Source organism: Macadamia integrifolia, unplaced genomic scaffold (genome assembly GCF_013358625.1).
Source record: "Macadamia integrifolia cultivar HAES 741 unplaced genomic scaffold, SCU_Mint_v3 scaffold449, whole genome shotgun sequence".
In the NCBI taxonomy this organism is placed as follows: domain Eukaryota; kingdom Viridiplantae; phylum Streptophyta; class Magnoliopsida; order Proteales; family Proteaceae; genus Macadamia; species Macadamia integrifolia.
Genome location: NW_024870452.1, coordinates 214,989 through 287,077, shown reverse-complemented (window position 1 = coordinate 287,077; position 72,089 = coordinate 214,989). Strand labels below are relative to the sequence as shown.

The window sequence follows — 72,089 nt, the reverse complement described above, 5'->3', positions numbered from 1 at the left end:
AATGCATTCGTTTCGAAGCCAACTATGGCATCTAGTCTAGCAATGCATTATATTCAATAATTTAAAGTCATTCATCTCATAACTCAAAGCAAGACAATTAAAGATATCAGCATATCAAATCATAAATGAATTTCATAATGCACACGTCAATGCATGTAATGGCATTCATGAATGACCAGTCTACACACAGTAATGAAATGATGACATGGCTAGTCTACAACAAAAATGGAATGATATAAAATGTGATACCCTACTTTTTAAACCCGGTCTGATTACACGGTTGACCTGGTTTAACCATGTAGGACCCGAATCGGAGAGGGTTAAGGCGGGTTCCTTATGGACCATGATGGCAAGGGTGACTTTGAACATTGGTTGGCCAGACAAGTCCAAGTCAGTGCCAAAGGAGACGGGTGTACCCCAGCCATGTACATGCACATATCATAAGGTCATGTATAGATAAAGCTGGTTTGTAACCGTATCCTAAAGCGCATACGTATAATATACCTTGTGCCGAGAGTGAGATTCATACCGAGAGTCGAATTCCACCAAAATCCCACTTGTTGACCAATTTTTGGCCCTCAGGTGGGCGGTCACAGATGGGCACATCCGCCCACCTGAGTGACCCACCCATATGTTACTAATGGTTTTCAGGAAGTATAAATAGCTATTATTATGTTTTTCATATCTCATTTATTACACTGAATAGTTGGTGAGAAAAGTTAAGAGGAGAGAGAAAAGAAGGGAGAAAAGAGAACGAAGAAGAAGAAAGGGGAAGGAAGAGGAAGAAGAAATGGATTTAAGCGGCACCAAGGTTTGATCTTCCCATTCCGACATCGGAAGAGTGATCTCCAACACGAGATCTACGTTTAGAGGTGAGCAAAGGCTATGTTCTTAAACTTTCACCAAGCCCAAATAAAACCCTTGATTTGGGTAGAGTTTCTTGAGGTCTTGTAGATTCCCCTTGAGATGATGAATCTAAGGTTTAATAGATGTATGTGTTGATTTTGAAGGATTTGAAGAAGTATTTCCACGGTTGGAGGAGCATTGGTGATTTGAAGTAATTTTGGGATTTTTGAAAGAGTTCTTGAGCAAAGAAGGTAAGATGGCTTCCATTCCTTAAATCTAACGTAGATCTAGGTTAGAACCATCTTATGAGACCTTGAATGTGTGGAGAATGGATTTGAAAAAGCCCCACTTGATTCCCCAAAGGTTGGGGAAGGTTTCAGGGAAAATGATATTTTCCCGCCAAGACCGATGGGCCAAGACCGGTGGGCCAAATGGCCCGCCTGAGGGCACCCACCTGAGAGGACAGGGCCAACCGGCAGGCCAACCTGCCCACTGATCCTAGCAGGCCCTCGGCCTCCACCAACAGGCCCCTACCGATGGGCGGACCTGCCCGCTAGTCATGACCGGTGGGTTAAGACAGGTGGGCTGTCTGACCCACCCGACAGGCTCCCAATGTGATTTGTACGTTCGAATGGACCCAAAACGAACGTGCAACCTTCTTTTAGGATTCTAAACATGATTTTGTCATCAAGTCTTGTTAGTTTAACCCCAAAGTGGTGAAATGCTAACCCCATTCACTTATGATAGGTTCACCAAAACTTACGCTTCTCGCACCGGATCTCACCCGTACAGGGCGTGAGTCTTTGTACACTACAGGTAAGTGGGGAGAGGACATTTGGCCTTATTTTAAGGCTTGTTTGGCATTCATTAAATTGTATCTAGACTAGCCATGTCATCATGCAAATTATATGTAGCTTAGCCATCCTCATATTTTTATGCCATACGTGTTGTGTTTATTTTCTCAGTGTCAAATGGTGATGTGCTTATGTGATGAATGTTAACATCATTGTGCATAATGCATTAATAGACTAGATGCCATAGTCGACTTGAAAATGAGTGCATTGGTGGCCCGTGGAATGGGACGTGGAGGCACTATGCAATCGTACTATATCATATAGGAGCATGCGGTGTAGAATTATCATCTTCCCGTGCTACGACCCTTCCCAAAAGGGGTTGAGGTGTTGGGTTACCATTTGGGTGGAAGCAGTGGTCACGGTTTTTGGGTCACTGTGGCGGTTAGACATACGCCCACCTGGTCATTAGGACAGTCGGCAACCCCGGTGGTATATTCAAGAGGGCCAATTGTACTGCTTTTAAATTGCTGGAGTCAGCACCTTTATTTTCTATCATTAAATTGCTGGAGTCAGCACCTTTATTTTCTATCATTTACTTTTATGTTGAGAGCCGATAGTCGGCATGCTTTACTTTTTCGAGTACTCACGGTGGGCCTTCTCCGACAGCCCTATGGCTGTATCGCGGGATAGAGTTCGTGGCTCATACCCGGAGTATACGCGCACTGTGGTTGTAGTAGCACTAAACCCAAGATTTAGTAATGTTGTTTAGGTGGATGTGATTAAAAAATGAATTGCATAGCATATAATGCATATGGTTGTGATTGTTGTGTGGACTATTGTGTGATCCTCCTTTTCACTTACTGAGCTAGTGAGCTCATCTCATGTGTACAACTCTTTTAGACGATTTTACAGGTCACCAGCCTGGGGATCAAGGGTCGGGCTTCACAGTGGAATTCCTCGAGGAGGATTGGTGGGTCCCCGAAGACTATGAGCACGTCACGGATTGCACGTGTGAGAGTTGTGCTGTAGGACCACAGCAGTGACTCCATACAGGGTTACTTTTTTATTCTTTTGATGATCCCTTTTGTGTACTTGATATGTAAATTGTATTCTTTTTATGTAAATATCATGCCTGCGGGCCCACATGTACTTAACTATGTACTACAATTTAGGTATCAAGTATAATGGGGATATTTATAGGTAATTTAAGTCTTCCGCTGAACTGTTGAACATTTTCTTAGTTGTGTATATACTGTGGTTGGATACTGTATCAGATGATCCTGGCAGGTTTGGGTTAACCGGAGTTAACCTTGTCATCGGTCCGGTTTTGTGTGAACGGGGTGTGACAACGGTGATATCAGAGGGGCAATGCTCTATTCACTCACAGCATACCATTTAGACCCCATAGAATCCATAATAGGAAATGGGATTGGGTAAATGAAAAAGCTTTAAAGAGTCAAAAGCCAAAAGAAAGAAAATGGTTGTAGTTAGTTATTGCATTCCTGGCATGCATGAGAGAAAATTTCTTAGAACCAATAGAAGATTATTTAATTGATGTCATAACCCATCGAGTAAGAATTTAACGAAATTTCGGCAGCATAACAGTGCAAAACAAGATTTTCAAAAAAATTTCACACAAACACCTGATAAACAACATAGATATATATATCAATGATCATAATTAACAAATGACGCCACAAGCCACCAACAAAACATAGCACCCCACAAGTAAGTCCAATGACAGATAAAGTACAAAGAATGAGAAAAGAAAGAAAAATATAATAAGATCAACAACATGGAAATAAATGAGAAGCTGGTGTGGACGGACGAGCTAAGTCCTCAAAGATCATCGTCATCATCCAATACTATTACTCCATTCCTCCGAGGTCTCGAGTTAACGTTGAGTCGACGGTTATAGTAGTCAAACCTTAAGTTCACCAGCTGTACATCTCTCTGAAGTCGGGAAAAATCTACGAAAATGGCATTGGCCGTTGTATCCAAGTCCTGGCCCAATCTGAGGAAGGAACTCTCTAAGGTAGCCTGCCTCTCTAGGATGTTTTCCTCCCTAGAAGCACTCTCATCCAGTCTTCTTAGCAGCTGATCTTGCCCGTCTTTTAAGGCCCTCATAGAAAACATCATGCCCTCAAAATCATAGGCACCACTCTCAGGAGGTGGGGCTCTATGTTGTGGGCCTGCAGCTCTCGTGAAGCCCAGATCAGCACCTCTCGAGTCAAGAGGCTCCTCCTCAAGGATATCCTCGTCCATAAAATCCTCCTCCTCACACTGAGAAATATAGTCCTCATCCTCCTCACTAGACTCCTCCTCCATGGGAACATCCTCCCTATGGGCAGTCCTCCTATCCCTGCCTCTCTGAGCCCCTGCTCTCTGAGGTACATCCATGAGTGTGTGGAGACCCATCCTCAATAGATTTCCCCTTTCAAACTTATCCGTTGGAGTCTTCCCCTCCTCACCACTCAGATCCACCCCAAAAAACTCAAAGATCCTAGTGAGGATCCTACCATATGGAAACCCTCCGTCCTCGGGGTGTGAGGTATGGTGCTCCATCGTCTTGAGGATGACGTAAGGCAAGCATAAGTGCTCTGCACCTCCCTCTAAGGCCGTATAAATGCAGAAGGCTAAGAAGGCTGCCATGAAGCCCACCTGGTTCCGGTGACCTCCTCTGGGGAGCAAGTTGAACTGTACCAAACGGGCAAACACACAAACCTCTAGGTAAAATGACGTCTCGGAATCCAGACGCTCCCTGCTGCCAGAGATGGTCTCATAGATGTGGTCCTGCGTCTCCAAACTCAAGAATGGGCCCATGGGCTTACTCCTTGGAGGACTGTAGAAATGCTGCCCAACTGAGGAGATGTCTAAGATGCTAGCCAGGGTATCCACAATCAACTGAACGTCCACCCCCTTCACCATGCTGGTTATCGCATACTCTCCATACTGGTAAGAGACCTCCAAGTTGCAGTAGAATCTACGAACTAGTTGCTCATAGCACGGACGGTCTATGTGGAGGATAGACTGCCAACCCAGAGTGGTGAACCTCTCCTGAAGCTGAACCTTGTGGAAGTCACCAACTACCACAGTCTTCTCCATCATAACAGATCTCTTCAGGAAGGCCTGCCAGTTGGTTGTTGCCTCTGAACAGTGGAAGAGTTCCTCATCGTAGTTGGAAGGATCAATAGGGGCAGGTCTGGGTTGCCTTGTGTGAGGGGCTGGGGAACTAGTCCCAGCACTTTTCCGTTTGGAAGCGGTGGTCTTACGCCAAGCGGAAGAGGATGTGGGTTCCTTGCCTTTGCGAGAAGACATCCTAGCAAGAAAAGAGGAGAAAGAATGGTGCGTAAGGAAGAGGAATAACAAAGGGAATAAATAGAATGGGTGAGCAATAAGAGGAAGCCCCAAAACCCAAGTCTTGCAAATCAAAAATGTGACAAGCAAGGAATGATAGAAAGTCTATGGATGAATGCATGATAAGTGACAAAACAGAAAGCATGGAAAAATAGAAATGTGACAAGTGAGGAATGATAGAAAGTCTATGGATGAAATGCATGGCCATTGACAAGATAAAAATTATGGCAAAACAGAAATGTGACAAAGGCATATAAAGCATGGCAAGTAAGGAATGATAGAAAAAAAAAAAAAAAAAAAAAAACCCAATTCTCAATGTGCAAGGTCAATCTAAGAAAAATAAAAAGTCTCACAATAGAGTAAAGCTTGAAGCTTACATGTTCATGGATGAAATGCCATCATTCTACAATCTAGAAGATGCAAAAACATCTACTATTATGATATTGAGGTGAAAGGAATCCACAAGTATGAAGGGATGGAAAGAGAATCAAAGAAACCCAACACAAAGAGATGGATTTTTATGGGAAGAGATGGGATTTCAAGCATACATGACTTTCCATGATCTCTACAACATTTCAAGTACAAATCAAACATAAGGAATTGCATTTGAATCATTAGTTGGGGAGAAAAGGGTGGAGAAAGAAGAAAGCCCCAAATGAGAGACAATTTAGGGCACGGTTGGGTTTTCTTTCATAAATGGAGAAGTAAAGCCTAAAACTAGAAATAAATCACGAAGAAAACACCACATTCACATGAAATCGCTATTCTATGGAAAGAAACAAGGAAAAGAATCAAGATTGAGGATTACACATGGATTCTACCTCCAAAGCACACGTTCTAAGAAGAAAAAATGGGGAAGAGACTTACTTGAGAGTAGAGGAGTTGAATCTTCCCAAAACCGCCGGATCATTGAGTGAGATCGAGAGTGGAAGCATCAAGGAGCTCTCAAAAATTGCCTGAGAGAGAGAGGGAGGAAGAAATGGGAGAAACATATGAAACAGGGCTTAAAAGCCATATTCACGTTTCCACCTCAGGTCAGACCGGCGGGCCGACCGACAGGCCAACCTGCCCACCGGTTGGAAAAAAAAAAAAGTGGGAGGTACACCTCCAATTCCGCCATTCACTGTTCCTCCGTACGTGGTGCCCCCTCCATACCTTACTATCCAGCATATGCTCCCAATTACCCGTCGACGAATAATATGTCAAAGGTAGTGGAGTCATTCAAGAGAAACTTACCACATGTATTCTCTAAGGGAAGTGACCCACTAGAGCCGGACCAGTGGATCCAAGAGCTGGAGAAGATATTTGAGGTGATTGAGTGCACTGAGGCACAGAAACTTATTTGTGCGGGGTTGCAACTCAAGAGGGAGGCTAACTCTTGGTGGCAAGCCTCTAAGCCCATATTGTTGGCCGCACATCCGGAACCCACCTGGGAACAGTTCAAGGAGTTGTTCTTGGCAAATCATTACCCACATAGTTTCAAATATCATAAGGAGATGGAATTTATGGCCTTAACTCAAGGGAGTAAGACTATCCTTGAGTATCAACAGCAGTTTGAGAGCTTGTTCCATTTTGCCCCTAGGCATATGAGATTAGCTGAAGAAAAGGCTGCAAGATTTCTGAAGGGGTTAAAGGCATCCATTGGGTCAGTACTTGACATCTTAGATTTGACAGACGATGGCCAGATTGTGTAGAAGGCTAAGACTATGGAAGATAAGCAGAAAGGGAGAACAATCCCTCACACCTGGATTGTGGAAGAGGTCAAATCCATTTCCGGACATGGGAAACTCCTCCAAGGCATACCGTGGGTTGTATAGTTCTGGGCCTACATATAAACAGCCCTATAGGCCATCTGGCTACCCTCCTTGACCAGCTAGTGGTTAGGGCTCTACATCTTTTCGCCCGAACACTAGTACGGTGCCTACAGGCCCAAGGCCGCCCCGACCTCTATCTACAGCAGGTCAAGTGCAGAGGGGCCCTGCCCCAGTTTCGACGTCACAGATCCATTGCTTTAACTGTCATTCCTATGGGCACTATGCTAAAGACTGTCGGGTCAGACCAGCCTTACCCTCTAGTCATCTCTCTGCATAGCGACCTCCCTTAACTCGGGGGAATCAACCATAGGGAAGGATGTATGCCCTATCAGCTGAGGAAGCTGAGTCCAGCACGGAAGTGGTAGTAGGTACATTTTAAATTTAAGAATTTCCTTATGTTATCTATTGATGACCTGCTGTACTTATATGCATTGTTACACTAGGTGTCCTATCTATATCGGGCATACTAGCCTATGTCTTATTCGATTCAGGAGCTACACATTCATTCGTATCTAAGAGATTTGCTAAGAAACTTGGTATGTCACCCAGGACCCTAGATCATGGGATGATTGTTAGTATGCCTACTGGTAAAGTTACACAGTTGAAGGAGGTGTATGGGTCATGCCCAGTGGAAAATAGTGGGAAGAAATTAGATACACAACTCATTAAATTCAACAAGAAGAATTTTGACGTTATACTGGGCATGGATTGGTTGTCGGCCCATCGAGCTAATGTGATGTGTGCTAAAAAGCTAATAGGGGTGACAGATGATGAAGGAAGAGAATTGGTATACCGAGTAGATAAAATGAAAAGGGCTAGAAAGGTCCTCGTCTCCGCTCTTCAAGCGGTAAAGTTGTTGGAAAGTAGATGTCAGGGTTACTTAGCATCTGTACTTGATGTGGATATAAAGGTTGCACCCCTAGAAGAGGTAAAGGTGGTTAAAGAATTTCCTGACGTCTTTCCAGATTATCTGATGCATTTACCACCTGATAGAGAGTTGGAGTTTGCCATAGACTTGATTCCTGGAGCAGCTCCAGTGTCTAAAGCTCCATACAGGATGGCACCAGCCGAATTGAAGGAGTCGCAGATGCAGTTGCAAGAATTGTTGGAGAAGGGGTTTATTCGCCCAAGTGTTTCACCTTGGGGTGCCCCAGTATTGTTTGTCAAAAAGAAGGATGGCAGCTTGCGTATGTGCATCGATTACCAGGAATTGAATAAGCTAACCATTAAGAACCAATATCCATTGCCACGCATTGATGATCTGTTTGACCAATTACAAGGTGCAAGGGTATTTTCAAAGATAGACCTTAGATCGGGCTATTATCAGCTCAAGATAAAGAGTGGCGATATACCAAAGACAGCATTCAGGACTCGGTATGGGCACCATGAGTTCCTAGTGTTATCTTTTAGGTTAACCAATGCACCGGCAGCATTCATGGATTTAATGAATCGAGTATTTCACGATGTCCTCGATAAATGGGTAATTATTTTTATTGATGACATCTTAATCTACTCTAAGACAAAAGAGGAGCACACTCAACACTTGAGGATGGTATTACAGAGGCTGCGAGAACAACAATTGTTTGCCAAATATAGTAAATGTGAGTTTTGGCTTGAGCAAGTTGGATTCCTGGGACACGTAGTGTCTAAGGCCAGAATCAAGGTGGATCCTGATAAGGTGAAAGCAGTAGTAGAATGGGAAAGCCCTAAGAATGTCACTAAAATTAGAAGCTTCTTGGGTTTGGCTGGGTACTACCGACGCTTCATTGAGAATTTTGCTCGAATCTTAGCACCAATGACTAAATTAACCAAAAATGGTGTGAAATTCGACTGGGTAAAGGAATGTGAGAAGAGTTTCCAGGAATTGAAGAAAAGGTTGGTGTCGTCCCCTGTGTTGACCATTCCTTAAGGCACAAGTGGAATGACAGTCTACACTGACGCATCCAAAGTTGGGTTGGGTTGTGTTCTCATGCAACGCGGTAAGGTGATAGCGTATACATCCCGACAATTAAAGGTATATGAGAAGAACTACCCCACTCATGATTTGTAACTAGCCGCAGTCATTTTTGCCCTTAAGATTTGGCGACATTATCTGTATGGGGAGAAGTGTGAAATATACAGTGACCACAAGAGCTTTAAGTACTTTTTCACCCAAAGAGATTTGAACATGAGGTAGAGGAGATGGCTCGAACTCATGAAGGATTATGACTGTGACATTCAGTATCATCCTGGCAAGGCTAATGTTGTGGCAGATGCGTTGACTCAGAAAGAACAGACTGTGTCACTCTCATGCATAGCAGTCAGCCCACTACTCATACAAGAGGCGACGCTAATGGATGAAGCCCTCTTATATGAAGGAGCAACCTTAGAGCTTGAACTTCAACTAGAAAACCTTAAATGGTTGACTGTAACCTTGGCGGCACTGCAGGTGCATCTGACTATTAGGCAAGAAGTGATAATGAAACAACCTTTGGATCCTGAGTTGCAGCGGATCAGAGTTAAGGTTCAAGATCAAACAATGAACGACCCTGATTTTGTTTGAGCCAGTGATGGGGCATTGATGTTTCGAGGCAGATTGTGTGTACCCGATGATTTGGATATACAAGACAAGATAGTGCGAGAAGCACACAGCTCCTAATACTCACTCCACCCAGGAAGTACAAAGATGTATAAAGACCTCAAACAAAATTACTGGTGGCCAAGCATGAAAATCACAATAGCCCTATATGTGGCGACTTGTCTTACATGCCAAAAAGTAAAAGCTGAGAGGCATCGACCTTATGGTACTCTTCAACCACTCCCAGTACCAGACTGGAAATGGGATAGGATTACAATGGACTTTGTCACCGGACTACCATGCATACCTAAGGGGATTGATGCGATATGGGTGATAGTTGACCGGCTTACTAAGACTGCTCACTTCATTCCCATCAAGACCAAGTTCTCTATTGCTAAGTTAGCACAACTCTATATGGATAACATAGTGCGTTTGCATGGAGTGCCAGTGAGCATTGTGTCAGATAGGGACCCAAGGTTCACTTTCAGGTTTTGGAAAAGCTTCCAGCATGCCTTGGGATCACAATTGAATTTGAGTACTGCTTTCCACCCACAGACTGATGGTCAGTCGGAACGAACCATACAGATATTGAAAGACATGCTCAGGGCATGTGCAATGGAAATGTGTGGTAGTTGGGAAGAATATATACCCCTTATGCGGTTTGCCTATAACAACAGTTACCAAGATACAATTGGGATGGCTCCGTATGAGGCATTATATGGTAGAAAGTGCAAGACTCCTCTGTATTGGAATGAGGTAGGCGAACGCCGAATGTTAGGACCTGAAATGATACAGATGACTTGTGACAAGGTCGATGTTATTCGAGAACGGATTAAAGCAACTCAGTCTCGTCAAAAGAGCTATGCAGACAACCGCAGGAAAGACATTGAATTTCAGTCAGGAGAAAAGGTGTTTCTCAAGATCTCTCCTACTAAAGGGTTGCAAAGATTCCATAGAAAGGGTAAGTTGAACCCGAGATACATTGGCCCATTTGAGATCTTAGCTCGGGTCGGCTCGGTAGCCTATATGCTTGCTCTGCCACCTTCACTCAGGAATGTTCATAACGTATTTCATGTATCCATGCTGAAGCGATACGTTTATGATCCATCTCATATATTACCCGTGGAACCAGAATATTTGGAAGCTGATATGACCTATGCAGAGCAGCCAGCTGAAATCTTGGACCGAAAGGTGAAAACCCTTCGCAACCGTTCCATTTCCTTCGTAAAGGTGCGATGGGATAATCATTCACTTGAAGAAGCATCTTGGGAGAAAGAAGATGAAATCCAAGCCAAGTACCCTCATCTTTTCGAACAACCAGGTATGCCAATTTCGAGGACGAAATTTTCAGAAAGGGGGGGTAAATGTGATACCCTACTTTTTAAACCCAGTCTAATTACACGGTTGACCCGATTTAACCATGCAGGACCCGAACCGGAGAGGGTTAAGGTAGGTTCCTTATGGACCATGATGGCAAGGGTGACTTTGAACACCGGTTGGCCAGACAAGTCCGAGTCAATGCCAGAGGAGACGGGTGTACCCAAGCCGTGTACATGCACATATCATAAGGCCATATACGGATAAAGCTGGTATGTAGCCGTATCCTAAAGCACATACGTATAATATACCTTGTGCCGAGAGTGAGATTCATGCCGAGAGTCGAATTCCACCAAAATCTCACTTGTTGGCCAATTTTTCGGGCCCTCAGGTGCGCGGTCACAGGTGGGCGCATCCACCCACCTGAGTGACTGACCCATGTGTTACTAATGGTTTTCAGGAAGTATAAATAGCTATTATTATGTTTTTCATATCTCATTTATTACACTAAATAGTTGGTGAGAAAAGTTAAGAGGAGAGAGAAAAGAAGGGAGAAAAGAGAACGAAGAAGAAGAAAGGGGAAGGAAGAGGAAAAAGAAATGGATTTAAGCGGCGCCAAGGTTTGATCTTCCCATTCCGACGCCGGAAGAGTGATCTCCAACACGAAATCTACGTTTAGAGGTGAGCTAAGGCTATGTTCTTAAACTTTCACCAAACCCAAATAAAACCCTTGATTTGGGTAGAGTTTATTGAGGTCTTGTAGATTCCCCTTGAAATGATGAATCTAAGGTTTAATAGATGGTTTATGTGTTGATTTTGAAGGATTTGAAGAAGTGTTTTCACGGTTGGAGGAGCATTGGTGATTTGAAGTGATTTTGAGATTTTTTAAAGAATTCTTGAGCAAAGAAGGTAAGATGGCTTCCATTCCTTAAATCTAACCTAGATCTAGGTTAGAACCATCTTATGAGACCTTGAATATGTGGAGAATGGGTTTGAAAAATCCCCATTTGATTCCCCAAAGGTTGGGGAAGGTTTCGGGGAAAATGGCATTTTCCCGCCAAGACCGGTGGGCCAAATGGCCCGCCTGAGGGCACCCACCTGAGAGGACAGGGCCTCGGGGCCAACCGGCGGGCCCTACCAGTGGGCCAACCTGCCCATCGATCCTAATAGGCCCTCGGCATCCACCGGCGGGCCCCTACCGAGTGGCCAACCTGCCCGCCAGTCATGACCGGTGGGTCAAGACAGGTGGGTTGTCTAACCCACCCGAGAGGCTCCCAACGTGATTTGTACGTCCGAATGGACCCAAAACGGATGTGTGACCTTCTTTTAGGATTCTAAACATGATTTTTTCATCAAGTCTTGTTATTTTGACCCCAAAGTGGTGAAATGCTAACCCCATTCACTTATGATAGGTTCACCAAAACTTACGCTTCTCGCACCAGATCTCACCCATACCGGGCGTGAGTCTTTGTACACTACAGGTAAGTGGGGAGAGGACGTTTGGCCTTATTTTGAGGCTTGTTTGGCATTCATTAAATTGTATCTAGACTAACCATGTCATCATGCAAATTATATGTAACTTAGCCATCCTCATATTTTTATGCCATGCGTGTTGTGTTTATTTTCTCAATGTCAAATGGTGATGTGCTTATGTGATGAATGTTGACATCATTGTGTATAATACATTACTAGACTAGATGTCGTAGTCGGCTTGGAAACGAGTGCATTGGTGGCCCTTGGAATGGGATGCGGAGGTACTATGCAATCGTACTATGTCATATAGGAGCATGCGGTATAGGATTATCATCTTCCCGTGCTACGACCCTTCCCAACAGGGGTTGAGGTGTTGGGTTACCATTTACGGGGAAGCAGTGGTCGCGGTTGTCGGGTCACTATGGCGGTTAGACATATGCCCGGCTGGTCATTAGGACAGTTGGTAACCCCGGTGGTATATTCAAGAGGGCCAATCGTACTGCTTTTAAATTACTGGAGTCAGCACCTTTATTTTCTATCATTTACTTTTATGTTGAGAGCCGGTAGTCGGCATGCTTTACTTTTCTGAGTACTCACTGTGGGCCTTCTCCGACAACCCTATCGGCGTATCGCGGGATGGAGTTCGTGGCTTGTACCCGGAGTATACGCGCACTGTGGTTGTAGTAGCACTAAACCCAAGACTTAGTAATGTTGTTTAGGTGGATATGATTAAAAACTGAATTGCATAGCATATAGTGCATATGGTTGTGATTGTTGTGTGGACTGTTGTGTGGTTCTCCTTTTCACTTACTGAGCTAGTGAGCTCATCCCACGTGTGCACCTCTTTTAGACGATTTTGCAGGTCACCAGCCTAAGGATCAAGGGTCGGGCCCCATAGTGGAATTCCCCGAGGAGGATTGGTGGGTCCCCGAGGACTATGAGCACGGTATGGATTGCACGTGTGAGGGTTGTGCTGTGGGACCACAACAGTGACTCCGTACAGGGTTACTTTTTTATTCTTTTGATGATCCCTTTTGTGTACTTGATATATAAATTGTATTTTTTTTGTATAAATATCATGCCTGCGAGCCCACATGTACTTAACTATGTACTACAATTTGGGTATCAATTATAATGGAGATATTTATAGGTAATTTAAGTCTTTCGCTGAACCGTTGAACATTTTCTTAGTTGTGTGTATGCTGTGGTTGGATATTGTATCAGATGATCCTGGCAGGTTTGGGTTAACCAAAGTTAACCCTGTCACCAGTCCGGTTTTGTGTGAACGGGGTGTGACATAAAAACACTCCAAAAATAAAATTCAATATCCTCTTCCCACTTACCTAACTGTGTACAATGATCACCCTTGGTACGAGGAAGATCCGACGTGCGATAACGTGAGTTTCTAGTGCAACCTATTATAAAAGAGGTTGAGTTTAGTATGACTCCATTTTAGGTTCACGATCAACGGAGTACGATGATCCCAACATGTTTAGAATCACCATAAAAGGTTGCTCGATAAATTTGGACCCATTCGAAACTTGAAAAGTCTAATTGGTAGGTCAATCGAAGGGCGAGGTACCCACCGCTCGACTCAGGGGTCCTGTAAGGATTGATGGGCCAGGATTTGTGGGCCAGGTGCCCACCGGTCTTTGCTCGCTACCTTGACCCAAGGGCACTGCATAGACCGACGGGCCAGGAGAGACGGGCCAGGTGCCCATCGATTTTGCTCGTCGATCAAGCCAACAGCCCATCTAGGATAAGCGGGCTTCGATCTGACCATTTCTAGGTGTTTGAGATTTTAAATGTAACCGCAAGCATACGGATCAATGTAGCTACGGGTTGAACACAGGGAGAGCAACCACTTTATTTTTTTATTTCTTTTAATAATGCGAAAGTGAACCGATTAATGGTTGTGATCTAATTCTAATTACCGTCCTAAACATATGTATCTAAAATAACGTCCTAACCATTCGTCATCTAAGAATTTAAAGACGCAAGCCACGCAATTAAAATTAAATAAATAAATAACTAAAAATAAACAACCCACGTAATTAAAAAAAAAATAATAAAGGGAAAAAATGCTGAAATAAAAATAAAGTAAAAGAAAGGGGATAAAGCTAGAGAGAGACTCACAAGTAGGTTTCTCTATTTAGCCCGATGGATGCATCATAATATGAGCTTCCCTACTTGACCAGAGAGTCACTCTTACAAGGGTTACTCTACTTGGCTTTAGGGAAAGGGAGACAATTAAAATAAAAGCAATAAATTGATGGTTCTATGGCTAGGAGGGGCAAAGCCAACACATACACTAGTTATGAACCTTGGGGGAAAGGAATAGCAATAATGTAACGACTGAAAATAAAAATCCTAAATTAAGAAAGAAAGAAGAAGCCTAACTCAGTTTCATAGGAATCACGGTTGCACTTAGCATATGCAACAAGCCTTTAAACCCCTAAGTTACCCTAGTGGACGAGTTGTGTCTCGTAGGTGTTTGCAGTGAATATACACCCAAAATTCAGAATAAATAAATCCCAACGCTGGCTAAAGGTAAGGCTCATACCGATCCAGAGCAAAGATAATTTTTCTTACAAGCGACCGCCACACTTGAACTTTTATTACCCTTGATCAATTCCAGGCACTAGCATATTTCTTAATTTGGAACTCACCTCGTCTCTTCCAAAACATCCTTATCTTAAGGTAAAACCACTTGTGAAGAAATAGGGAACCAATGACTAAGGCGTTGGAGTGTTTTTGACTAAAACATATTTCCAAACATTAATGACATGCATATTTTTTTCTTCTTTTTTTTTTTCGCTTAATAAACTCTATTCTACTCCACTACTTTTGGCCTGAATGACACGGTGGAGCAAACACCAAACACCCAAGTTACTATGTAGCTTCACTTTTTGCATATGCCCACAAAGACAGTGATGCTAGAGTTCCTTCAGAAGTTTCCTCCCAAGTAATTTCGATCAAAACACCACGCTTCCTGAGGTGCAATGCCCTGTCTAGTTCCAAGGGAATCAACTCTTATTTTTCTTTATACCACATTTCACATTTCATTTAAAATTGTGCATTTGTCAACACATGCCAAATTAAAAAGATGGTCTCAACTCCAAATCAAAAGTACAAGGAATCCACAGACTTACATATAGTTCAACACCATTAAACAGGGGTCTCTTATTTTTCAAAAGAAAGTCCCATCTCAAGACACAGGCTTGTTTCTTTCTTCTCAACAGGGTTTTCATACGTTCCAAATGGGTACCTTAGTCAAAACTTTTATTTTCATACATCAAGCAACCGAATGGTATGATCATTAGCCAAAAGCCATAGTAGGATTTCATCCTTTAGTAAGCTCAAAAAAAACAAAAAGAAAAACAAATAAAACAAAGTGAAAAAAGCAGAAACTGGTTTTCCTCCCCCACACTTAAGTCATGCAATGTTCTCAATATATGAAAATAATTAAAAATGAAGACAATGCAAGGGGGTCATACCTGATTAAAAGTTAGTCATCAGTGTAAAGAGGTTCATGGATATCCATGACCTCTTCACTACCAGTATTAGGAAACTTGAGGAATAGCTTCAAACGCTGACCATTAACCTTCGAAATTACCCCTGTTCCTGGATTCAAAATCTCCACAGCCCCATGGGGATATACATTATAGACAATAAATGGGTCATCCCATCTGGATCTAAGCTTACCAGGAAAAAGATGCAATCGAGAGTTATACAATAAGACCTTATCACCAATTGTAAAAGATTTATGCAGAATGTGTTTATCATGGAAAGCTTTAGTCTTTTCCTTGTAAATCCTAGAAATTTCATAGGCTTCATTCCTAAGTTCCTCCAACTCAGATAGTTGGAACCTACAATGAATTCCCGCATCAGACAAATCAAAGTTGAGCTTCTTGATGGCCCAAAAAGCCTTATGCTCCAACTCAACTGGTAAGTGACAAGCTTTTCCATACACCAAACAGTAGGGAGACTGACCAAGATCGGTCTTGAATGCAGTCCGATGGGCCCACAAGGCATCAATGAGTCGAAAGGACCAATCCTTACGGTTGGGATTAACAATTTTCTCCAAGATTTGTTTGATCTGCCTATTAGACACCACTTGGTCACTAGTTTGGGGGTGATAAGGGGTAGATAACTTATGGGTGATCCCATACTTTTTCATTAGGGCCTTAAAAGGCCGATTACAAAAATGAGTACCCCTATCACTAATTATTGCACGTGATGCACCAAAGCGGAAAAAAAATGTTCTCTTTGAGAAACTGGACCACCTACATTTGACCTAGGAAAAGTATTTTGGGAAAAAGATTGTTGTGTAAAGGGAGGCCTTTGGAGTCCAGGTTGACTTTGATTATGGAAATTGGAAGGCCCTGCTTGGTTGCCCTGATTCCAAGAGAAATTTGGGTGATTTTTCCATCCTGGATTGTAGGTATTACTATATGGATTATTCTGGTATAAGGTATTAATACTATCATTAGAAGTGCCCCCAGAGGTGTTGGGGCATTCTTTTAGGAGATGTCCAGGGGACTGGCACCAAGCACAAATCTTAACCAAATTGACTGATGATGGCTCTCTAGGAACAATAGCCTCAATTCTCTTGATTAAGCTATCCAAATGGGCTTCCTTGGCTACTATCCCATCCACAAAATATTCTTTTCCTCCTATGGTTCTTTCGCTCTCTTGGGTTGATTCTCACTCACGAGTTTTGTTAGCTAAGTCAAGTAAGAATTCTCATGCCTTTCCTTCACCTGTAAAGGATGTGAATCCCTCAGGGCACATAGACTCTATTATTTGTTTAGTTGGGTAATCAATACCCTCATAAATTATTTGACATAAATGCCATAGGTCTAGGCCATGGTGAAGGTATTCTTGGAGTAGATCCTTGAATCTCTCCATAAGTTTGGAAAATGACTCACTAGGCTTTTGCCTAAACTGAAGGATATCACTTCTAAGCTTATTGGTCTTGTGAGTTGGGAAAAACTTCTTAAGGAAGACAACTATGAATTGTTCCCATGAGGTTATGGAATTTATGGGTAACCCATACAACCACTTCTTAGCTTGGTCTTTCAATACAAAAGTGATAAACCTAAGCTTAACAGCATCTTAATTAGAATACATACCTCTTCAAATTCCCTTAGAAATAGGTATGCATCCTCAGAGGTTAACCCATAGAAGTGGGGCAACATAGTGATGTATTGAGATTTGAGTTCAAAATTATTGCCCTGTGCTTGTGGTAGAACTATGCAGGAAGGTTGGGCTGTTCTAGCAGGGTAGAACCTATCTTTCAAAGATTTAGGTGAAGGATTTTGCTGTTGGTCTCCCATATTGAAGGGTTTTAAAGAAAGCAAACGTATAGGATCACTACTTGTTGGATCTCTTCTTTCTAAACGTACCCACCTAACACTCATGCAACAGAAAACTACCCACAACTAGAGCAAGACAAGCACAAAAGAATGGATAGCAAAACTTTTTTTATGATTTTTTTTTTTTTGGCTTTGTGGGAGCTTACCAGCAGGAATTCGGGGTTGCCCAAGTCAATTCCTGAGGTACTACTACAGGGCGAAACCTGTCTTTATCATACTGTGAGGCATGGCGACCTCCATCGATACAACTATTATTGCAAGTTGTTCTTCTTAGGAATTCAATAAAATAAAAGGAAAAACAAAACAAAACACTCCGATTTACCAAAAGAAAGCGAAAAATAATATGGAACTGTCCCCCCGGCAACGGCGCCAAAAACTTCTTTGAGATTTTAAATGTAATCGCAAGCGTACGGATCAGTGTAGCTACGGGTCGAACACAGGGAGAGCAACCACTTTATTTTTTTATTTCTTTTAATAATGTGAAAGTGAACCGATTAATGGTTGTGATCTAATTCTAATTACCGTCCTAAACATATGTATCTAAAATAACGTCCTAACCATTCGTCATCTAAGAATTTAAAGACGCAAGCCACGCAATTAAAATTAAATAAATAAATAACTAAAAATAAATAACCCATGTAATTTAAAAATAAATAAATAAATAAATAAAGGAAAAAAATATTGAAATAAAATTAAAGTAAAAAAAAGGGGAGAAAGCTCGAGAGAGACTCACAAGTAGGTTTCTCTACTTAGCCCAAGGGTTGCATCAGAATATGAGCTTCCCTACTTGACCAGAGAGTCACTCTTACAAGGGTTACCCTACTTGATTTTAGGGAAAAAGAGACAATTAAAATAAAAGCAATAAATTGATGGTTCTATGGCTAGGAGGGGCAAAGCCAACACATACACTAGCCATGAACCTTAGGGGAAAGGCATAGCAATAATGTAACGACTGAAATTAAAATCCTAAATTAAGAAAGAAAGGGTAGTTAGAAGAGGGAATGAGAGGGGGGAGAGAAGACTATTGAAGGAGCCTAATTACTTGAACTTCAACCCTTGAACTTGAAAGCTTGGGTGATTTGAGATACTACCAGTACTAAAAACAAGATCTGGAGTAAACCAAATCTGAAATTTTTAGTACTAGAGAAAACAAATCTTGAAACAAAAAAAAACTGAACTTGAAAAAAAAGATGTTCCACGGCTCGTGATCTTGTCACCTAGATCTAAGCCTAGAACTATAACTTTAAAAATTACAACTCAATTGCATAGATCATAAACATAAAAGGCTGAATAAGAATAAAGAGTGGTTGCATTAATTGACATAAAAAACTATTACAAAAGTGATTAAAGCAAAAATAAAGAAGAACTAAAACTAAAGAGAGTGAGAGAGGGAGAGAAAGAAGAAAACTAAGCATAAACTAGAAAGTAAACTATGGAGAATAATAAAATAGGAGGGGGGAGGAAAGGGCTTTTATAGGGTTTTTTCTTGTCTCCTTCCTTCTACAAGTCTTCTTTAAGAAAAGAAAGAAAATTAAATTAAATTAAATCTTGGTAAAAATCCTCATTCTCTGAGATATTGTGTGAGGAAATAGAGAATCCGTTTCCAAAATTAACAAATTATATTCCTTCCTTGCAATATTAACCAATATCTTGCAATCTTGATTAAATCAGAAAGGAATCTCTGCATAGCATCTTCAAGATCTTGTGAGGTGGCAAGGAGAGAGAATAATCTTCAAGATTTTATAGGAGAGAGGATGTGATACTAATGAGTGGGTCCCACCTTTGGACTGGTTCTTGACTCACTTTAAGCACTTTCTCTTGTAAACTTAGAAACTGAAAATAAATAAATAAATAAAAGTAGTATTATCCAAAGTGGGGCAAAATGTACACTTATATCCCTAAGATTTCACACATTATTGTGCTCATCACTAGGCACCCACTACTCAGAATCAGGATTTTACTGTTTATTTTCATTCTCCATCCCACCTTGGAGAAATCACCACAGGTCAATTCACTGTATTTTCCATAAATCTAAGGTCTCATATCGTGATTCTGACATAGATCTAGGACTGATTCAAAGTTTCAAGTTGGATTTTACCTATTTGCTCAAGAACAACCTCAAATCTCCTCTCTAGCTCAAGAGATCAACAAATGCTTCTCAAATCTTACAATTTCTTCTTCTAAAACCTTCATAAATAACATGTAGGTCCTTCATTAAACCTTACATTCAAATTCTCAAGAGGGATTAACAAGATCTAAAGGATTCCTACTCAAATCGAAGGATTTCACTTAGGGTTTCTTGGGGGTTAAAAAATATAGACTTTACTCACCTCAAATCATAGATCTCGAGATGAAGATCACTAATCCGGTGTCGAAATCGAAAGATTCAACCTCGGCATATCACAATGAGCATCTTCTTCCCTTTTTCTTCCTCCTTCTTCCCTTTTCTTCCTTTCTTTTCTCTCTCTTCTTTAATTTCTCACCCACCATGTAAAACAATAAATGAGGGGAAAGAAAAGTAATAAATATTATTTAAACCTGGGTCAAAATATGACCAGAGTGGTAGGTCACATTGGTGAGTCCGACCCACCTATGACCACCCACCAATCAGCTAAAACTTAGCCGAATCATTGGGATTTTGATGGAGCTCGACCCCGACACATATTTCACTCTCAGTAATTTATTAACACGCATACTTGTCATAATATACAACTACGTAGGTTTATTGTGCATACATGGCCTGATGATACGTGCAAGTGCACGGCTTGGGCACTTGGATTTCACTAGGCACTGAATCCAACTCGTCCGGTTAACCCGAGTTCAGAGTCACCATTGCCATCATGTTTCATAGCGTGCCCAACTCGGCTTGCTCAGATTCAGGTCCTGCAAGATCAAACCATACCAACCGAGTAATTAGACTGGGTTTAGAAATTAGGGTATCACACTTACTCTATGCTTGAACTGATCAAAGGGTGAGGTGAAGACAATCAAGGATATTTTATGTTGTGGGAAACTGGGTTTAGTTATCGAGAATCCCAGATATTCTCCCCCTCTGAAAGTGCACTGGTGCAAGCCCCCGCCAAATTAGATTAAAATCAACGTGGACGGCAGATCCTTGGGAAATCTAGGAAGAGTAGGCACCGGGGTTATTGTTCGCGACAGGGAAGGTATGGTGTGCAACTCTTTCAGTACTTTCTTGGGTAACCGAAAAATCTATGAAGCCGAGTTTAAGGCGGTTATGGAAGGGATTAAGATGGCCAAGAATTATGGGGCAAGGAGAATGTTGATTGAATCTGACTCTGCAGTAGTGGTGTCTACAGTGTAGAAGAACCAGATCTCATGGTTTGTGCTTCAGAGAAGGGTGTTTGCTCCTCCCTTTCTAAATTCTATCCCTTGGAAGATCACTCACTACTACCACAAAGCTAATCTGGTGGCGCACTATCTTACGAAGAAGGCCTCTAAGTCAGGGATCTCAGATACCTCAGTGTCCCTCCCGAGGCATATCTTGATGGATTTGGAGAATGATACGATAGACAGGCATAGATTCAGATTCTACTAGGGTGGGGCTTGCTCTCTCTACTGATAGCCATGCCGAAGGTGAAGTTTGCAAGCTGCTCTAGTGGTTTTGGCCGTGTTCATGTTTTTCTTTTGATGTATTCCTCTTCTTCCTTCTAATAAAATTTATTTTTTAGCACAAAAAAATAAAAAAGATGTGTATGTATGATCAAATATAGTCGGCTCATTAATAATGTGTGTTTACTTAGGGTTGAAGTCTTATTTCTAATAGGTGGATCGAGTTGTCTAACTCTTTCCTCAGACTACAACCTAACACGAACCCTAACTCATGATTAACCATTTCAAATGGTGTCATTTCCTTTTTTTTTTAACTATAGTTTCAAAACCCAAATCTAGGTGGCAAATCCCAATCTATCAGTAGATACCACGGTCTTTTCATAAAGAAGAGGTCCATGAAACCCCACTAATCCCCATAATATTTTCAAGCATAAAGAATTTACATGGAAGGTAAGCTCAAGCAAGTGGATGTTATTGACAAGCACGCCTCACATACTGGAAGATCAAATTCAAGCTTAAACAATATTGTCGTTAGTGCATCAAGTGCATACACTTCAAGAAGGCGTTCTCATGAGTTGGGAAATAATTTAATCTTGTAATTTTTTATTCCTAAGTTATAAAGTGATTCCCACAGTCCTTAGACCCATAGGACTTAGCTCACTAGTTCCCAACAATGACTTAATGGTATAACCTTGTTTCCTTTAAAGGAATATTTTAAACTTATATTATTGAATATGATGCATTGCCATCTGAGTTCTATCTGTCATACAACTTTAAGAGAAATTTACATGATCGTGCAGTTAGAATTTGACTTTCCCCAAAACATGAAAATTGGAGCTATCTGAATTTATAGTTTCATATGAAAAATTATCAAGTCAATCCGCTCTCTAGAAAGTGAGTAGTGTCCATTTTACTAAGTGGTGATTGGAAGAGACTATACATGGCCATGGCCTATCGACAGTCGATGTTCTGGTCGACCAGTTTGTTAGGGCTTAATGATAGGAATAAAATGGGTATTTATCATTCGTAATCTCCATGTAGTCAATCGGTTAATGAAGCAGTCGCCTGGTTGAGCAAAAAATAATCGTTTAAAACTTTTTTGGGCCATTCTTTCACCTCTATAAATAGGGTTTTTGGGAGAGTTTGGCTGTATAAACAAATAGTTTAAGAACTAATGTACTACATAAACAAATATTTGATTAGGGAGAGAGAAAATATTTGATTCTAAGAACTAATTTGCTATACAAACAAATAGATTAACAAGACTAAAATGCATGGTTATTATAACAAAATCTCATCTAGATTGATAAAATAATCTAAGTTATGGACTATATAATATGCTTCACATCTTGCCTACTAGAAAACATTGTTTTCAGTCTTATGTGATATAACTTGTTGCATATAACTTATAATTACATCATGAGCAAAAATTTATGCTCAAGAAAATTGAAATATAAATAATTTTAAATAATTTACATTTTGATGGTGTGTGCTTTCATGACTTTAAGGGGGTGTTTGTGTCAATTGGAAAATATCTCTTTCTCCTTCTTTTTTTTTTTTTTTTTTTGCGTCGGGGGGGGGGGGTCGGACGGTGGGTTAGCCTTGAGATCCGGGGGGCAAACAGACAAAATATATTTCGAATTCGTACAGTAGACTCTTAGATCAGGTCATACCTACCCCAATGTTTGAAGAGATTTCCCTGGATTCAGTCACTAAGAACAAAAGAGGTCATTCAAAAATCAATTTTAAATTTTAACTAAATTCATAGTTCTAATGTGGTTTAGCTTGTTTTTTTTTTTTTTTTCTTCTTTAGGTAGGTTTGGTAGCTTAAAAAAAAATTACTTGTAATATTAAAAATAAAAAGTAACTGAATTTGCATTTTTAGGAGTTGAACTTTGGTGAACAAGGAAAAAAATGAAATAGATGTTGGAAGTATGATGTCTTGTATTCTTTCACTTGCATAAGTTAGTTGATGCAATACTGAAATTTTGAAGTTTTTTAGTCTTTTTTAGATGTGTTTTTCTTTCAAATTATTTAATCTGAAGGAGGGGGTAATCATAGGTTTTCAAAAAAAAAAAAAAAATCAAAGTGTAACCCCCGAGATTTCACCCATGAAATCCACAATTAGTTGGCAAAAAATATATATATATATTTTTGCTAGCTAAAAATGGAAACTTTTGATGGTAAAATTTAGCTATTTTCTTCATCAAAGTAAGGTATTTTGACACATGCTTATCCAATTTTTTGCAAACCTTCAAATGGTGATATCTCCCTATCCAACAGCCCACTTTTAAAGAGCTATATATCATTGGAAAAGTTACTCCAAGTACTATCCAATGATGTGGAGATTAGAGGCAATCCGTTCAAGAAATAGAATCAAAATATGGTCAAATTGGGGAAACCTACAGCCAGTAATTCACGTGAAATAATAACTAAATGGTGTCATCTTTGTGCCAAGGGCTAGATTCGGGTTCACAATGACAAAACACAAATATCCTAGAGGTTTTGGTTAATTTTGATCAGTTTCTGTCACACAATCAAACCAGGAAAAAAAACAATAATCTTCTTTTATACAATCTTTGGAAATGGTATCAGACTCAATTCATTATTATCTCAAGGGTCCTCTAGGTGATAATTGAGGTGTCAATAACTTCATGGTTCAAGTTGTAGTGACATAAATGATGGGCTGCAACCAAGGTTCTAAAACTCAGGATCGGCCATGACCAATAACAATTCAATTTGGCCTAGATTGGATTTTATCAAACAAATTTACCCTTGCTTTTTCTTTTTTTAATAAAAGTCAGTTTTTTATTTCTTTTCTACCCTTAGGCCGCACCCATGTATCGGGATCGGGTCGGTCAAGATTAGGGATCAATCAGAGTTGATACCAATCTGGTTTGAGCTTTAAAACCATTGTACAACGATGGATTGTTGGACAAGGAGTGAAACACCACGTATACGCTAGGTCGACCAAGCCATAGTAAAGTATTTATTGTTTGTGCTACTCCAAAAAATCACCCCGCCAGTAAGAATGGGACACCTGGCATTCAAAAAAGCCAAACACAAAGTAAGGGACTCTCCATCAACTCAAGGCACCTACCTATAAGAGTAAACTAGTTTCGACCCGCCCTATAAATAAGTAGATAGTCCTACAAAATGGAGGTCAGCCTCTGTCCCTCTCTATCCACTACTCCTAATCATTGTTATCTAAAAGCTTACTTAGGCGTCGGAGCCTCCTGGACGAAGTACCCTCTAGCCCCTCTTTTTTGCAGGTCTCTCCACCAGTCGATGGTTGGATTTCAGTCATAACAGTTTGTATGTGAGCCATGTTTTGTCGATTATTGTGAAATTAGTTGGGTGAATATTAAAATAGTTTTAGGCTTGCCTTAGTCAAGCATTGACTGATGCGCCACAAAAAAATTAGTTTCACAAAAAAAAAATATGCCCGTGATTATATGCCCCTCTATTGACGAAACCATCTCTTATACCTGATTGATGTGGCATGGGAGACCACTACACTGTAGGTACTAGGAACTCTATCCCAAAACAGATACACATTTAATGTCTGACAGTTTTTCTTCACCCATGGTGTTCACTCTTCAGCATAGATATCTGACGCTTTGATAAAAGTTTTAACATAAGCAAGTGCATTTTTAACCTTATACAATAAGTGGTGGAAATTAAAAGATGACACAGGAATCCAATCATAGATTCATATCACCAGTGATGAAGGAATTTTCGTGCAGGGCAACTCTATGGCACAATATAGTGTGTGTTGCACATTCGATGGCTAAGAACCCCTAAATATGCACATCCGTGTGCTAAGATGTGTGCACAGATGCTCTCAACCACCGCATGTGTGCTGCACAGCACACTGGGCCGCATAGGAGCCTAATTTGAATTTTTTTTGTCCACACAAAACCTTCCTCCTACTCCAACGGTCATGCTTCTATTTCTTTAATACGGCTCTCAAAGATTTTTATGTATATTGATAAAGGTGAATAGTCAATTCCATATGATTAGGTAAGGTCAACAAGCCCCAAGGTTTCTATCACAAGGGGAAAAAAAAAGTCTGAAGATGATTATTATGAAAACCATGAGCAATAAGCACGTCATAGAAAGAACCCAAGACTTATTGGCTTAACAGTTTTTTTTTTTTGGTAGAAAATTACAGGTCTTCATTCACGCCACAGAAAATGGTGCAAATGAGAAACCATTTTCGATGCCTACAAAATTGATCGAGGATTTCTAATTTGCTATGACCTCCACCCGTGTGTGTGTGTGTTTTTTTTTTCTTTTGTGGGGGTAGAAAACCTTTGTCGAAGTAGGTGTATTGTTCAAAGGTTCCATAAGAAGGTGTATTGTTCAAAGGTTCCATATTCAACGCATACAATTCAACAGTCTTCTTTTATTTTATTTTTTTTTTAAAGCAGCCTTCTTTTATTTTATTTTATTTTATTTTTATTTATTTAGATAGTTGGGCTAAGTCAAAGGAATATCACTGGTCGACCCTCCTACCCCATCTGTAAAAAAATAATAGAGAAAATTACGTGATTACCCACATTTGGGTTTCTCATTACTAAATTATCCATTTCATGTTTGCGTTTACACAATTACCCAATACAGTGATTCCCTCTACCCATGTATGTTCTTGGACCATTTTACCCTTGAAGTGCTCCACCCTCCGACTCCACAACTTCTATCTCTATGTCCACCCTTCCCTGCAACTCGACCTAGCGAGGCATCACCGAATGTTGGAGGAGCTTCTTCTGCAATTAGCTTATTGATCTGGTGGAATCCAAGAACAAGAGAAATCGACTTCTTGAAACAACAATGGCTCTAGTCTTTACACTACTGACCTACGTGTGAAGTATAGGCAGGCCTTGGATCGGATTTGAGAAGTTGCTTTCGTTTTCTAGCAGTTCTAGATCTCTGCAACCCCAAAGGCTGGGGCTTCTCGCTTTCGCTTTCGTTCTCTCTCTCTTCGACGTGAGTGTGACAAATTGTGTTTGTACTATTGGATTTTTGTTTCATCGTTTGGTTTTATAAACAATGACATCTGGGAAGTGGGAAGTGGGAAGTGGGAAGTGGGCTTACAAAAGGAATTGAAGCAGCATTGAAACCGAAGTGGAGATTTACAATATCGTTGAATTAAATACAAGATTAAAAATTAAACTTAGGAACTGAAGCAGCACCTGAACCAACCCCCTGCAACTCGCCCCTGCCTACGCTAAAAGATGCAAACAAATGTGAAAATCATATGTCTCCTAGCGGAGGGGGTATATATGGAGAAGAGAGAATAGAGGCGGGGAATGAATCATGGTATCTTATGAGATGGGTCGGAATTGCAGCGGCGATGGGGTTGCAAAGGATGAGGAACAAGGGTAGGGAATACTTCTGGAGAAGGGGAAAATAGGGGTTGGTTTAATTCGATGCCATGGCCGGGAAAGGTATACCCTAACCCAATAGAGTACTCATCGTTGAGGAGAACTGTGCTTCGATTGTTTCATTTAGGGCAATCGGAAGGGTGATCGAAGAAGGGATTGTTGGGGGTAAAAATGGCAATATCTATCCTTGATTGAGTGAAGGCTACTATTTTGGTTAATTTTGTAAACTCAAACCTATTTTAGTATATTTTTGCTAAGTGAAGCATAGGTTGGATAATTTTGTAAGAGAAAACTCAAAAATGGGTAATCATGTAATTTTCCCAAAATAATAATAATTATAGCATTACAACAACTGCCAGTTGGATCTCTTGTCTGACTCCTTTGTGAGTTTCTATCCAACCCCTTAGTGGTAAATTCAAAAAATTGTGCCATAAATAATGACTACAATCTGAAAGAGTGACCAATCGCACAACTCAACCCTATCAAGTGTCCATGATTTTCAATCGTATATAAGACTCTCGTAGAGCATATGGTCACTTTCATTTTAAGTGTCAACTCTGATATTTATCCCAATTGTTTTCCTAAAGGCTATGTTCGATTACCAGAGAAATCTAAAAGGAAGGGGAGTGAAATTTTCAAATTTCAAAAATAAATTTTTATAATCATTACCTTTTGCGAACCCATGATTGTATAAACTACTTAAATTTTTTACCATATTTAGTAATGATACATTACATATGCAAAAGCAAGAGGGAAAATATTTTCTTGGTTTTCTTTATTTTTTCTACTGTTCTTGGGCGTAAATATGAGCTTCACCAGCAAACTATAAATCACTTTACTTTGCATTGAAACAAATACATCCTCCATGGAAAACCAGTAATTATGGACAAAAGATGCCTGTTCAACACAGTCCATGCAAATTCTGCATGAGGCTTCAATATCACAAAATTATTATCAATATAACAGTGAGAAATAACGCTACTCCCAACCAAAAACAAAAAAAAAACAAAAAAGATAAGAAGCCCCAGACCACCAAGGAAAAACCAAAACAACATGGACGGTAAAAATTTTACAGAACTTTCATTTCTACCCACAGATATAATAGAGAGAGAGAGAGAGAGAGAGAGAGAAAGGAGGATTCTCCAGACACGCTAATAAAGCCCGGCCCACCTCTCCTAACCAAAATAAATAAATGACACCCCCTACAAACACTTCCCTCTCTGTAGCAAGGGAAATCATAAATAAATTAAACAGGGCAAAAAAAAATGGAAAATAGATATGATTTTGGTGATGCTTCACAATTTCTGTGATGATATATGACCAAGAAACTGAAACCAAATTTAATACCTTCAATCATTTCCGAGTCTTTGTTCCTCCAGTGTGCTTTTTATCCTCATGTCCAGCATTAAACCTTGGTAGGGTCAACAGTGTGTTCACCCTTGAGACACCTTCCAAAGCAGACCACTCGTCTCCTATCCCCATTAGCCTTGTAGCTTCATTTAGGGATTCTTCCTCCTCTTCTTCCTCTGGCTGGATCTCAGAACCTGCTCGTACTGTTCCTGATCGATTCAGACCACCTGGGCTTTGAGGCTGTTGTTTCTCATGACTACTCTCATGTTGGTTGAACGAGGTCAACTGTGATTTTGCTTTGGAGATGGAGGGGCTGGAATTGTCCAAGTCAGAGTCGAGGAAGAGGCACACTACCGCACAGTCATCAATCTTGGAGGTTGGGTATTTGTATTTCCATGCACGAACTGCTGACTCGACCAAGGATCGAGCAGCTGTAGAACGTGTTGGCGCTGATGCCACTATGTCTACAACTTCTTTGTTTGATAGCACATCCCAGACCTGCCAAGAGTCCAAGTAAATTATGAATTTGGAGAAAGATCAAGTTCATATAAAATCGGTTCTGTGAAACACAGCAGGGTTGACCAAAGATGAAATCAGCATTCTACAGTCAAACATGTGCAAGTGCAAGACAATCCAACATTTTTTTTTTTTTTTTAAATATTTTCTCAAACCCATAGAAATGGAAAATTTGTATCGACGAGCAGGTAAGATTACCCATTACTCTCAATCTAGATCAGCTGATCAACAAATTCATGAGATATGCCCATACTTTCTGCACAGTTAACAAATGTTATTACACCCCACATCCTACCACCAATTAGACAATTAATCAAATTCTTGTACCAACAATCGCTAAATAGACCGGGTTGGAGTCTTCGAAAGTGGAGCCCAATATGCTTGCTGTTACTTCTCTTATGCTTTCTTTTCATGAAAAACCTAGCCAAATGAGTGAACCAGATAGGCTACAAAAATCCTGCTACACTGCCTGGTTTTCGTATGGATGGAATGGCAAACAAATGTTATTACACCCCACATCCTACCACCGATTAGACAATTAATCAAATTCTTGTGCCAATCAATCGCTAAATAGACCGGGTTGGAGTCTTCAAAAGTGAAGCCCAATGCTGTTACTTCTCTTATTCTTTCTTTTCATGAAAAACCTAGCCAAATGAGTGAACCAGATAGGCTACAAAAATCCTGCTACACTGCCTGATTTTCGTATGGATGGAATGGCAACTACTGTAGTGCAGTGGTTCAGCCTGCTGCGAAAGAGTGGATATGTCAGACCTTATAGACCAGGCAGGCTCCCACATGGTAACAACTACTGCAAAGTCCTCCAAATACCAGGCATTGCATTAAGTTATGCAGCCATTTCATCTGTAAAAATACATCTATTACATGACTGAAGTAATAGGTAGTTGATGATCTCTCAACCCACTGCAAGTCAGTCCCAGAAGAATTAAATAATCGCATTTACAGACAGAATAATTGTGTCATACACAAGAAATTAAAAATTACATCTCAAAATATTACATAATGTCAAGGATCATGAGCAGATTGCATTGTTATTATTATAAGATCAAACCAAACAGAAAAAGAAAAAGAGGAATAAAAGATCAATATTTCGATTTGTCTCTTACCCCATCTGTAGCCAACACTACAAATTTGTCCCTCTCCGTGAGGCGTCTATAAGATATCTCTGGCACAGAGATCAAACCAAAATCCTTGAGGCAGAAATCCCCAAAAGCCCGGGCCATTGCCAGGCCAGGGGAGTCATTGTGAGGCAGCCACACTCGAGCAACCTCAGGCTCGTCCTGAAGGGCGAAAACCCTCCCTTTACATTTCCTAATCCGCTCAGCTTCCACTATAAGAAAAATGAAAATGGGGAAAAGAGTTAATAATAAATAACAAACTTAGACAATATCTGGATCAAACATATTCCCTTTTTTCTTTTCATATCATTCACACTTCACTTTAGTTCATGGCAATGCATATTGTTTACCTATATAACAAGGATAATGCATACAAAACAGAAACATTTGAAGCATAAAGACTTGCAATTTTATTTCCCCCACTATCCTAATTTATCATGTATTTTGTAATTTTTTTACACACTATTTACATGGAAAGTTAAACTTATTATTGCAGCACCATATACTATGTATGGGGCAGAATGTTTGATGGTGAAGAAACAACATATAAACATAGTGTAGCTGAAATGAGGATGTTGAGATAGATGAGTGGACAAGTCGAAAAGTAGAAAAGATAAAATAAGGAACGGACAAATTAGAGCTAATTGTAGAAACACAACCCTAAAACGATGCAGAAGATAATGGAAAAACAAAACAAACAATGCACACGAATTTTACGAGGTTCGGCAAGGTTGCCTACGTCCCCGGTGAGATGAGATCCTGCTTCACTATCAATGGAGAATAGGGTTACAGCGCTCGTCCTCACACCTCTCAGTATTACTTGCATTACAGAGAAAGAAACCCTCGCTACAAATATATAGCGAAAAAACCCTAATCCGGAAAGTACACCTGTCTGTCTGTCCAGGTGTTGCACCAGTACTCCCTGGATTAAATTGCGACGGAATACAAGATATCATACACCAACAATCTCCACCTTGGCTTGAATTCTGTCGAGCCTCCTGTAAAGATAACTTGTAGTCGTCTTCATCATTGTACCTCATTAGAGGTACAAACCCGCACCTGTTTGGTGCGTCCCTCATCTTCAACAATGAGTAATATTAATCAAGTCCAAACAGGACTCAAACTTCTCTGTAGTAACTGGCTTTGTAAACATATCTGCAGGATTGAGATCTGTATGAATTTTTCTCAAGTGAATACTGCCTTCTGACACAAGCTCCCTGATCTTGTGAAATCTCACATCAATATGCTTTGTCCTTGCATGAAACACCTGATTCTTTGCAAGATGTATGGCACTCTGACTGTCACAATGTAACACTGTACCTCCTTGCTCCAACCCCAACTCACGAACTAGTCCAGCCAACCAGACTCCTTCCTTGGCAGCCTCAACTGCTGCCATGTACTCTGCCTCTGTAGTGGACAATGCAATTGTAGACTGAAGCATCGCCCTCCATGATATAGGTCCACCAGCCAATGTAAACACATACCCTGTAGTAGACCTCCTCTTGTCTAAATCACCAGCATAGTCAGAATCAACATAACCTGCCAATTCTGTAGAACTTCCCTTGCCACTGAACATAACACCTATATCTTTAGTCTTGCTCAAATATCTGAAGATCCACATAATTGCATTCCAATGCTCCTTCCCTGGATTACTCATGTATCTGCTAACAACACTGACTGCATGAGACAAATCCGGCCTGCTACAAACCATAGCATACATGAGACTCCCAACTGCGCTAGCATAAGGGACTTGAGACATCTGCTCCACCTCCTCATGTGTTGTAGGGCATTCCCTTTCAGATAACTTGAAGTGGCCAGCTAACGGAGTGCTAACCGGCTTAGCCTTTTCCATATTGAAACGCTCTAGCACCTTTTCAATATACCTCTTCTGAGTTACCCAAAGTTTACCTGCATTTCTATCTCTAAGGATTTCCATGCCAAGGATCTTCTTAGCGGCACCAAGATCCTTCATCTCAAATTCAGCACTCAACAAAGACTTCAAAGAGACTATATCATGTTTGTTCTTTGCAGCAATGAGCATGTCATCAACATAAAGCATCAACAAAATAATGGAATTATCACTTGACACTTTATAATAAACACAACTATCATACTCACTTCTTGTGTAGCCAATCTTCATCATGTGGGAATCAAAGCGCTTGTACCACTGCCTAGGAGATTGCTTAAGGCCATAAAGCGACCTCTTAAGCAAAAAAACATGGTCTTCCTTTCCCTGCACCTTGAAACCTTCAGGCTGCTCCATGTAAATCTGTTCCTCCAAGTCACCATGAAGAAATGCAGTTTTCACATCAAGTTGTTCAAGCTCTAAATCATACATGGCCACCAAAGCAAGTAGTACCCTGATCGAAGTGTGTTTCACCACTGGAGAGAATATTTCATTGTAGTCTATCCCCTCCTTCTGTGCATAGCCCTTGGCTATAAGTCTGGCCTTATACCTTTCACGCTCCTTCTCAGATGCTGCCTCTTTCTTACGAAAGACCCATTTACACCCAATGATTTTTCTTCTCTTGGGTTTTTTCACAATCTCCCAAGTCTTGTTCTTCTGTAGAGATTCCATTTCCTCCATCATAGCTGTCATCCATTTATCATGTTGTGCATCACTCAAAGCATCATGGTAGGAAGATGGATCACCTGTACCTACAGTGAGGGCATAGGCAAGCATGTCCTCAAACCCGTATCTCATAAGTGCTTTGTAAGTACGCTTCCCTTTACCCTTTGCCACAGTATAGGGAACTTCTACTGCTTCCTGTTGTCCTGGTAAGTCACTTGATGACTCATTCTCTTGTTTTTAACTCACCTAACTCCACCTGCACAGTAGAACCTTCTTTATTTTCATCAACTGCTTGTGAATTGTAATTTGACTTCACTATATGAGACTCATCAAACACGTTTCTGCTAACCACAATTTTCTGTGAACTTGGATCCCACAACTTGAATCCCTTTACACCTTTCTTAAAACCAAGAAAGATACACTGCTTAGACTTTGAGTCTAACTTGGAACGCTGCTCACTCTCAACATGCGCATAGGCTGGACAACCAAATATTTTTAGAATAGAATAATCTACTGGTTTTTCTGTCCATACCTCTTCAGGAATTTTACAATCAATCGCCTTTGATGGAGACCTATTGATGAGGAAACATGCCATGTTCACTGCTTCTGCCCAAAATCTCTTGCTCAACCCTACATTCAGCCTCATACTCCGAGCTCTTTCTAGAAGTGTTCTGTTCATCCTTTCAGCTACACCATTTTGTTGTGGTGTCTTTGGAACTGTGAAGTGACGTGTAATCCCTTCAGCTTTGCACAATTCTAGAAACGGCTTGTATGTGTACTCTCCTCCATTATCTGTTCTCAAGTATTTAATTTTTTTTTCCTGTCTTCCTTTCTACCTCATCCTTCCATTCCTTAAATTTAGTGAACACCTCACTTTTATGCTTCATGAAGTAGATCCAGACTTTCCTTGAGTAATCATCAACAAAGGTCACGAAGTATTCTGCCCCACCTTTAGATTTTGTTGTTGAAAGACCCCATACATCGCTGTGTACATAATCAAGCACCCCTTTACTCCTATGTTTTGCAGTTTTGAAACTAAGTTTGCACTGTTTTCCGAACACACAATACTTGCAGAAGTTCAGTTTACAAGTTTTTACTCCTTTCAACATTTTCCTTTTATGAAGCTCCATCAATCCTCTTTCTCCCATATGCCCTAACCACAGATAGGTATCATCTGTATCAAATACTGCATCTGTAGTCATAGATGCTCCACCTATAACTGTGCTCCCTATGAGTCTGTATAGGTTTCCTGCTAGCTGTCCCTTCATGACAACCATTACACCCTTAATAACTTTGAGAACTCCACCTTCTGCTATGTACTTACAGCCATTTGAGTCAAGTGCCCCCAAAGATATTAAGTTTTTCCTTAATTCTGGTACATGTCTCACATCTGCTAAGGTTTTTACTATCCCATCAAACATCTTGATTTTGATAGTGCCTATCCCAATGGTCTTGCATACGGCATCATTCCCATTAGGACAAACCCACCATTATATGGTTGATATGTATCAAACCAATCCTTATGTGGACACATGTGATATGAACATCCAGAATCTAAAATCCAAGAATCAGAAGATTGATTCTTACCTGATGATATAGAGAGTACATCTCCATCATCTCCATCTGAACTGTCAACCACGCTAGCTTCCTCAGATGCCTTATCTACACCTTTCTTCTTTAAGTCCGCCTTCCTCTTCAAGCACTCTCTCTTCAGATGACCTTCTTTCTTGCAATAGTAACAAGAGACCTTTGTCTTTGCCCCCTTTTGATTTCGATCGACTCTTCCCAAATCCCTTCTGATTTGATCTCCCTCTTTCCTGCTCCTTGTCACCTCCGAAAAAACCTTCTCCTTGAGATTTCGTACTACTGGCTTTCTTCCTTGTTTCATTGGACATAAGAGCAGTTGCGACTTCATCCATCTCAAGGGTCTCCTTCCCGTACAAGAGAGTCGTTACTAGGTGATCATATGATTCTGGGAGCGATGACAGCAATAGTAACGCCTTGTCTTCATCCTCGATCTTAACCTCCAGGTTTGCAAGTTTACTTACGATCTGATTGAACATGTTAAGATGCTTTAATAGATCTGTACCTTCCTCCATCTGTAGAGAATACAATTGTTTCTTCACGAACAACTTGTTCGTTAAGGACTTCGTCATGTAGATGCTTTCAAGTTTCGCCCATAACTGTGGTGCAGATTTGATACCCACAACATATTGTAGGGCATCATCAGAAAGATTTAATCGAATAGCATTTACCGCCTTTTCCTCCATCTCTTCCCAATCTTCGTCAGTAATTTTTGCAGGTTTCTTCGACTTCCCCAACAACGTTTTCGCCAAACCCTGTTGTATCAGAAGATCCTTCATCCTTTGACGCCAGAGGGTGAAATTGTTCTTCCCATTAAACCTCTCGATATCATACTTGACATTCGATCCCTTCCCTTCCATCATGATAGTAAACCCTAGAAAACGGAAACCTAGAGCTCTAATACTAATTTGTAGAAACGCAACCCTAAAACGATGCAGAAGATAATGGAAAAACAAAACATACAATGCACACGGATTTTACGAGGTTCGGCAAGGTTGCCGACGTCCTCAGTGAGATGAGATCCTGTTTCACTATCAATGGAGAATAGGGTTACAACGCTCTTCCTCACACCTCTCCGTATTGCTTGCATTACAGAGAAAGAAACCCTCGCTACAAATATATAGCGAAAAAACCCTAATCCGGAAAGTACACAATTGCCCTCAAATAAAAAATTCGAGCAGGGGGCTACGCCCCCCTACACCCCCTGCCATGCAGGGGGGCCTCCTGCCCCCTTGCAACCCCCACGGCCCGCTAACCGGCTAGCGGGACCGCCGTCCTGCCTGTCTAGGTGCTGCACCAATACTCCCTAGATTAAACTGTGACGGAATACAAGACATTATACACCAACACTAATTAGGTGTAGCTCCAACATGATAAGTTGAGAGAAATTCGCTTGAATTGGCATGAACATGTACAACGGAAAACTTTGAATGTACCGGTAGGGAAGAATTATATGATACAGATTGGAGATGCTAAAAGAGCCATAGGCTGACTGGCAGGCCTAAAATGATTCTAGGAGAACTAGTGAGTAACAACATGCACAACTTGGGACGGACAACATGTATGGCTTTAAATAGAGTTATTTGGCAAAAGAGGATCAATGTAGCCATGGTTTTAGATATTGGCCATTGACACTGATACAGATCGGACGTATCGGCCCACATCGGCTGTTTTTCCCTCCCTTTTCTTGAAAAATCAATTTTTGACAGTTTTGCCTTACTACAAACCACTATGCCGATACAGAATCGGCCTTGGCCATTAATGATATTGGCCAATCCATTACCGATATTTGAAACCATTAATGAAGCGGCCCCATTTAGTTAGGATAAGACTGAGCTGAGCTGTATGATAAAGATTAAAGGAATTGAACAACAAAAAGGTAGACCAAAAGTGACTCAGAAAGAAGTAGTGATGATAAATATGAATATACTAGACATGACAACTAATACGACCTTAATAGAGTCAAATGGTGGAACAGAATTCATGTAGCCAACCCCCATTTATTTTGGAGAAGGCTTAATTGAGTTAAACTGAGTTCAGATACCTGTCAAATTTTCAGGTTCAGGTTTGCTACATTATATTCTGTATACAATGTCTCACTGACGTCTATAAAACAGACTAAGAGTAAACACAAGGGTTTGACACTGCTATGGCTACAGTTGGAGATAATCTTCAAATCTTGAGATCGTTTCAGTATGAGCTTTATCACATAGGAAGCTAAGCCATTTATTATTTTACAAGGGCAAGGAATATATGAGCAGATAAATGATCTGACAAAATGGAAATTTGTGACACTTCATCTACATCTAACTGTTACACCTCTTAAATTGATATTACATGCTCTTTCAAAGAGTCCAAGTACATATAGCATCAGGTTTTACTTGAATTATACTATCATACATTCTTAACAAGACAACTAAAGTGGGAATAGCTTCCAATTCTTCAATGCCATCATGACATATATCTATTGCTTATTTTAGCAATTATATGTTTTAATGATCCAACACATCTCAACATAAAGCATCATTTGTTGAATTTCACATTTGATCACTTTATGCAATCAAGCCAAATTCAACCAAGAAGGATTTCCTTCTGACAGAGAGAAATGAACATGTCTTTACAGTTAGAGGTATGACCAAGTTTCAAATAAATATTAACCAATTCTAGGAAGTTTAGATGTTATTTCAGTAACAAAACAAGGGCAAGTAGAACTTTGGAGGTGCTAAAAACAAATAATAAAGTACAGAAGAAGTTGATAGAACTTTCATCATAGAGAGACATACCTGGAAGATTTGGTTTGAGGTCCACGGTCAACTGAACAGCAATAAGTGTTTCATCTTGATCCCTTGTACACAGTATGGCTCTAGAGTCCCCAACATTTCCAATAATAAGATCCTGACCCTAAACACAACAACTAAGGCATTTGTGACCTGGAAAGAACTCTAGCTGAAGTCTAAAAAGGGTGTACCCAGTGTATGAGGCTTCCGCCACCACGGGCTCTGGGAAGGGTCATAATGATCGCAGCCTTAACTCCGTTTCGCAGAGAGACTGTTTCCCAACTCGAACCCACGCCCACTAGGTCGCAATGGAGCAACTTTACCATTGCACGGGGTCCACCCTCTAGCTGAAGTCTGTGAAATTAAAAATTTTCAAGCATATAATCCAATACCTGCTTGATCAGGGTGACTGCAGTTGTCCCACTACAGAAACAATCAATATTGGGGTGCAATTTCAGTTCCTTATCCATAACTTTGAAAGCCTTTAGAAATGACTCTCTCAGTGTAAAAAAAATATCTGGGTGCTTCTCCTTCTCTTCAAGATCTATAGATTCCTTGGATTCCTCATCAAGACATAAAAAGGAAGTATCTTCAGAATTCATGCTTCCCAAGGCACTGCCGCTGAGTTCTATGGACACTTCATCGCCGCCCATATTTACTTCCCAATGGGCTCTTAGCTTCAATGGAAGAGAATCTCTCACTCTTTTTGCAACCATATGGCCATAGGGACCATGGCCATCAAAAACACCACAGAAGACTGTGTCCGTTCTTGAACCAAAATTCTGTAAATATAAAACATCTTTCAGAGAAAATAGACTTTCTGATGCCGACGCATGAAGATGGTAATGATATTAGATTTGAACTACAACTGGGGAAGTAATGCAGAGAGGAAGGATAGAACTGAAGCAAAGTTGGATTAAGGAAACCATCTTTGTTCAATAGCAGAGAGAAATGCAAAAATGATTTCCCCGTATGATCAGACTCCTTAGTAGCAGCCATGTCCCAAGAACTATTGGAACTAGTAATAGACATAGTAGGTTATTCCATACAATGAGTGGATTGAAATCTGTGGTAGGTGAAAAACTCACAATTGAAATGGCAAAAATCATTTTTTTTTTTTTTTGGTACTGGGCAAAATCCAGATCATAAAATCGTATCAATAAAACCTCAGCAAAACCAGTTTCAGCATATATACCCACTGGAAGATTCACCTGCGATGCAGGAGAAGAAATAAAAGCAATGAGCTGTAGCTAGCCCAATATACAGGTAACAAGCTAGATACAGAAACTTCCCGCAAAGTTATATAGTTGAAAATTTATTTATGCAAAAATAAACAGAATTTTTTTTTTCCCCCGGTTGGGGGGGACAGAACATTCGTTCAAAGAAGAAAGGAGAATAATAAATTTTCTTTGGAAAAAGAATATGCAAGCAAACAGAGAAGCTACCATGTTGAGATGGTAAAGAGAAAAATACCTCCCAAACAATCATGGCATCCTGGTTGGTTCCTTTCCTGCCCTGTTGAGTAAACAGAGAAGCAATTTCGTTAGCCCCGTTCAAGAACATTCTCCCTGGAATCCTACGCAGCTGCTCATCCCTCTTGTAATCGAACGAAGAACTTCGCATCCCACGCCTCCTCCTTCCGTTCTTCCTCTTCGACTCAGAAGGCGGCGAACCAGGGAGCCCACTCCTCCCATCAACCGATAAGCAGGACCCCATCCTCAGGGCCCTGATAATGTTCAGTAGGCACTCCAGAACAGCAAAAAAACAACAGCACTTGTTTTCAATGGGAGGATCCGTCAGAAACAAATCTGAAACTCCACTTTTGCTCTAACTAACACCGAGCAAAAAGCAATCTGACACTCTTCGAGCTCTCGAATTGAATTGAACAACTTCAAAATTAGGGGGAAAAAAAAATTGCCCAGAAACACAGAACTTTGGATCGAATCAGATCCAAACTCAATCACCCAAAAGACAAAACTGCAGCACACAGAATTTTGAAAAAGCAAACCTTTTTTGGGGTCGGTCTTAAAGTGCAGCGCACGAAATTCCACTGTTCAATTGTCTTCTTTATTTTATTTCCCAAATCGCAAATTCGAAAAAGTCCAAAATAATAACTTTTTCCACAAGAGCAGAAATGTGAAAAAAAAAAAAAAAGAAGCCCCAAAGATGGAAAGAAGAAAGAATTTTTCCGCGAAAACACTCAACCTTCTAAATTACGGCCTTTTTCCGTCAGAAAGCTCACCACAAAGATCAGATAAGGAAAAGAATCCACGGATCTCGAGACCGGCTTATTCGCAAAAAGAGATAAGCCTATCCATTAAAATTATGCGAAACTGGAGCAGAATCGGTTCGAAAGAGAGGGAATTGTACCAGAACGGATTGTAATAATCAGTTACAGTTCACAAGCAGAAAATAAAACCACATCAACAGAGACAAGAACAATAAGATCAAGTATTTCTCCACAAATTATAGACCCGGAATCGAATTTGAACTGATAAGATTTGAAAAAAAAAAAAAAAGATACAATTACACGAACCAGAAGGATCAAATCAAAAGCGTAATCCTAGAAATCTGAAGAAATTGGAAAGAAAGAAAGAAAGACAAAAGAAGCAGAAGTAGTTGCAGGAGAGATTGAGATATGGAGGAGAGGAAAAAGGAAGAAAAGACCTTCGCTATGGAGCTTGTGGATGCTTGACCCGATCGAGATTCCAATACCAATTCCATGGTTGTTTCTCTTTCTTCTCCAGATTTCTCTCTCTTTTTCTCCTTCACACTCTTATCTGTCTCTCCTTTTTTTATTTATAATTTTTGTAGGTAAAATTTTCGGTCACAACTCAAAACTCTATTTTTCCACCCCACTTTTAAATGTTTAAGATTTTAAATTATTATTGAAAAGACCGAGAATTCAATTAATTTATACTTTTGCATATTTAAATTTTTATTTTTAATAAAAATAAATAAGATAATAACAGGTTTTGATAAATTATTTTTAAATTAATTAAAAAAAAATTTGCTACATAAATTTTGGAATAAGACAAAGAGGCAATCAAAATGATGTGTCAAGTTCTAAATACACTGATAGAGAAGTCATTTTGGTAGTACATTTCAATTTATCTTCAACATAAGTATCATATAAATTTGGGAAGAAGAAAGTTAAGAGTGTCAATCCTAAGCCCACATTGGTAGGCCTAACCCAGCCTGACTCACTTAAGGTCAGACCTGAACCAGCCCGTTTAATAAACGGGAAAGGCTTAAGCCCGACACGTTTATTAAACAGACATTTACGGTGCAAAGTAGTAGCCCGTTGGGTGTCCGACCGGCTCGACTTACTTAAGTAGCCCGTTAGAACCGACTCACTTAGCTCGATCAACCCAACCCCCTTTAGAAAAATGCTTAAATTGTAAATACCTATTCTACCACTAATACTACAAAATATGAGTAATGCTTAAATTGTAAATATCTTTTTTAAGAATCTTATCTTCTTAAATTCTAAGAAAAAATCTTAAATTATAAAGCCAATAATTTAATCCGCTCAAAAAATGATTTTAGGGTAGGCCCATTTATAGCCTGTTTAGAATTAAATAGGCCCATAGTCCGTTTAAGGCCCGTTTAAGGTAGCGCGATTAAAGCTCGACACCGATCGGTCCAATTACAAATCATATCATGCCTCCCAAACCCAGGCCTGTTTAAGTAAACGGGCATTCACAGTGCAATGATTTCACACCGCTAGGCCCGGTTAGGCCCAACCAATTGACACCCCTAAAGAAAGTTATCGGTCTACTTCCCCATGCCTAGACACAGTACCTTGTTTTTCAAGGGTTGTGAGAAGATGTCCATGCCCCCCCTGATATTAGGGGTTGTGTGTGAGTGTAGAAAATGCGAATGGATAGTGTTCTTTTTCCCTATAATTTTTAAGAAAAAATGAATTATGTCCAAGCGTGTAGTGTATGCTAATGCCTCCCTAAGTCTATCTCTCTCATTCCCTTATGAAATGACATATTTGTCTCTTTGTTAAGGGGAGGTGAGAACTAGACTCAGGAAGACACTACCGTACTCTATGCTCCCTGACAGAGAACTACCACCCAACGTTTAATGCTAGTTTTAACTTGTCATTACCGAGGTAATGAACTGAGATGACTTATTCCTTCAATCTATTTAAGTGAATGATATATATATATATATATATATAAGAAGTGTCATGGGTCTCATTGCACTATGAGACCCGTGACACTTTGCTTCAAGATACCACTATAACCGATTTTGGATGCATCGGTCTCAACAATTTTGAAACAATCGGGGCATGCTAAGCTTAAGCACGGGGTGTTTTAGCTTTAAGCTTGATTTTGAGGACAGAATTAGTATGTACAGTTGTCCATGGCTCAGGCTGTTGTTCAAGTCGATCAAACAAAGGTGTGGTATCCTTTGCTAAGTCTTGATAAAACTCAGCAATATAATTTAGGCTACCGAGAAACCTTTGGAGTTGAGCCTTATTTGTTATTTCATCAAAAAATTTATCAGCAAACTAGATGGCTCGTTCTATGGGAATAATGGATCCAAAAGAGATATAGTGTCCCAAGAATCGAACAATAGTTTGAAATAAACTTATTTTCTTTGCAGAAATAACAAGTCTTGCTTATCGAATAACAGAAAAGAAGAGATTTAAATGTTTCCAGTGTTGGGAAATGTCCTGAGAATATATAAGGACATCATCAATATATACAATTATAAACTGTGAATATTGATTAAAAATCTGATTCATAATATTTTGAAATTCAGAGGGAGCATTTTTAAGACCAAAAGGCATAACATTCCCTTCGTATTGACCGAATGGGACAACGAAAGCTGTCTTATACCTGTCATTCTCTACTATCTGAATTTGCCAGTATCCCGACTTCATGCCAAATTTAGAAAATACGCGAGAGGCGTATAGTCGGTTGAGAATATCCCTCTTATTAGGGATAGGATACCGAATCCATTTAAGAACCTTATTTAAGGGTTTATAGTTTATGATAAGTCTAGGCATAGTTATCAATTCGGCCGAATAATTCGCGAATTATTCGGCCGAACCGAATTTTTCCGAATTTTATCAAAAATTCGGACCGAATCCGAATTTAAAATAAAATTCTTTAAAATTCTCGACTTTTTCCAAAATGAATATAAATCGCGAATAATTCGGACCGAATCCGAATTAAACCGAATTATTCGGTCCATTTAAACATTATTTAAAAAAAAAACCAAAAATAAAAAATAAAAAAATAAAAAAACAATTTTTTTTTTAAAAAAAAACCCCAATAAGATTTTTTGACCGCTTTTTTGACCGAATCCTTAAATTAATCGTCCGAATTATTCCGAATAATTCTCCGTCCGAATTATTCCGAATAATTCTCCTTCCGAATTATTCCGAATAATTCTCCGTCCGAATAATTCCCGAATCCGAATTTGCTAACTATGAGTCTGGGTGCACCTTTTTCAATCTCAACATAATTATTTGCATAAAATGCAGTGCAGCTCCAGGGAGACTTACTTGGTCTGATAAGACCTTTATGAAGAAGTTCAGAGATTTCCTTCTGACAAGTTTCCTTTAAAAGATCAGGCATTTGGGCCACCCGAGCTTTAGTAGGAATTTGATTTTCGGAAAAGTTATCTTCATATGGAAGAGTAACAATATGAGTTTTCCTAGACCAGAATGTAGTTGGAATGTTTGAACAAACTTCTTTTTCAAGTTGAGTTTGGAAGTTTTTAACTCTAACTTGAAAACTAGGGTCATCAATTTTTTGTTGTATGCTCTTTTGTTGTATTTTAGATGATAAAAAGCATATGAACTTTTCTTTGGACTGAACTTGAGCCCGGATTTCATTTATCGTATGAACCTTAGGAGGTTCGATGAAATGAAAAGTAATAGAATGATTTTAAATCACCGAGTGAAGATCGATGGTGTCAATTTGTAATGGATACAGCTGGGATAAAAATGGAGTGCCAAGAAGTACAAATTGAGAGAGTCATTTTACTATTATAAAATGAGTCTTTAGGCAGTGTCCATTAGTACAGATAGAAGCAGAAGGGAGTTTATATCCGACCTGCATTCTATATCCATCAGCAGTAACCAGTTTTTGAGCAATCTTCGCAAAGTATTTAGAAGGTACAAGTCCTTCGTTAATACAATTTATATCTACGCCTGAATCAATTAAGGCGATAATTTTTAGGCTAAACTCATGATTAACAACAATATCAACCATTACATGCCATCGATGAGTTTGAACCTGTTGGATGGTTAAGATTTGAGCATTATCAGAAGAAACTGCAGCAAGAGTTGTAGATGTACTAGCTACTATATTTTGAGTTGCTAGTAGATCCTTGAAGGAAGCTTTTTCGTCAGAATCTTGCTCAATAACCTGTTGAGTATTATAAAGTTCAAGAATTTGAATTCTTTGTTTGAGTTCTCGAACTTTAGTTTTAACTTCGTTGAGGTCCTTACGAAGTTCCTGAATAGTAGGTTCTCGGGTAAGAGAGGTAGCTTTAACCCGATTAATTATAGTTTAAAACTATAATCTTGAACCGTAGGTTTACTAGGAACTGGGCTAGGCCTAGAATTATCCTTAACTAAGGTGATATACTCATGTAAGAGTTGAGCCTTAGTTGTGGGATCAGTAACCTGGTCAATGGTTTTTAAAAGGAATGATTCTTCAAAAGAAAGAACCATCAAACCATTTTCCTTAAGCATAGCCTGATAAGGATCACAACTACAGTGGGGAGTATAAGGTTTAGACTCAGAGGAATCACTATCGAAATCAAGTTGAGCAATATCTTAATCTGAGTTGGACTCTAAGTCTGGTTCAGCGCCAGAAGAACTATACAGCAAGACTCTTTCAAGATTTTTCTTCTGAGAATCGTCAATTTCTAAAGCATTGATTCTAGCTTTAGTTCGACAGTTATTTTTATAATGTCCTACTTTTCCACATTTATAACAAACAGGAGGTTTATTGGGAAAAGTACTTTGAGGACGAGGTTTTGGAAAGCGTTTCTTGGAGAAGCGCTTAGGCTTAGTTTTATAATGTTTAACCTGATATTTAGGCTTGGAAAACTTAGAGAGCTTCCGATGGGTTTTCTTCGGTCCTGAAGAACGAACCTTTTTTAATCCAAATTGCTCACAAAAATCTCCAAGTTCTCGAAATCCAGGTTGTCTCTCTTTAGACAGTTGGTTCTTGAGTTTGAGGTCTGTGTAGAGTTGAAGACCTTCATTGCATATTTCAGCAGCTAATTCCCCGTAGGTATATTGCTCGAAGGGAATAGTGCCTTTATACTTTGTTTTAAGTCTATACCTTACCTTTTGAGCAAACAAATGAAGTAAACCAGAGATGAATTTTTCTTTCCATATGGAATTGTTACAGTCCTCTCTTGAAAAGACTTTAACAAAAAAGACGTCTTTATACCATCTATAATGAGATAGTGTAGGACAACGAAGATTCATAAGTTGTTCTCTTGTTCGATCAGCTAGAATTTCAAGCTAGTCCAACAAAATGAAGAGTTATAGTGTAGACCAAAGTATTAACCGCATCTTCTTGGTCGACATAAACAGTTCACTGGGCAAAGTTGCCATCCGCTAATTGTTCAGTAAGCTATTGTGGAATACGGGTCATAACATTTATAATTTTTTGTCTAACTTCTTCAGACAAATAGAAATCCCACCAACCACAGAGTTGGTCAGAAAATTCCATTGCTATCATTTTAGCAACATCAGAATCAGATGAATGATTTAGTTTTGCCGTTGTAGCGTACATTAGCATATGTTTCAAAAGATTGATGATCTGATATCCTGACAAACCATCAATATTCTACTAAAAAATACTATTACCATTGATTGGAAAATTTACAGGTTCTCCTTCTACTTCAAATTAAAGGTCGACAGGAAAAGGTCGAGGGTAATAATAGTTTGTAGGAGCGGTAGGCATAACTTTTTGAGCTTTCCTCATGACTTGATTTTGTTGGGGAAGAGACTCAGGAACTGCTACCTGTTGAGGTAGCATAGACTGAAATTCTTTCTATGCTAGTTCTATTTCAGAATCAGAAGGTTTGATAAGAGAAAGAGTTAGGGCTTGGCTGTCTTTTAATTTTCCTTTAGATACCTGGATTTTTTAGAGTCGAGTAACAATCTCATCAAGAATGGTTGACTCAATTTTCTCAATTTTATTTTTTGGAATATCCAGGGTAGGAGGAGGTTTAAATAAGACAGACTGGTTGCTTCTTGGTTGAGAAGTAGATTCTTTTGGAGTGCTTCTAGGTTGAGAAGCAAAGGTTGGCCATTCATGCTCAATTTTAACATGAGAAGTAGACGGAGTAGAAGCTCTTAATGACTCTACTATCGTCTCAATTCGATTAATTTGGTTCCCAATAGACTGAAGACATAGATTAGTAAAGTTATTATGTTCAACAACTTGACTAAGATGAGAAGAAGAGGTATGGCTGAAGTTTTAAGAGGGACAACCATTTTGTTTCCACCTATTTTTAAGGCTTGAAATGGAGGATGAACATATTCAATTTCTGTTCCGTCTTTGGAGACATAAATGTTTGTTACCTTCTTGATCTCACTAACTTGATGAGGGTTAGAGGATGTATTAAGAAGATAAAGTTTTAACCACGAGAAAAAGGGAAGGTTTATTTGATGAGTTTCCATATGAGAAACCCATTTCTCATGAAGCTCCTGCCGCTCAGAATTAGAAGGATAATGTTCTTCAAAAAGTTTTCTCTTCCCTTTATTCTTAGTGGATCTGTATTCTTGAATTAGGAATTTCTTATTAATTTAGAATTTAGGTTCTTCTATAATATGAAGCATCAGTATTCCTGATTGAGCTTGCATACCAAAAAGAGTTGGAGAAGAAGACCCAGTTTCCCTATTAATAGGAGCAAGAGGAGGCTGGAATTGAGCCTGGGATTGTTCTCTTTGCAGAGGACCATAAACAGGTTGATTAACCTGGGAAGGTGTTCGATTGGTACCCTGAAGGTTTATAATTCCATCATAATTCTCATTCTGAATTTTAGAAGTAGAAGCACGAGAAGGTGCTTGAAACATGGGATATTCAAAAGGAGAAGAAATTACAGAAGAGGTAGATCTTCTTGAATCATTAGATCTACGGTCGAAGGTAATTTCAACATCACCAGAAGGAAGCTGAGTGATGCATGATGGAGAAGTTCTCATGGGTGGCTGAGGTTGGGCCACAGAGGTTAAGGTTCAAGAGTCAAGAAGATTAACTTTTGACCATCTGATACATTGGGGCACAAAGACTTGAGATCTTTCAGAATTGGCTTGGAAATAGACGGTTTGACCTTTTGGATCTATAACCTTAGCATTTGGGGCACAGGTGGTCATTGCCTTGTAATAGATACGATAGATTGCAGTAATATTTTGTGTTCCTGGGAGAATATCGTATCCAAAAGTCCTTAAGGTAATAACAGCACCATTTAAAATATTTGGATCTATGAGGGACATGGATAAACATGGTCTACTTTGAAAATAAACGGGTCCTTCGCAGAGGCTGGTTTCAACGACACCCATCAGTGATTCATTAAAATTATTCATTCTAGCATCTCTGATGGCAGCAAAAATCACACTATTCAACCCTAGAAGAGTTAAGGGTTTTAAAGCGACCTGTACTAGGCCGATGTGGATAAATTTAAATCCACGCTCTCTATGCCTTTGAATCGGGGAGCTGGTCAAAAGTTGAATTTGCTCTTGATTAGAAGCAAGAGTATGTGTGCTTTCGCATGTCTTAATAACATAGTCACTATGAAATGCGAAAGTACCTTTATGATATACCTCGGATTCAGGTATTTTGGGAATGGTATAGTTATTAATAACAACTTCAAGGTTGTGAAAAACCACTTCTTTAGAATTATGGACTGAGTCTTGAGTCCTTTCGGATGTGCTAACCTCAGAAGATGAAGATCTTCTCGAACTTGAACGAAAGTATGAAGCCATGCTATAGAGGTTCGAGTCAATAAGGGTCTCTGGTCAATATATCCTATTGTCAATCCCGCTTACTGTCAATACCTTTTCACCTTCAATTGCCTATCTGTGGCAACACGACTGAGTACGACTTGGGTGTAGGTCGACACGACTTGGGTGTAAGTCTATATGATAATGGGTGAAACACTACCAACTTAATGGTCCTTACCACTTTGGCACCTATTGTAACTTGGCTCTGATACCATTTACAACTAGGATTTAAAGATCGAATTTAAGCAGCGAGGGAAACTATTAGGCTAAGTAGTTGTCTTTTCTTAGAACAAAGCTTGGATAATTCAAGGGTTTCTAACTGATGAAGTGCAGAGAAATGGTCTGGATTTTCAGGAAATAAATGAATATAAAATTCTATATAAGCATAGGAAATATCAATCAAATTATCTAACAAAGCAATTTCTTCTTTTTATTTTCTAATAGCAAACATAATACATGAATTCAAAAGTAAAGAAGACAGACTTACATGCGAGACTTTGATTTACAGACTGTAAATATACGAACAGCTGTAGAGAAATCAACACTTGAATACAGAACACTCACAAAACTCATAAAACACTCTTAAAATATTTACAGAACACTCAGAAACTTTAAACACTCTAAATACTCTATATCTTTTATATTTCGTGGTGTCTTCAAAGGATGAGGAGTTCTCCTTTTATAGATGGCGGACACCAAACTTCAACAAACTATGGTTGAGAGATGCTGATGGGCCTTGATGGAGATGGCGTCGAATAGGCATCCAACCAACCGATCATGACAGTTGAACATCTTCAAGATAAGGTGTTCTTGTCGTATAAATGGTGCACCTAATAAGGTGTGAGGTATATGTCAGAAACTGATAAGCTTCAGTCGAAAGTTACATTGTCTGTAGTCTAGGTGTGTGACTAGGATTAAACCACGAAAAGATTCTCTGGCATTCCACGTGGGAGGACCCACTATTTTTCAGAAAGAGTCTTAGTGAGGTGAATTATTAAAGTGTCCACCCGTGATACTCACTATAATTCACCTATAGTATTACGTGACGCATGCCAAGACATCAGTCTGACTTGAGTGGCACTAGGTGTGGATATTTGACACCTTGCAAGAATTAAAATGACGTATCTGATTATCACGGCACTGGGTCATGGTGCAATGAGACCTCTTGTCCCTCTCGGGGTTATTAAGAAGATAAAGTTTTAACTCATTACCTCGGTAACAAAATATATTATATATCCAAAATAATTTTATTATTATGACATTTTCAATACCTATCATTATCTATATGAAATGACAGGATTTATCCATATTAATAAAAAAAATATATTATATTTGAAGGACAATAAAAGTAAGATCACTTCGATTTCACCAATATTGATTACAATAAGAATTTTTCTTTAGTATTATATTGGGCTTTTGATGCCTATGTTCCCGTCTAACAAGGTATGCAATTTGATGTATGTGAAGTAGATTGATTAATTTTATAATATATTAATTCAACTTTAATAATTAAATGATAGATTTAACAGTGAAATTAAAAAATAAAAATAGAAAGCGCTATTAAAAGGTACTTTAAGCCTTCTGAAAAACCAAGCATGAAGAAGTGGTAAAAAAATTTCCCTTTTTCTTATCTTCCCAATTTTCTTATCTTCTTTTTATTCACTCTATCTGGTTAACATTATCCTTTTTTTATAGAAATTTATTTTTTATCAGATTTATAGAAAGTTAATATTACCCTTGAAATGGTTCACACATCTTGAGATCTTGGGGGGATCAAAGAGTGATTCAATGACTGGAAGGACCTAGGACGCAGCGAAGCCTATCCCACATCTTGTATTTATCCCTTAAAAAGAAAAGAAGTGAAATGACCACCTTACCCTAGACAAATAATGAAAATTCCACTCTTGCTAATGGTATTACCTTTTTTTTTTCTTTGCCACACATAATGAAATGCGACCCAATGCATTAGGGATCCAGCCCCAATCCAATATTTGATGAGTGGAAAGACTTGGACATGCACCCCAACGCATCGATGGAGAGGATCTTTTTCCATCCATTGGTATACGATGGATTTAGACAGACTCCGTCGGTGATTCGATGAATAAGTGATCAGTTATTACCGTGTCATTTACTACACGTAATCACGTTAACACCACTTAGGGCCCGTTTGGTATCGTTCTAAAAAAACGTTTCTGGAGTTTTTTTGTTCTATTGGAACGAAAAAACAGAATCTTCTGTTTGGTGCACTTATGGTCCGTTTCTGTTTTTTTGGAACAATAAGTGAAAAAAAAACTGAAAAAACGAGATTGGACGGAACTCCAAAATGGAGTTCCGTCTTCCCAGTTTCGTTCCATTTTACAAAAAAAAAAAAATTCCCGATAAAAATCTGAAATTTTAAAACACCATTTTTTCGTTTAAAAACTGCGTTTTGACACAGAAACTGAAATTTTCGTTTTTGAAACGAAACGGCGTTTCTGGAACAGAAACGATACCAAACAGGCCCTAAGTTCTATGTTTGGAAGCATGGCCTATGCCAACTCCCCTTGGTTCTATCTCTCTATCTCCTCTCAACTGAGGGTAGAGATGTCAGCCGATGGAGAGAAAGAGAGAGAGATACAAGCAACGTTGATGTACGACATTACCTGATCGCATGGATCCTATGTTCAAACACAAGAGGATATGAAATTACCATCCTACCCCCTATAAAATCATAAAACTCCATCCATATTGATGCCTTTATGTGTATTCTCATCAACCCTACGTTGGTGCAGGGGTTACATCTCTTGCTCTTTTATTTATTATTTTTTACTTTTTTTTTTAGTGCGAGTTAGCAATCTCTTGCCGCAAGTAACTAGACGACTATGAGCGACTAGAGGTAGACCACAAGAAAGATCCTTAGCGTTTGCCATCTAATATACCGCTGGGATTGGCCGCAATAATGCCTACGTGGCTCGTGTAGCATAGGTTACCTAGCCAACAATACAAAAAGTGGGCCACCTATAAAACTTCGCCCACAATATCATTCCACATGGTAATTCTCGTTTTTCTCTCGCAATAAACCTTTCAGCGACTGTTCATCGTTCATGTCCGAATTACTTGTCCCGTAAGATCACTGGATATCAGATTTTTTTTTTCCCCTCCATTTCGAATTCCCTATTTCCTTTCAATCGAAAAAACCTAATCTCTAATCGCTTTGACCACGGTCACTCTACGCTGCTCTGAGGTAAGCTTGGTTCGATTCATCAATGCACTTATTTTTCCTTTTGTTTTTTTGAATAGGATCTACTCATGCACTTTCAATACCATGATTTAGTTTGCATCTATCATTCGCGAATTTAGGAGCTATTTCTCAGTTATGAATTTGATTTTGATCTTATTTATTAGTATATCTGTTCGTTGTTGTTTCGTTTTCGTGCAGGGATTAGTTGTAATATTTTTTATTAGTTTACATTCATGGTTTTAGGTCCATTGATGATCATTTAGATGTGAATTTCATCATTTGGATCACAGAATCGGAGCTGTTTGTACAGTTTCCTATTAAATCGTTAAGAAGCTAACCATTTTGAATATTGGTTAACATGGTCTTGGATTAGAGTTATTGCATTAATCTTCACACTATGCGCATAATTTTATTTTGTTTTATTTGCTGATTGGATGTCCTCCTCGAACCTTGATTTTTAATCAGTGAATGAAATGTTGATCTTGAGAAGGCATTGTTCTTACTGTGGGTGGTGTTTTGAGGTCCTAGAAAAGTTTGGAGGTCTATTACAACTGCATCAAGTCGTTGCAGTGTCATATGATTTATTTTCTAAGTAGTGTTCACTAGATTACTAATGATATAAGCATTAGGAATAGTACTAAGATGCAATGTCCTTGGAGGGCGTTGAGTGAAGCTTTGTATTGCACTATAATTGCAATTACTGTTTTATTTCTGAGAAAAAAAAAATCATTATCAACATCCTTATTCTCATTCTCATTTTTGCTATTATTACTTCTACGGACAACAGTGACAGCAATGAAGACAACAGATCAGGAATAGCAGTATCAGTGGTGGTAATAATGACGATGGCTGTAGCATTACCTAAAGCAATGTTAACAAAAGTAATATTAAAGACACTATCAAGGAAAAAAGGTTTTAGTCAAAATATTATATCACAATAACAAGAACTAGGGCTATCGTTTGGTGCAATGGCGAAAAGCTTGGGCTACCTGTGTGAAGAGGTGGGTTTGAGTTTGAGGGTGGTGACTTCATGCAAAATATGCCAAAGAGTTGGACTGCCTCCAGTTCAATCCTCTTGGGACCCTGTGAAAGTGGGATTTGCACTTGGTCACAGCCTTTTTTTGTCCAATAATGAAACTCATATTGTCACGATTGTCAAACTTCTGACTTCAGATTGGAGATGATAATATCAGCAGTTAAAGTTGAGATGAAAGTCTAAAGCCACTCTTGGCATAAGGCTTTTCAAAATCTATCTTTGCCCAAATAACCCAAATTAAATGTGCCTGTCATTAATTTTGTCAACCTTAGACACCTTAGACTGCAATCCCCTTTGATTGAGGAGTCCCATTAACCACTTGTTATTACTCTTCACTTGATATATTTGTAGCAACTAGCAACTCTGTTGTGGTTCAGGTTTGCATGACCCCTTTCAGTTGGTAATTTGGGAGACCTTTTATGAATGATACATTACCATCACATGCCATTAAAAAATAGAGTTGATTGCGTACTCCACAAACTTCCATGCAAGTAAACAAATAACAACAATGGAAGTTAAATAACCCTTGCATGAATTTTGGACCCTTGTGTTAGCTATAAGGTATTTCAATTTCTTCTCATACAGAAGACTGGCAGATAACAAATTCACAGAAGGATGGCGTACGTTTACATACATAAATACGTAGTATACTTATAAAGTAACCTGTGATCCATCCGAGAAGGGAGGGGGGCTAGGCAGGCTGGTGCTTCCCTCGTGCACGCTGGCTTGTGCTAAATTATAATGTTTTCTAATTATCATACAAAAGCTGTTTTCCTGAAGTGTGAATCATAATAATCCACTTGAGTTGATCATTCATCAGTTGTGCATTTACTTGCTAATGCCTTTATTTGTGAATTTCTTCATGCTCCTTTAGGACAATATATTCCAGCTGTAGGAAAGTAATATAAGATGACAAATGATGGGAAAGAAATCGAAATCCTGTAAAGGCTTCATAGGTACCATATTTCTGATATTGAAATCAATTGCTGAGCTGTTTTCATTTTGATCAGTAATAATTTAAAAAAATAATGAAAAAAAGATATCAAAATAGTAAGACAGCCAAATGCTGCAACTGGCTGCCATAAAATAAACGGTGAAGCCATTACAGAAGAAGCTGAAGAAAGTGAATATAAAGGAAAGTTTTCTTGGGTCATGCATGATTTCAATAATTGTGGTTCTAGAGTGAAGGTGACTCATATGGAAGAAGCTGAATAAAGTAAATAGGAAGTAAAGCTTTGTCACATGTGCTGTTGATAGTCGTGGATGGTGACTCTTTGTGTGCTGTTGATAATCTTGGTTCTAGAGATGGAGATGACTCTTACTTGCATAACTTCCTTTGTTTGATTGGTGAAATAACTCAAATGAAGCAAGGGCACTTTGTGATGGCTTAAAGTATCTTTTGCAGTTTTTTATTTTGGTAATTAGATATTAAAGGGGAGCTTATAATTTATTCATAAAAGATCCTGAAGCTTCCTGAAATGAAGAAGCCATCTGTAGGTAATCATTGCTTGTATGTAAAGTGTCCATGGGCAGTGTCTTCACATTTACAGGATCTGCTGAGTATATTTGTTAGAAGGGAAAAGAAAAAAAGGTTTTGTTGTGTTCATGGGAAATCTCTTTCAGAATTTTTGTTAAGCATAGTTTAATGGGAGCAGGAACACACCTAGGATGGGATTAAATGTGGTGTTAACACAGAATGATTGGCTTAAAAGACAGATCGGTTAAGGACCGCTGACCTCGCCTTCTTTCATATTTGAAGTATCTGTAAGCTTTGTGTATTTATTTTTCTCCTTACATTTCATATTGGTACAGAAAATAAAAAGAAAACCACCCTAGGAAACTGATACATCAAACTTCTGCAACTGTTTTTAACATTTGTTGTACAAAAGATTATTTGCACAGTCCAAGTCTGATAGGTGAATGGATGTTCAAAGATTTGTTTTGTTTGATTCAGATAAACAGAAGAGTTTGACTTTATCTTCTGAAATCGATTATAGACCTCTGCAAACAAGTAAAGTTGTTTACCCTTGTGCAGGATAATCGGATTAATTTAAGGAATTTATACTTTGGGAACTTTGAGATATTTGTTGGTCCTGTTGCCTCTTATTGCTAACCAATTGTTATCAATTCCAGTTATGCCATGCAAGTTGGAGATTTTTGCAAATTGGTTGCTTTGGATCTTTGATTACAGTTGTCAGATTGCTTGCTTTCTTTCTTTTTCTCCTTTCATTAACTTGAATTGGTTGGGTCTTATTCATTTATTTATTGTTTTTTCCTTTTCAGGTGCACCTCTTGTAGTTTGTGCTATCATTTTAGAATTTTAAATGTGGTCATCATCTGCATTTGTTAATTTTTGTCAAGTAATGGTTTGTGTTATTGGATCTCTAAGTCAAAGTGCTTGGAGAAATTAAAGCAATGGCAGCTAGTAGCAAATTCGATCCATCTTCTGGTAATACTGATAGGCCAACTTACCCTAGCATGCAGCGTGGGATGTACACAGCTGCTTCTCTGGACAGATCGGGTAGCTTCCGTGAGGGCATGGATAATCGAATTTCAACATCACCTAGCATGTCAAGAAGTAGTTCTTCAGTAACTCAAGGGGATGTGATAAATTTCTTCCATGGCTTGCCTTTCAACACAAAATTGATGGCACCAGACCATAGGTGCCCCAGACTAGGGGAAGTTAAAAGAGTCATAACTTCTGCTTGTGGTGTTTCACCTGATGATTCTCTGTCTCTATCTTTAAATGGCAAGCCATCTCCTGCCTTCTCACTTGAGGAGCTCAAAAGGGTGAGGACTAATATCAGTGAGAGTTCCAACAGGGCAAGGTATTTGTCCCCTTCTCCATTCCCCTTGTAATTAATTTTTAATACTCTCTTAAAATGTAGTTTGATTACCAAATATCTCATTACACAGGGAACGATTGAAAACCTTGGAAGAAGCTGCATCCAAATTTGATAAGTGCTTCCCAAGCATCTCAGCAAGGAAGCGATCTCGAGTAGATATCTCATTGAGTGACCGATCCAGTGCATCATTACCATGTGATCGGGCAGTCCTTGGAGGAAACATGACTAAGTTGGGAACCCAGAATCATGTGATGACAAGTAATTTTGATATTGATCCACAGAAGCTGGAAGAAAGAAGTAAAAAAACCAAAGGTGCTGCACCTAATAAACGAATCCGGACCTCTATTGTGGATGTGCGGGTTTGTATCTTGAACTTGTTGATCCACCTGTTTCTCACATTCAAAAAATAATAAATTATATGGAATTTGCTTCTGAGATTTCAGTCTGTTGTATAGCATAGTTATGTCTACATTTGTTGTTCTCTGAAGTCTGATGTTTGTTTGTTGGAAGTTTATTTTCATTACTTGGTTTTTATATGGTTATATCATGTTCTTTGATTTTTTGTAATGATGGCATTGGCTGTTGTATATTTCTTGGTTGAGGTACAATTTGTGTTCCTTATAGTGCTTTCATGGTCTTTGTATTGTTTATTTACTACCTGTGATGAATTATTTCCCTCTCCCATACATTTCTTGTCAAAATTCTTGTCTGTGGAACATGAAGTATCTTAACATACATGCATGATACATGTGTTGAACTGTTCTTAAATATGTACTTTGTTTCTGTTTATTCTGCTTTGCGATACTGTTTATGAAAAATTGAAAACAATCTTGTAACTATTTATGAAAAATTGAAAACAATCTTGTAACTGTTTATGAAAAATTGAAAACAATCTTGTTCATCCCAGGGATAGCTATGTTTGCACCTTTGATGTTCATTTGCATCCAAGATCCAACACAAATTTCTCTATTGTGTTACAAAGTCATGTGTTATAGTTTTGAAGTGTAAAGTTTCTATGTTAAAAAGAATTGGCTGAAACTGATGCACAAGAATTACAAAGTTAGCATTTTCCAAAATAAGCAATTGATTAGCCATACAAAAAATGCTACATAACCAAAGAAGCAGCATGGAATGGACTGTAGTTCCAAAATCCATATAGACAGCAGACATGCTGTTCTGACTCCCTGAATTCCCAATTCACTCCCTCTAATTTCTGGTAATTGCACATTTATTACCTTTTATTCCTCCTTCCTTTATTCAAATTTTCCTTGCTCTCATTTGAAGATTCACTCATTGCCCCAACTGATGCAGATGGATGTGCAGGCTAATGATCTTACTAGGCCACCTGTGGCCATGGATAAGGATAAAGAAACATTTAGATTTGCCAATAATGGTGTAGTGCCGTCTGAAGAAAAAGATCGGACGCTACCTATTGTTGGGGATGGTTGGGAAAAGTCAAAGATGAGAAAGAAACGCTCTGGGATAAAGTCGGATGCTTCTACAGGTACGGTGACGACAAAACATGTTGATGGAGATCGGGAATCCAAATGGACCCTGCAACAGAGGCTTCTTCTGGATGCACGACCAAAGCTGAGTAATGCCCATGGTTTCAGGTGTTAATTCTTACAGTGCGTAACTCATGCATCTGCCATTGATGACTATTTTTTTTTTCAGCATAAAAGAATTTATTAATTATTAGTCACATGTAATCTTATGATTGAAGTACTCTGTCAGATTTTATTTTATTTTTTCCTACTAAAGGATGCTAATGTAACTAGTCTTATTAAAGATGTTTCTGTATAATTGTCTGATCTGTTTTTGTATGACTGAAGCTGCCGTTTCTTTTTTATTTTAATATTTATATTCTCTTAAGCTCTCTGGTAAAACCTAGGGACCTACCGGAAGTAGCACATCCTTCTCTGTCCAGGTATTAGAGTCTAGACTTTGTGGCTTGGTCTTTGATATTTTGATATCTTATTGTGAAAGTTTTGGTTTGATGGATGCGAATAATTCCAACCATAGTTGTCAAGGCATCGCCTAGGTGTCCAGGAACCTTGATCGCCTTGCACCTGGACCCCCTCTAACGCCTTGGATCGCCTAGACGCCGTGGCAATTATGATGCCAACACCATTGCATGCTATGATGTTTCCCATGTATTTTGGTGAATGATGGCAAAATTTTGAGCTAAAAAGTGCACGCAAATATGACACAATGGCTAACATCTGTGGCCAAATACGGAAACATACTATGACAGCTACACATAATCACTTCCGCTATATAATTGACTTTCATAGTAGAAGACTCAAAATCTGCATACAACCCATATCAAATCCTATTGCCTCACTCATCTGCTACAGTGGTTGCTGAAACTCTTCAGACTCAAGAGTCGGTTGTAGATTGTGAGCCACCTTGATAAGAATATGAGATTAGCCATGTTCCATGGAGCATCTGGACTAAATAGTACTTGATAGTCATCTGATTACAGGAATATTTCCCTCTAATATTTATTTTGTATCCCAAGTTAAGGATCCAATTAGAGATGACAAGAACATTGATCCCAGCAATGATGCAATGCCCCTCCCTATTGTGTTTGATAGGACAATCTGGAAAGGGGAAGGAGCTCCATTGTTTTTTTTTTTTGGGGGGGGGGGGGGGGGAGAGCTGCCAGCATGAATACACAGGTTTGAGCTTTGAGAGTGGTCTCTTTTTGTAAAAAATACTGTTAAAGTGGGGCTTGCACCAGGTTCTTGCCTTCTATTTGGAAATGGAAGGCTAGGCCTGATGCTCTAAAGAGAGATGGCAGTGGGTGAGATGAGCTGTGGCCAGTCCCAAATGGTAGGATCCTCAGAGTACCCTAGAAAACACCCACCCTAAAACGCAGTGGGACAGCTGTAGTCATATGATGCCAATGATCTCTGGGTTGAATATTCCCTGATAATCCTAATGTTTCCCTCTGTGTCAAGGCCACAAAGTCTCATCAAGACGATCTGCCTCTGTATGAGTATACCCTTTCTGTTAAAAGGGGACATAGACCAACATTACATGAGGATTTCCTCAGAAAGTTCCATGACAGAGGAGTAGAGTGCATGGTCAAGGTTCCAGAGAAGAGCTGTCGTCCAGGTCACCTTTAACTTTGTATGCCTGTGAGAATGGTCCTCTAATTGGGCCTCATAATGGATTTTGAAGTGGGCCTTCTTATTGGTTTTGTGGGGCTTTTTGTTATTGGGTCTTCGGATGGGGCTTATGAACATGCCCAGTCAATCCATACATTGTATGTGACAGTCTGACAGCCTATGTTTGCCATCTTTGATCCTTGTGGATTTCCTTAGATCTGGCGAATTTATAGTTGAAGGTTTTATTTCTTTGTAGCTAAATCTGACTTTTCCTTTTTCTACTGGGAGTTTTGAGTTGTACTTCGTTTATTTTCTATTTTGGAGTTAAATTTAGTAATTTAAGCTGTCTTTGGTATAATTTTCTTTTTGATTTTTACCTATTTAACAAAAATCATTAATGAAAACCTTTTTTTGTCGAAACATAAAAATAGTTTGGTAACTACTTGAGAAAAATGGTTTTTTGCGAGAAATAGTTTGGTATCCCTATGTGCAAAATGGTTTTTTGAAGAAATGAAACTTTCTTTCTCCACTTTGGACTGAAGAAGAGTGGGCAAGGGGCTTGGATTTCTAATTACAAAGTAAATGACTACTTTGCCCCTCCATATTGGGACTTTGAGCACATGCTCATTAAAGTTCAGCGCAAAAATAATTGAAAATCAATTTTGGCCAATACACATATATGACTCTTGATCTCTTTTTGGTTATTGTGTTTTATCAAATTTTTTTTTTTAATCGAAATAAGCTCCAGAAATGAACCCAAATGGAACCAAAACCATTTCTGTAAACAAAAATAAAAAAGAAAAATGATACCAAAGAGGGTCTTAGTTGCTCGGGTAGACCAAGGCAATCTAAATTGTAGGAAGGTATTTAATTGGTTGTCTTATCAGCCATTTATAATTTCTTTCTAAATTCTGTTTTTTAATGGAGTCATATTGGTGTTCATTAGAGGTTTATATAGTACTAGGGCATCCAATACAGAAGAGAGATGATATCTGTTGTTTTGTGTTTGAGAAGAGCTTTTTCCGGGTGGAAATTTCTGCTTCTTGTTTTGTGCCTGATGACTTACCGTGAGTGCTGCTTTTTCTTTTCAGTCATTTTTATTTTTTATTTACATCTTTCTCACTTGTGGCCTTCGCTTATCATCACACTTTAGGCCAAGATCTTTCATTTCCATAAGATGATCTTCATTCTTATCAAAAGGTCCAATAATGTATGTATGTTGGACCTTTTGAGATAATTATAGGCCTTGGGAAATAATTCTAATGGGTCAATAAAAATGTGTTTCCATTCCATGCCATTGATTTTTTGTTTTTGCTTAGTTTAGCCAATCTATCATGAAAGATAAAAAGCTACTTTGGTCCTCTTTGCATCGTCCTACCAACCATTAGTTTAGCCAATCTATCATCTACTTCTTTATGTCAAGGATTTCCTAAGTTCTTTCTCTCATTCCTAGTGAATATTAGGATTTCTTGGAGTGGTAAAGTGTACATGGGATGCGCAATGCAGAGGAACATGATATCTGTTGTGTTATATTTGAGAAGAATTTTTCTTGGTTAAGATTTAGCCTTTTATAACATTACCACTGCTTGTTGCCTCTATTCATCACCACAATTAGGAATGTAAGCTTTCATTCCATAGTCTTACTGATCACTTACCTCATAGTCTTGCTGATCACTTACCAGTTACCTCCTTTTCCCTCCAATCGTACAATTCTATGCCCATTTTTTTCTAATTCGCTTCCACAGTCTCACTGTAGGTTTCACTGTCGCCTCCTCTATTTCATCAATCCAAATTTCGGTCATTCAGTGAAGGTATTTGAGGCTTTCCATCCTGTAGTATACCAATGTCACTACAGTGGATTAAAAGGCCATTTTCTTCTCTTCTTTTTTTAATCTCAGTAATGTCTTTCTTGAACTCCTCTTCTTCTTTTCATTGCTTCTGAAGACAGCTGTTCCACTCTATAATCTTGCTTTGCTTTCTACCCACTAAATTTAATACAAGGAACAAAATATGCTTTTCCCTCAAAGCTGAATGAATTCTACCAGCAGCCATAAGTCTTCAAAGCTTGGAACTTTGAGACACATCCTCATTTTTATGCATGGTAGAACTTTTTCTTAGTTTTTGATAGACAAAAGATCTGATCATGTCCAGAGGCGGAGGCTAGCTGGGAATTGCTTCTTGCAACACTGTTGAGAAATGATTCTGCCATTACATGGAAACAGTGGACCTGTCTTATTTGTTTATCGAGGTCATTCCTGGAAGTTTGAGAAAGTTGAAGAAGCCGCAGAAAGACAGAAAGCAACCTATTTATTGCTATTGACAAATAGTTTATACATTTATTGATATGGCATGTCCTTTTTCTTTTGGGAGGAAACATTTGCTGAGTTGAAATTTCCTCCAATAGGCCAAAAGCGGCTCCTTTGGCAGCCTAAAGATTTTATTTCATGAAAATAACAGTTCATCTCATGGATATTAGGTCTGTACTCTGTAGAGACCAGCCCTCACTTTGATCATTTTTCTTTCCCACACCATAATTACCCCTTTAGATGCAGCTACCGAAAGAAGAAAAGGGACACCAAAGTTCCATCTTTACTTAAATAGTTCAAATTTGAAATCTTAAGGCTTAAGAAAAGCCCACTCAAAGGACCTCATGGAAGAATTCCCGAAAAGGTGCGAGATATGGTGCCTCAAATGACCGCCACAAATTAATGACGATTGGGAGAGAGCTTGGCGGTTTGTGACATTGACCATATCCATAACTCCGAGTTTGAAATCTTGACTCCTTGTAGGATTAGAATATTCAAACTTCTATTTCTCATAGATGCTTTAACAGGAGCACACTTCTCCTTGTCATTGAGGCTGTGTGTGTTCGTGATAAAATATTTAGCTCCATACAGGTGATTCCTTTCTCTGTTATTGCTTCTTCTAGAATCCATGCTCTTGACATTCTGATGTACTTCATGTATTACTGCAAGGATTTGGGCTTTGAAGGCTTTTAAGAGAACATGTATGATTATCGTCACTTGTCTGGAAATTTCTCATCACCTTTTTTTTTTTTTTTTTTGGGAGAGATCTAAACATTTTGCGCTATTCAAAGGGATCTAAACATCTTGAGCTATTCATTCTCGAGGCTATCATAAGATAATCCAATTCAGCAGCAATATCCAATATCCAGAAATCTAGTCAAGGATCTATCCATCACTTGTTTTGTGTTCCTTCTTCTGTAATTCCCTGCAGACAACCATTTCCTTTAGAGAAATAATCTTGTCCTTGCATGCTTTCTGGGTCTTTAGATTCCTGATTTGGGTAGTCTCCCTTAGAAAAAAGTGTTGGAAGCTGAGGAATCGGAACCTTTTCATCTCCCTTGAATGTGGATACTGCTTATTTAGGTACAAAATATTCCCTCTGCCTATTTGTTTTATTTTTTTTAGACCTCTTTTGATGCAAACGGCCTTTAGTTAAAGTTCTAGGGAGGCATCACAACCAAGGTTTTGATGTTTGGCCGTACCAATATCATTACGTATTGGGCGAATCAATTGGAACTGTTCTGATTCAGTGGGTAAGGGTCACTTTTGGGTATTAATACTTGTACCCAAAAAAAAATCCAGAAAATGGAGAAAATTAAAAAAAATTGGACGATACGACCGATATGATTCTGATACTTTAAACCATAAATTGCCGGTTTATAACTTGTATTGGGTCATCATGACCAATATGCCAGATACTGTTACCAACACAGTCAACTGTGCAAGTATGTGTTAGCTATCGGTATTGGGTTCCTGTGATACCAATACTTATTGGCCGATACAATATGGATACCTAAATTCATGATCAAAACAGCCCTATGCAACTCAGGATCTCCTTTTGGGAAAATCTCGGGCTGTATGGAGCATTGCTTTTCCTCTTTGTGGGGGGGAGGGGGTGATGAGGATCTGTGATGTTTATTATGTACTATTCCAATTGGTTAAAAGAATGCACGTGGCAATGGGAAAGTTGGATCTCTCTTTTTCTTCTTTACTGGTTATAGTGTGGCATTTCATGAGTTTGTTTTGCATATTCAAAAATTTCCCCCTTTCTTTCTTTAAAGTGATTTTTCTCTCTTCATATGTACCTCACATTTGGGTTGTAATTATTTATGACTTACGAGTATTCTTATACAGGTCGACCCCTGGTATTGGAGCCTCTGGAGGTGGAAAAGTAGATATGACTCCTCAACAAAATGGCCTTGGCTTTCGTTCTTCCTCTGCTAGGACTGATCAGGATAGTGGCTCCCTTCCCAATGAAACACGAGATCGCACTCTTGTTTCTGAAAAGGAAAGGGTCAATCTCAAAGCTGTTAATAGGTAGGAAGACCATATTAAAAACACGCATCATCGTCATTTTTTTTTCCACCCATTGAATTCCTTTCATATTTTTTTTTCTACTCTTGTTTGTCTTTGTCTTGTGGTTCTCAAAATCTACTATTTTTCTTTCTTTGCAAAATATATATATTTATATATATATATTTTTTTTTTCTACTTTTCTCTCAGAATGATTCTTTATATATGTATATATATATATTTACATTTATGTTATAGATAATTTTTTTTTCTTTGTTTGTTATGAAATTATCTATTGCTAATATAACTTCTATGCTATATGATGTCCAGACCGAATGTTCGTGAAGATAGTGTTAGCTCAGGTGGTCCAACTTCAATCACGAAATTGACTGCATCTGCCAGGGCTCCACGATCAGGTTCGTGTATGATACCCAAGTCGTCCCCTAGTGCCCATCGAGCAATTGGAGTTACTGATGAGTGGGAGCTTTCACAATGTATGAACAAGGCCCCAGCTGTTGTTGGGGCTAGCAATAGGAAACGCCCCCCGTCAACTCGTTCTTCATCACCACCTGTAGCACAATGGGCTGGGCAAAGGCCCCAAAAGATATCTCGTGTTGCAAGAAGAACAAATCTTGTTCCTCCTGTTCCAGTCCAGGATGAGAGCCCAACTTCAGATACGGTATCCCATGCTGCTGGTAATGGAAATGGACTGGGATTCCCAAGACGCTTGTCCAGTAATACTTCTCGGCAAGTTAAAGTAAAAGGTGACCTTTTGTCTTCAGCTGCATTATCAGAAAGTGAAGAGTCAGGGGCTGCTGAAATCAAATCCAGAGACAACGGAAAGAAATCTGGTGAGCCAGATGAGAGAACTGGACAGAATGTTCAAAAGGTTTCAACTCCAGTATTGCCATCAAGAAAGAATAAGGGATCCAACAATGAAGAACTTGGAGATGGCCTTCGGAAACAAGAAAGAACTGCACGTGGTTTCACGTCAACAAGGTCAAGCATGCCAATGACAGATGGGAAGCTTAACAATGTCGTCACTGCAAAACAGCTCAGGAGTACAAGGCCTGGTCTTGAAAAGACTGACAGGTAGTTATAGTTGTTCACCCGTTATGTTAGTCAACATATATGACCTTTTTGTTGTCTAATAAATTGTTTCTTGGTTCAGTAAAGCAGGCCGTCCACCTACTAAGAAGCTGTCTGACCGTAAGGCATATAAAAGACCCAGGTTTGCCATGAATGGTGGAGCTGTGAATTTTCATGGTATTTCATATCTCTTTCTGTGTCTGATCTTCTTCTTTCTTTCTTTTCTTTTTATTTTATTTTATTTTATTTTTATTGATTCTCCCTCTTAAATTGTTTTACTTCTGGATTATTGAGTCAATGGAACATCTTCTGCAAATTATGCATGGTATTATGGTACTATCCTTGTTTCTTCATCCTGTTGTCTAAGTGTGTGCTTTCATTTTCCAGGAAAACTGGATGATGGCCATGAAGAACTAATGGCTGCCGCAAAAGATGCTATAAATCCCTGTACTATTTTCACTTCAATTATGTATTATTGTCTTTGGGAAAAGGCACTCTTCAGATTGACTGATTGTTATAATTATCAAATGCAGCCAATGCTTGTTCAAGTTCATTCTGGAGACAAATGGAGCCACTCTTTGGTTTTGTGTCAGCTGAAGATGTCGCTTTTTTGAGGCAACAAGTGATTGCTCTTTACTTTCTCTATCTCTCAATTTATTCTGTTGAATATTCCTGTATCATAAATTTTTCCCAATTTTGATTTTGTGTTCAACATGATTATCAGATTTCCCTTATCAATAAATTTACCATGGATATGAATGTCAATACTAGTCAAAACTTGAAGGTAAACATTGTAGTCTTCTTTAAGATACTTGGTGCTATTTGAGACCCATTATTCTTCTGGTGAACTTATATACATATATCTCACTTTGTTTAGGATGATTTTGGAATTAGTTTGGTGGAAACAGCTGTGAGAGCTATCGGTCAAGATGATTGTGGTGCTGTCCTGAATGGACTTGGATCGATTGAAAGTGAGAGAGATAAGGAGCTCACAAGTGAAATAAAGCCCGATGAATTTTTCTCAGAGCAGTTCTTTTTGGGAATAAGGGATCATAATGTTGTTCCACTGTGCGGAAGGCTCATTGCAGCTCTGATTTCAGAGGACGAGAATGGAGGATTTTGTTCTAATGGAGATGAAGACCTCAATTTCAATATATATGGAACTAGCTCTGAGCTGGATGAAGAGTTCAAATCGAACAGTTTGAGTCGGACAGAATTGGGAAACTTTCAAACAGTTGCACGAGCTACTTCAAACGGCTATAGGATAAGGGCCACTCGTAGACGCCTTGACCAGATGGAACATGATGACCTGGGAGATGTTGATGTACTGCCAGATACAACTTCTGGAATAGTCTCAAACTTCCGGCATTCTTTAAATGGCCTCCAACCGGACCAAGCAGTGATGCCTGTCAAGGCTTGTTCAGAACTTCAGTATGAGAAGATGACCTTGAATGAACGACTTCTGCTAGAGCTTCAGTGTATTGGAATTTTCCCAGAACCAGTGGTAGGTTTCCATTTGCCAGAGCTCTCACTGTAAATGCATGTGATGAGTCTTGGGGTAATCCTTCATTGTCTAATGAGTGCTTCTGCTTCCTATTTGATACAACCTATTGAGTGATTCTTCTTGTTTTATGGGTTTAGCAGCCTACAAAATGAATTTCAAGAAAGTTGAAACATCATATCCTTGTTGGAGCTGCTTCACTTTGAGTGCCTTATTTCATTTGTTTCCTTCTAGTCTTCGATAAGATTTCTTATAGATGGCTGGTTTGAATTTATCATTCCGTTCCTAATTGCACATCGTTCTTATATCAGCCTGACTTGGCACTGCGAGAAGATGACAAGATCAGTGAAGAAATTAGCTCATACCAGGAGAAACTTCGAGATCTGGTACTTCTCAGAAATCTATTTGTTTGTTTACTAAATTTTTGCATTCTTGTTCTTGACCAAAATATTATAGTCCATGATTTAGGCCAATTTGTATAAGAAACATTTAATTCATTGAATATGCTTTGGTGGATGTTGGAAGGTGGACAGAAGTTGTGTAAGTGGGATATTCTGTAATTAGCATGCTAATAAATGGATGGCCAAGTACAAATATAATGACTGTTGTCCCAGAGGACATGTTTGTGTGTTAATAAGTGAAGTCCTCAAACTGACCCTTCTTTCTTTTTTCTTGTTTTCGTGCATTATGTATTGTTCACATGCCTCGTGTGTATTTTCGCATCACGGTAAGTTTCTATGTAAATTAAGCCTCTTTATGCTGATAGACTTTTTATAGTTTGCATATTATGATGCTTATTTGTCAGTTTGTATGAATTTATCACCATTATTGTTATTCCGTTACTGGCAGGGTAAGTATTTGGCCACCATGATTGTGATGTGTATCTTTATATACTCATGTGTTTGCCTGTGTAGGTGTGTGACATGGATTTATCACCATTTCTTGTTATTCCTCGGTTTCTATGAATTTATTGCTGCGTATTTTCTTCCATAATTATCAGTATGGATGTTGTGACACATTTCCAATTTATAATAAATCTAAGCTGGTACCAGAGAAGATCTCGTTGGTATTCTGTAATGCGTCATATAAAAAAGAATCTATTGTGTGACTGTAAATGCTCTTTATATTGTTCATCTATTTGTTACTTCTGTTATAGGTTAACAAGAAGAAGACATTACTTCTTCGGCTAGAAGGTTCTGTCTCTGAGGAGAGAGAATCCCAAGAAAGGTAACAAATGTGCCTATTCTCGTTAGATTATATCGTAATATTTTTAGGCCATGATTTGTTCATGCAAACATTTTTTGGATGTGTAGAGAGATTGAGCGTAACGCCCTTGACAAACTTGTTGGTATGGCTTATGACAAATATATGGTAAGTTCTTGTTTTCCATTACGGCAATACCTAGTTCATTTATTTTTTATTCTGTTGCAAGGTATATGTAAAATTATTTTATAGCATTAGTGATCCATTTATTGATGATAAATATTGAAGATCTCAATATTGAGGCCATCAGTGAACTGATATGGCAATCCTTATTGGACTTCCTATCATGATTTGCCCATAAGTAGAAGATGAGGTACTGATTATCTTTCTAAGACCCATGTCAGAGGTGAATGTTAAAATATTATTTTTCTTTAGTCAACAATGTACATTCGCTTGGTTAGTTGTAAGTGTTGGCTTTCTTTCTCAATTTGACATCAAATTAATATGAACCTCCGGAACAACCTTGTGCTGTGAGGCATTGCTGCACTCTCATGTTAAATTGCTGCCTTTTCTGTATCTGGATTTTCTTGCCATGGTTAACGTATGCTTACTTATAGAGAGAAGTTTCTTAACATATTCTTGAACTTTTAGTCCTTATGAGAAGTTGATCCTAATGTGTTAGTGCTTTCCTCATTCAACCATGTGGCGTGCATTGTTTTAGGTTTTTGGCTTGTCTCATTGACAAGGTAGCATTGGACCTTGTTATTTTATCCCTTTGATTTGTTTCCCCTCCTCTTGAAAATAACAATGGTAGTACAGGCTTCAGACAGTTGAATTGGTGGGCCACACCCACCCCCAAGACTACATTATAATGAGAATGGAAAAGCACTCAATGATACCACGCAAACTCATGGAGGTCGGAGGAACACTGGTTGCAAAATGTTGTGATTTTGGGGAAAATATGACTTGTGTCTAATTGATACCAGCCTTTCTCTATTTATAATAAAATAAGAATGAGTACAAGTACAACAATGCCCCTAAGGACAAATCTATCCTTATACCCAATTTACAATCTCCCCCTCAAGTTGGTGCATTGGTGTCACACATACTCAACTTGCACAAAATAGGATGAAAAATCTCCTTTATGAAATGTGATCAATCCCAATATGTTTCATGCGATCATGATGAACCAGGTTATGAGCAATACTAATAGCTGACTTACTGTCATAGTACATCATAGGCACTGAAACAAACAAACCACTGAAGAAGACCATGAAGCCACAACATTTCACAACCATGTGCCGTGGCTCTAAACTCAGCCTTTGCACTAGATCGTGCAACTACAGCCTGTTTTTTGCTACGCCAAGTGACAAGATTGCCTCCAACAAAGGTACAGTATTTAGAGGTGGACCGTCGATCAGCTAGAGAGCCAGCCTAATCTGCATATATAAAAGCCTCCACACGCATGTGATCAGGAGGTGAGAAAAGAACACCCTTCCTTGGAGCCGACTTTAAGTATTGAAGAATACGGATCACAACCTCCATGTGAAAAGAATGAGGATCATGCATATACTGGCTCACCAAGCTTACAACTTAGGCAATGTTTGGCCGAGTATGAGATAAATTAATGAGTCGCCCAACCAATCTCTAATATTTGCCTTCATCATAGGCTCCCCATCCTTTCTCTTGAGATATTACCAGCCTCAAAAGGAGTGTCTGCAAGCTTGCACCATAACAACACTGTCTCAGGAGGAAGATCTAGAATATATATTTTTTTTAAGAAAGATACCTCTAGTTGATCGAGCCACCTCAATGCCAAGAAAGTACCGTAACTTTCCCAGATCTTTAATTTCAAACTCCTTGCCTAAATAGGCCTTCAACTTAGCTATTTCAATAAGGTCACTCCTAGTGACAATGATGTCATCAACATCTACATTGAGAATAGTAATGTGATTGCCAAAACATTTGACAAGCAAGGTGTGATCAACATTACTTTGTTTGTACCCACTGACACCAAGCCTTGTGAAATTGGCCAAACCAAGCCTTTGGCGATTGTTTTAGCCCGTACAAAGCCCGTTTTAGTTTGCAGAATTTTCCTCGAGTCTCCTTGCTAGTAAAACCAGGAGAGATATCCATGTAAACTTCCTCCACAAGCTCGGCATGTAGAAAGGCATTCTTAACATCTAATTGCTACAACTCCCAACCTAAGTTGACGGCGCATGAAAGTATAACTTGGATAGTGTTCATCTTAGCAACTTGAGCAAAAGTCTTTTGGTAATCAATGGCATAAGTTTGGGTGAACCCTTTGGCTACCAATCTAGCTTTGTAACTGTCTATTGTTCCATCAATCTTCTATTTGACAGTGAATACCCACTTACAACCCATTGGTTTCTAATACGGTGGAAAAAGAAGAGATACCAAATCCCATATGTCATTATTTCCAAGTAAGGTTCAAAATCTCATTTCATTTCAGTGTTTCGGTGGGTTCAGAAACTGAAGTTTCGTTTCGTTTTGGCGAAATTTTGGTCGAAATGGTGTTTTTGTTTGTTTGTTTCGGTTGACTGTTTCGGTGGTCAAACGGCCATATTTGACTTGAAACTTGGTGGGTAACTTATTTGAAGGTTAATAAACATGCTTAGAACATAAAAATACAAAAATATTAGGACATGACATTGTTTTAGAGTTGCACCTTTGTTTGGCAGCAACCGTCGAACTATTTTGAAAATTTTACCTAGTTTTGGAGAAAGAACTTTACCTTTCCGAAGCTTTGAATGTGTAGATCTTGTAGGAGTCCAATGGAAGTCAAAATGTGTGATGATGTGGCTAATTAGAGGCTTGTTGGAGACTTACAGTATTTTTCCTTCAAAATAGGCAAATGGAACCGAAACCATCGAGACAGTCGAAATTTCGACCGAGATATGGTATTTATAACACATGGAATGTACCAAGACAGGCGAGATACCGAAACGATACCGAAATTTCAGCCGAAATACCAAAATTTTGTACAAATGTTATTTCGGGCCAAAAAAAAAAAAAACACTGAAATTCCGAAATTTTGGCGAGATTTTGAACCATGTTTCCAAATGCCCTCATCTCTTCAATAATAGTATCGTTTCATCTGGAGTTTGTGATAACCTCCTGCCAGGTTAAGGAATAGAAACAGAAGAAAAAGAAAGAGGCAAACACTTGATAGGAAGGTGAGAGAGAACTATATGACGCAAAGTGAGAAATATGATGCTGGTACAAGACCTAATCCCCTTATGAGCAGCAATGGGTAAATTAATAAAAAGATCACTAGGATCACTAGGAGGGAAGGAGTTACCAGAGTTGGATTCTGGATCCGAGGGAGGCGATTGCAAGGTACAGTGGTAGTGGTTTATCTCCGAGAATAAAACTGTAATGGATTCCCCTGAATAGGGTGCTCACTGTCATCCCTTGCTCAACCAAAGTCTCCTTCTCCTCTTGAAATACCGGATTGCCATCAATAGGAACACAAAAGGAACAACATCTATACCAGGCTTACCAGCTGTGTCCCCCTGAAGTGGAGCTGACGGAGAATTCCTTTCCCAATTAAAACCTGAATATACAATGGTGAACTCCCCCCCTAAGGGCTCTGCTTCTGGCCAAGCTGTCAGCAAACCTAGTTTCTAGATCTACACATCCAGGGGAATGAGGTGTTCATTCTGGATACGATGTATGAATCTTATAAAATAGTCTATGAACTTCAAGAGGCCTATATAGCGCTCCCTACACTATGATGAGCAGAAGCCCTCCACTATTAGATTTAACCCAAGGATTGATCATAGACTTGGTCCAACGGTAAGGTACAAATGTTGCGACCTGGTGGCCAAGCGGTTGAAACTGCCTCTTCACAATCTCAGGTTAAAGCTGGGTAATTCACCACCCCCCCGACCTCGCACATGAGGGAGCCTCGTGCGCCGGGTACGCTCTTCTTTTATTGATCATAGGCTGCAACTATAATATATATTTCTAACCTGGGTTTGTCTTTATAATAGTAGAGGCCAATTGTTTTGTCCGTCTGCCCCCCATGCTGTTTTCCATTTTTTTTTTTTTTAAACTTCTAATCAGTAAGTTGGAAGAACTTCGTAAGCATATCTTCGAGATAGAAATTAAAAGGATCTAATTTGAAGAAGTTTCAACAAATTCAAAAAGACAACTTGTTGGAATTGGTAAAAAGTTTTCTGTGACCAAAAAGTGGTGGCAACCTGTAGGGTTTGCTGTTTTCTCATTTCTTCCCTAGCAGAAGTTGAGAGGTTACCTTTTGATTTACCAGAAGCAGAGGAAGACTTGGTAATGGTCTGTAGCGGATCTCTTACAAGATCAATTGGGATTGGCTCTGGTTCGTTTTGGAAAATGCGGTTCGAGGAAGTAAATGTGGAGCAATTCAGCATTAAAAAACAGATTGGAGCAGCTAGATCTCAACATAGCAAAAAGGATCCTTCACTTCCTATTCCTATATATACAAAAGAGTTAGGATATTGATACTATTCATCTCGTTCTTCTTCGTAATTCTATATTCTATATTTGAGATAGATGGATAGAACAGAGATCGATTGAATAGATGAAATAACTGGATCTATAAAAAAAGGTGGATTATAATATTAATATTGATCCCCCTAAAATGGATCTTCCCAATATTCTACTTCGCACTCCAAATTTTGATGGTTCAATCAATCTTTATTGCTTTATTGGGCGAGACAGAGGATATCTCAATTAGGGGAGGGAGAGAACGGGGAACATACTACCTTGAGGAAATATTTCCTATCTGCAGAGTTTGCAGTGCCTTAAGCATGGAGTGTCATCATCAAAATCTTCTGATTGCTTTGCTCCCGTGAATAGGGTCATTATTTGTATTCTTTGTTCTCGCGTGGAGGTTATGTATTACTGCCTGAAATACCGCATAGGGAAACTTCTATTTTCTTTCACTTGCTCTTTATCATGTCTCGCCTTTTAGGCTTTTTCGCCTGCAATATAACAAAATGAACCACTTTGCTTTATTTGTAGTTGTTGCTCTTTTGCTGACTTTTCAATTTTTGAGAGAATTTTTCGCCTTTCTGTCTGTGCTCTTCTTTTGAAGATTTGGTTCCTTCTTATTTTCTTTCAAATTGTCAATTTCATCATTCTACACTGATAGAAGTAAAGTACCATTTCATTTCATCTTCTGGGTAAACTTAGAGTTCTAATTATGATCATGCTTCCCAGAATTCTGTTTAATAATTTTTCACACATCATAGGGATTGATCTAATACTATGTTCATGGTTGACAGGCTTGTTGGGGCCCTCATGCATCAGGTGGAAAAGGTTCAAGTGGAAAAATGGCTAAGCATGCTGCCTTATCTTTTGTTAAACGAACACTAGAACGATGCCAGAATTATGAAGATGCAGGCAAGAGCTGCTTCAACGAGCCTGTATTCAAAGAGTTGTTTCATTCTGTGTCTTCCAGCCCCAATGATGCAGAATTCATACATACAATGGCTGGGGGGGAACCTGCCAATCCTTGTGCTGATACTCATTCCCTTCCTTCAGAAGTTAGGGATTCAGGTACTTCACATATTGCCCCTGGAGAAATCAATTTCATCTGAACTGAAATCCTGAAATATTTGATTGTTTGAAGTGCTTAGTGGCATTTAATGATGTATGGACTAATTAATCTTACCAGTAGTTGCAAACTTTCAGTAAGGCATTGTTCAGTTGAGTAATATATTAATTGAACTTCTCATGAATGATGTCTAATATCCCAATTTTTGGTGGTTGATTGGTGATTTGTCTTTTGCAGCTTCCAAGGGTTTGCATCAGACCCCTTCTGCAACTTCACGCTTAAGGCAGAACATAGATGCCCGTGAGAAGAATCCTTCTGATGTGTTTTGTTCAGAAAATCACTTATCTGAACCAACTACTGGTAAGGAAGAAACATGGATGAGTAGGGCCAAAAGGAGGGAGCTATTGCTGGATGAGCTTGATGGCGGGAATGGTGGTTCTTCTCTAAGAGCACCATCAGGTGTTGGGAGTGCTCTTGTAACCCGGACAAAAGGAAAGAGGAGTGAGAGAGAGAAGGAGGGAAAGGGGCACAACAGAGATCTGTCCTCTAGAAATGGCACTGGGAAAATTGGTCGCCCAGCTTTAGGCAGCAATGTCAAAGGAGAAAGGAAGTCTAAAACGAAGCCTAAGCAGAAGACAACTCATTTATCTGCTTCTGCTAATGGTCTTCTTGGTAAGGCTTCAGAGCCACCAAAATCTGTATTGCCTCCAGTCCCAAAAGCATGTGAGATGGCCAGTGATAGCAATATTAAAAAAAATAGTGAGTCGGCTTTGGAGACATTGAATGACACTGAAAGCATCGATTTATCAAACCTGCAGCTACCTGGAATGGATGTACTTGGTGGGCAAGGCCAAGATCTTGAGTCATGGTTGAATATTGAAGATGATGGATTGCAAGATCATGATTTTATGGGCCTTGAGATTCCAATGGATGATCTTTTCGACCTAAACATGATCATGTAAATTTCCCTCTGTATATTTTTTTGCAATATACAAAGTTAATATATACAACTCAAGCAAAGTATAGGGTACCATTGTCAAAAAAAGATTGGTTATATTGATGGTCATTTTTGCAGCCAGGTCTATTAGCAGGCTATAAATTGTCAAGAAAGATTGGTTTATTTTGGAGCAGAACTTTCTGGCATTGTGGAGTTTTGCCCCTCACAAGCTGACATCTTTTGTTTCAATGTACAATCTATAATCCCTAGGTTGTAATATTTTAGTTGGCACTGATCCTGATTGTAGCATTTTTGAACCAGACAGCAGAGCCAATTGTACATAAATTTTACATTCCTCCTGGTTCATTGATATGTGAAGGAAAATAGTGCAAACATTTCCTTGGTTATATGCTGATGTTACAATTATTTCTCCTTCCTTGTTGATTGACTCTGTAATGTTAGGGTAAATTTTCTCTTCAAAGTCATCACTTGGACTTTTTCATTGGGGTGCCTTCTACATTCTCATTGGATTTCTTTCTTCATTTATTATTTAAGGATTAACTGAATTGATGTATTTTCTTTTTGCAACAGGTTCAGTGTTTGCCTCAAATTACCTTGTTATGTTTGATTACTTTAAATCCCGTTATTGCAGGTATAACTGGATAAGGTTGCCAATGGTAGTTATTGTAAATTGTAGTATTAATTATTATTCTACATGAATCAGGTAAAGCTTTAGCATTGGAGCCACTTGATGACTTTGGAATTGAAATGGGTTGCAGTTTGTTCACAGGCAGTCTTAAATTTCTATTTCTTGTTGACAATTTGGGATTCTTTCAGGATTGT

The 72,089-nt window shown here is 39.0% G+C and overlaps 2 protein-coding genes and 1 non-coding gene across 5 annotated transcripts; 2 read left to right on the top strand and 1 right to left on the bottom strand.

Annotated features, from left to right (window-relative positions):
- Nucleotides 1-17,022: 17,022 nt before the first annotated feature.
- On the top strand, nucleotides 17,023-17,129 carry LOC122068676. Its single transcript, XR_006137224.1, has one exon. It is a non-coding gene; the product is annotated as a small nucleolar RNA R71 (small nucleolar RNA).
- A 10,173-nt stretch (nucleotides 17,130-27,302) lies between these two features.
- On the bottom strand, nucleotides 27,303-39,224 carry LOC122068668 (probable protein phosphatase 2C 33). Its single transcript, XM_042632548.1, has 5 exons — nucleotides 37,905-39,224; nucleotides 36,824-37,213; nucleotides 36,438-36,555; nucleotides 29,487-29,710; nucleotides 27,303-28,344 (listed from the first exon to the last, which is right to left on the bottom strand). The coding sequence occupies exons 1-5, from the start codon at nucleotides 38,145-38,147 to the stop codon at nucleotides 27,850-27,852; spliced, it is 1,470 nt and encodes a 489-aa protein (XP_042488482.1). The 5' UTR covers nucleotides 38,148-39,224; the 3' UTR covers nucleotides 27,303-27,849.
- Nucleotides 39,225-49,422: 10,198 nt separating this feature from the next.
- On the top strand, nucleotides 49,423-71,653 carry LOC122068667. Of its 3 annotated transcripts, none has more exons than XM_042632546.1 (17): nucleotides 49,423-49,645; nucleotides 52,962-53,506; nucleotides 53,595-53,877; nucleotides 54,836-55,137; nucleotides 60,798-60,980; nucleotides 61,287-62,048; nucleotides 62,128-62,222; nucleotides 62,433-62,492; nucleotides 62,579-62,667; nucleotides 62,770-62,829; nucleotides 62,923-63,549; nucleotides 63,858-63,932; nucleotides 64,703-64,773; nucleotides 64,860-64,917; nucleotides 70,038-70,311; nucleotides 70,547-71,267; nucleotides 71,385-71,653. In XM_042632546.1, exons 2-17 carry the CDS (start codon nucleotides 53,094-53,096, stop codon nucleotides 71,395-71,397), a joined length of 4,086 nt encoding a protein of 1,361 aa, XP_042488480.1. In that variant the 5' UTR covers nucleotides 49,423-49,645; nucleotides 52,962-53,093; the 3' UTR covers nucleotides 71,398-71,653. The 3 variants fall into 3 exon arrangements, with proteins under 3 accessions (XP_042488480.1, XP_042488481.1, XP_042488479.1); XM_042632547.1 differs by having other exon boundaries at nucleotides 53,595-53,883; nucleotides 54,848-55,137; XM_042632545.1 differs by having other exon boundaries at nucleotides 49,426-49,645; nucleotides 53,595-53,883.
- Nucleotides 71,654-72,089: the final 436 nt, after the last annotated feature.

Bases quoted from the DNA above. Each gene is read 5' to 3' on its own strand.
- LOC122068667 (XM_042632545.1), top strand. From the start codon at position 53,094: ATGGCAGCTAGTAGCAAATTCGATCCATCTTCTGGTAATACTGATAGG. The intron at 53,507-53,594 runs GTATTTGTCCCC...CTCATTACACAG, and splicing joins GAGAGTTCCAACAGGGCAAG to GGAACGATTGAAAACCTTGG. The intron at 53,884-54,835 runs GTTTGTATCTTG...CAACTGATGCAG, and splicing joins CCTCTATTGTGGATGTGCGG to ATGGATGTGCAGGCTAATGA.
- LOC122068668 (XM_042632548.1), bottom strand. From the start codon at position 38,147: ATGGGGTCCTGCTTATCGGTTGATGGGAGGAGTGGGCTCCCTGGTTCG. The intron at 37,214-37,904 runs GTATTTTTCTCT...TTATATTTACAG, and splicing joins ATGCCATGATTGTTTGGGAG to AATTTTGGTTCAAGAACGGA. The intron at 28,345-29,486 runs GTAAGAGACAAA...GACTCTTGGCAG, and splicing joins TAGTGTTGGCTACAGATGGG to GTCTGGGATGTGCTATCAAA.